The 60948-nt window shown below is 48.1% G+C and overlaps 2 protein-coding genes across 2 annotated transcripts; one reads left to right on the top strand and one right to left on the bottom strand.

The window, feature by feature from the left end:
- Nucleotides 1-403: 403 nt before the first annotated feature.
- Nucleotides 404-18713, top strand: LOC142588401 (uncharacterized). The gene is made up of 4 exons (XM_075700095.1): nt 404-613; nt 8725-8886; nt 13730-13825; nt 18329-18713. Exons 1-4 carry the CDS (start codon nt 491-493, stop codon nt 18395-18397), a joined length of 450 nt encoding a protein of 149 aa, XP_075556210.1. The 5' UTR covers nt 404-490; the 3' UTR covers nt 18398-18713.
- A 3579-nt stretch (nt 18714-22292) lies between these two features.
- Nucleotides 22293-34082, bottom strand: LOC142572492 (serine/threonine-protein kinase H1-like). The gene is made up of 4 exons (XM_075681653.1): nt 33121-34082; nt 31147-31293; nt 24758-24921; nt 22293-22980 (listed from the first exon to the last, which is right to left on the bottom strand). The coding sequence occupies exons 1-3, from the start codon at nt 33949-33951 to the stop codon at nt 24889-24891; spliced, it is 1011 nt and encodes a 336-aa protein (XP_075537768.1). The 5' UTR covers nt 33952-34082; the 3' UTR covers nt 22293-22980; nt 24758-24888.
- Between the last annotated feature and the right edge of the window lie 26866 nt (nt 34083-60948).

The raw sequence follows: 60948 nt of genomic DNA, 5'->3' as shown, positions 1-60948 counted from the left end.
ACTAGACGACTACTATTGTGTCATCCAATGCTTAGATTATCTGTTGAAAACCGTTTTAAAGGTGTCTTCATTAATGCGCGCGCGTTCACTGTAGCACGCGTTCAACGACGTGCGAAAGTGCCGACGCAAAAGCTGTGTGCTTTAATCTGCGCAGAATCCTGTGCTATGTTCCTGAACTATGGTACGCAGCAGCAAGGATCACGCGCGTGACCATGCGATCTCGCACGTACATACGGACAGCGGAGGCGAGCGCTGTGAGGCCGATCCCAGCAGGCGCAGGCCAATCGCACCGTTCCGTCCCTGTGAAAAAAAAAGCGATGCGCGCTGGCTAAGGAGGCCACCAAGGCGGGGCCGGCGCTATCTTTAGGGCAGCGCTTGGGCCCTCTAATTTTGGACAAGGAGCGCAGCGAGCACCCGCGGTTCGCGCAGCCGCCGCCCACCGCTGTTCAACGGCCGTCCACGATCAGAGCGCGCGCGGAGAAAAAACGTCATGGCAAGCACCACGACCACGATCAGGACCACGATGGTCAGGGAGGGACCAACCATCAAGTTCGTCTCTGTGCAACAGGGCTTCATTTCAACGATAAGCGGCCTGCTGACAGCCATCGAAATGGTACGCCCACCCCGCCTGTCGCGCACGGGAGCAGCGGCCTCGCGGCAGTTGCCAGCTCGCGGCCACTGGCGCGCGACGATCCCCTGCGCGTCCCTGGCGTGGTCGTCGTCAGTGAACGCGCGACTGTCCCCACGCTAGGCTTAATCAACCCATAGTGTGCATGGGTCACTAATTATGACCAGAGTGTGCACGCTTATGTTTCAATACAAGTTACGTTCGGTTGTGCAAACGCTATCAAGTAAAATTAAACGCGCCGCGCATCTTTCCATCCGGAGACAGGATAGGGAGCGCGTGCTTTTGCTCCCACGAAGCACACGTAGAATGAATGCCAGTGGAGTATTACCACAGAACAACATACGCGTGGAATAAAAAAGCACTAAGGTAGCGCTGTCCCAAATACTAAAAGTAAGCTACAGTTGGTCCTGTGTATACATGATGCCGTTGTGAAATAACTATATCTGACCGGAAGGAAACAGGAACGGTAATGGGGAAAATAACATAGTATAAAGCGCTCGATTACTACGAAGTATACGATTTGGTTTCGATCCGTAGGCGGCCGAGCCAAGCGTGTTATAGCCCAGAAACTCAACATACGAGAACAAACCGCAATATAGTGTAGCACATACTGGCAACAATGCAAACATAAATATGCCTTCTAGGTAGACTTTGAACTCTATACATAAAGGGGCAGCTTTTGGTGGGCATTGGCGGCACCCCTTTAGATTTAATGTGATTAATAACGGTGATGGTTAATGTGCTTTGTCAAACTAATAAGTACACTTTCAATGAAAACAGACACGCAGTAGATTACTTGCAATAAATACTCTATAGCAAACAGCGCAATAAACGGGACCGAAAAGAGGCGCACGACACAGAGTCTGTGTCGTGAGCCTCTTTTCTGGGTCCTGTTTTTTTTTTTTTTTTTTTTTACGCAGTTTGCCAAAGTATGTGTTAGTACCAATAAGCCCGGCTGGCCACTATGCTTACAACAGTTTCCATAATATTTCGCTATAATAATGGTAGTAAATTACGGCTTTTCAGATAAGAAAGGTGTCAGCACTGAACAAGTTATGCTTTACGACCATTTCTGCTACCCATGCTTTCTGATGTTTTCGCTTTCATGAAACAGAACGTTCTGTTAACCCTATATATATATATATATATATATATATATATATATATATATATATATATATATATATATATATATATATAAACAAAACTGAGAACAGACGTTCGGTAAAATATACTTCATTTTTCCCCGAACTAATATCGCCGAAACAACCCGTTTTAAGGATCTCGTAACTCGTAATCCAAGGGTGACGGGATTCCATATATATATATATATATATATATATTGTAACGCACAGTTGAGTGATGGTGCTTTAATCGCTTTACCTTGGGCGAACTTGTGCCCGACAAACAGCTAAACAAGAGCCTCACAGGAACGTCCACAGTCTTTTCGCAAGAGACCCGCACCTCTTCTTCTTCCCTCGTGTCCCGCGCTGATGACACGCTGCTCCGATTGCGCGCGCCTTGCGAGCCCGTGTTGCCCGCTTCACTGCCGCTATCTTTCGCAGGTAGCAGTAAACAACTGGACGAACGCAGGAGGCGGCTGGCGCGCGTAATTTGAAATCATCTTGTGTCAATATATATATATATATATATATATATATATATATATATATATATATATATATATATATAGTTTGCTTATAGTTATCTTACATTACCAAATATTACTGTACGATTCCTGCACGCTACTTCCTGATGCATGTTCACGGAAGTTTTATTGGCATTATAGGGTATTTATTTTCTGCGCCGCTGATTTCTGTTGCTGCCTCGCGTGCAGCACCATGCCGTACGCCAGAATATGGCTGCTTGACCCTGCCTCGTTTTCTCGGTGTTTCTTATTATTCACTTTGTTATTAGTGCACAATATGTACGCTATAGCACCACACAGGCCGTTTGCTTTTCCGGCCCAGGCCCGGCCTGAGCCCGAAAATGCCAAGTGCCAGCCCGCCGAAGCCCGGCCCGGTATTTTCAAACCTGGTACGCGTACTCGGCCCGGCTCGGCCCGCTAGCCAGTGAGCCTATAACAAAGCGTGGTCCAGTCCTCGACTATTGTGAATATACCAGCCGCACAGGGACTCTTTATTATAAAGACAGGTTTGACCGTGTAAGGTTTTCCGATAGTCTTGCTGAAAAGAGAACAAGTAAAAGAGAAAGAAAAAAATACATCATCTGTTCATGATGCTCGTTCGTTACTGTGTTATGTGAACGCCAGTGCTACATTTGCCACATAGTTTTACAGCAATATACGGGGTGGTTTCATTTTTAGCTGCACCAAATTTTAAAATTTTGCCTGTGGCAATTAGCGTAATTCTAACCCTTGATATAAATAACTTGACGTGGGGGCCATTATTATTGCGATAGCAATTATATGGACACTCCAGGCGCATTTCTGCCGTCGCCGTCACGTTCAAGATAGAGTCGAAGGGCGATAAAATCGTATGCTGTATGCGCGAGTGAAAGCGCGCGAAGGTGAGCCTGCGATCGCGCCCGCCTGGGCCACCATATCTGAGAAGCCATCTGCGACGAGGACAGAGTCCGCCGCGCGCTGTATTTTCGCGCCTCGTTGATGCGCGACGCAGCACGAAAGTCGATTCTCTGGCTGCTGCTACCGCGCTTGCTCACTACAGCGTTTTGACGGCGCGTTTCCGCGGTCATCGAGCGAGATGTGGTCATGTTAGATTGTGCGCGCGTGATACCACGATTGTTAATTTAGTCAGTACGCCTATGTTCACAAGTTTATATGGCCGATAAAACTATTATCCTTACTTCGTTTAGCTAGCTGTCGACTAATCCATAATATAGTTTTTAGGGCCGAAGTAACCGCCATATTTTCTAGTTACTAAGGCGTCATAAATTATTGTATAAATATGTTCTTGCGTTTTAGTAATCGGTACTGACATTCAATAAGCGTTGCGTAATCATGTTGCTCAAGCTCCTGACTTTGCCCCTATCTTTGTGATTATGCCCTCACACAATGCTCCAATGCTTGGAGCTGTGAGGGGACTTGAATAATAAATAATTTGCTATCGCAATTGATGATTCGCCTTTAGGGTCAAACTACGACTTTTTCTACGACAAATCAAAACGCGTGATTTAATAATCAACATAATTACGCTAATTAACTTTCTAGTTCCTTACTTTACGGCGCATATTTCAATCTACGATGTGTAGCCGGTGAGTTCGCAATGCGTCCACTCGGAACGAATTCTCAGGACTCCACCAGTCTCGATGTGTTACTTTTCAAGGTGTCCGACGAAATTCATTGGCCTTCCAGCTACTTTTGTGCTTCAATGCGCAAGGCAGCTTTTTTTATCTTTTTTTTAGAAAGTAAGTGCAACAACATTGTATATTTACCGCAGCTTTGACGGCCCATGTCTCGAAACCAGTGTCATCCCCAGATTTCGTTCCAAGTCGATGTATATTGCAAACTCACTAGCTACAATTCGTATATTGAAATATGTGCCGTAAAGCAATTAATTAAAAGTTAATTAGTGAAATTATGTTATCTCTTCAATTAAGCAATTTGATTATTTCTCGTAGAAGTAATGAGCGCCTCATCGAGTAATTTAGATTAAGGGTTAGAATTGTGCTTTTGCCAATGGCAATTTTTAAAATTTGGTGCAGCTGAAAAATTAAAAAAAAAGACACCCTATATGCAGCGAATGCGTATAGTTGACTACAATTTTGTACACATCGCTATAGCTATTTCATCTCATGCTTGAATCTCGAAGAAGTATTGCAACGTACAATACTGGAATTCGAGCTAATAAAATTGGCGGGAACGTACATTTATACACGCTGGCCTATTGGCTTTCAGAATTCCGTAGCGCTCTGTGGCTATAGCAGCTCTTCTAGCTCTATTGCGCATATAAACAGGTGGCACGCAAGGGTAGCGCTCACGTGCGACCATATATTGTCACACGCAACAAGGAACATTTATTGCTTTATTCAACTTCATCATAACGTCACTTTTTTCATTCAGCAATTTTCATTCAGTATCCGTGTTCGTATAATGTGAGCGAATTTCGGCTCTGTCTACTTCTTGTTTCAACACGTGGGTTGTTATAAGCAGAGTGCGCATGTACAGCGTAGACGACGCAGCGTCTGTTGTTGCGATAGCAATTATGTACAGAGACAACCAAGGCGCGCGTTCACGCCGCCTCGCTGTCACGACTGATGGTGCATGCGCGACCCGCGCGCGGAGGCTTCAAGGTCTCAAGAGACGCGAGAGAACGCGCAGTGCGTTTTGCTGTGAAAACGAGGGCAGCTTCTGTGCTTGCAGCTGCTTCCGCTGCTGGCATGAGCGTCGTGCGCACAATTTAACGCAAGCGCGAGAACGAACGCCAACGGTTTTTCGCAGAACTTCATCACGTGCGCCGTCCATGCGCGCCGCCTCCTACGCCGCTCCTCATCGCGGCAGCGTTGCAAGACGCCCGGTGCATGGCTGTCACTGCTGCGTAGCAGAAGTTACGTCGGGTCTTGCGTCGCGCCAACGTGTCGCCCCGCGTATCATCAGAACACCGGACAACGAGCTCGAGCGCACCTCCGCTATAAACACCGCCGTCGCTGTCAACGCTTCGCCCCCCGTCGGGCGAAACTGCCAAATTTTAAAGGGAAGCTCTTCCCGCACTTTGGGGCTACAGTACCTATCTAATCGCTGTCTAATGCGCAGGCGCCACTCCAACGTCAAAACATCGCGCTCCCACAAAGTCACGGAAATCGTGCCCCAAGATTATACATATACATTATCCCGGGTGCTTCTACGACGATCCTTTATCAATGTTTCAAAATGACCATTTTGAATTAAATAAAAGATTCCTTCGGAGACATGCCGTCAGCGGCACCGAGCATGGGTTGACGGGTGATACTAGGTATTTAGGTTCTGATGAACGCAAATCAAATAATTACGTTTTAAACATTTAATTTCAGCGGGCTTGTCGTAATCGAGCAAATTGAAGCGAGCTCTCCGTACAAGCCATATCAACTTTTAGATCTGGATAAATTCGATTACCAGCGTATTAGCCGCGCCCCTCGAGGCGACGTTCTGCTCACGTCAACCTGCGGCGGGCAGCCAGCGCGTTGCCGTCAAGGAGGTTATATACGTAAGAGAAATCCAGTCCAGTTCTTCCCTTGTGCACGCGTCTGCAGCCTGTCTCACTGGCTTCCTGTTTATTCACAAATACTTACCAACTCGCCCAGCCAAACATTATGTTGTATTATGCATGGTTTGAACACAAGATCGGTTATGCTCAACTCCAAATACAAGATTGCGCAGAGTGCTACTATATAACGTTTCGGATACGCCACAAAAATGTAATCAAGTACATTTTGAACAGCGGTAACACTGCTTGAGAGAGAGAGAGAGAGAGACGAAACTTTAATGTCAACTGGTGTGGGCTGCAAGCCAGGGACAGGCACGACCCCACTGCGTTTTAGAGATCCGCTAGTCCACGTCGCTGCAGCACCTCTGCAGCCCGCGTGGTCCTCTGCCGGTGCGGGTCCGTCGCGCGCAGTGTGACCACCCATTCGTCCCATGTGGAGAGCTCCGAGCCCGGCGAGGCAGGATCAGCCGGGCACTCCATAAGGATGGGTGTTAGGGTAGCGGTGGGGTGGGAGCACAAGCAGCAAGTTGGGGTGAAGGCACCCGGGTGGATGCGGCATAGTAGAAGGGGGTGGGGAGTGTTCGTGTCTGCAGGCGGCGCCACAGGATGTGGTGGTGGTGGGTAAAGGATGGGTGGGGTGGGGTGGGGGGTGGGGGTAGAGCTGGCGCTTCGCCCTACAAGCTCCAAACTGAGCTTGTAGTGAACCAATATACCTTATCGCGATAAAAAAGAGAAAAAAAATACAGTTCAAGTGTCACTGAAAAGTGTTTTCTGCTGTTCCTACGTTTGTGTATGCATTGGTAACTGAAATGTTTACGTTGTCTGAATACTGCCAACTGGGCCAGTGCAATGCGTATATGGTGCATTAATAGATTTTCTCGACGCCATGGATGAGTGGGATCGATTTCTTTAGGTACATATTAATTATATTAACTTCCACAGTGAAGTTCGATGACGCAACCTTTGAATTCATTTATATCAAGTGTTTCAAGATATTAAATGCATTATTTTTGGTTCATTTCTTGAGAGAATCAACTTGGCAGTTTTGTGCCAAAATTAAAGAGCTCTTAATAGAATATTGCGAATAAAATATGCCCTCCAAAGGCGTGAGAGCCTTTTTGGAACTACCGGGAGCAGCTAAAAATACGAAATGGAGTTTCTTCACATGTCCACAGCCATGCGCGTAATAGCACTCTCGGGAGATACAACAAAACGATAAATGAAGACGGTGGAAGACGCACCGTATAGTCAGAAGTTTCTGGTGGGAAGCGTATTAGGTTTTTACAAAAGGTGCCTAAATTTTTTTCGCAATAAAGCGGGTAAACGGTGGTAAATATTACGTAGTCACATTATACGACAGACCGCTCGTAATTTAATACAGCGAAGAAGTGCGATTGGTGAAGCGTCCCGCAGGTTGCTTTTTACGAAGCCTGCGGCGAGAGCTGGTTGCAGACATTTCTTTGCGATAACAACACACAATTGTGAACTGATATACAGCTTTAAAATGCTTCTTCTAAAGTTTTTTTGACGGAACTACAAATGCAACCGAATCCTGCGCGTATTCCACGGCTGCCTAATGGTGCACCATTGACGACCGCGATGTCATGAAGCTTTGATCTATGAACTTTTTGATGCTAGACACTGGCAAGTTCACCGGAATGAAAGGGAACGGTAAGAAGCACGTTAAAAAAAAAAAGGCATGGCGTATGCTCATATTTGTGTTAGCACCAAACAATGAATCATTATGAATGTATTCTGGATTAAAAAAGAAAAAAAAAGCAGCGGGAAATTGCTCGCCGGGAAGACCGATAAATATACAGTGTGATGCGACTTCAGAAATAATGATATTGAAACGTTCAATAACTTAGAAGAAACTAAAAAAAAAGACTGAATCGTTGCGACGGCACATCACAAGTCGCCGTAGGCGTCGAAGCCCCTAGATATAAGGAAATTATTTTTTAACAGTTCTGATAGCGTCCACGCAACAATGGCTGATTGTGTACTGTCAAATGCTCATATTCTACGCACTAAAGCTCACGGAACGGCCCGAAAACGTGCTCGACAGCGAAAGCGAAACATTGGTGCGCGGACATGCATGCGTATACGCGCAGTCGGTCGCTGCATTGAGGTTTCATTATGTTATGTTTTATTTCATTATACATACTGCCCACTATAAGAACATATTTTACGTAGTTCGCTCTCAGCGATTGTCGACCTATCACGCAATAAACTGGTTCAGGGGACGCCATCATGGCGACCGCGCGCAGTGGGCGTTCACTGTACGTATTTGGTAAAGAGATAGCGTCTGTAAACCATTGTATGCTTTCTGTTTGCCCAAGAATATTATTTTGGAAGTAAAGAACTTCCTTCGTTTCGAAAGTACTTACAGAAATGTCCAGGGGCCTCTCGCGTGATATTTTCATTGAGCGCCGACAGCCAAACCTATAAGGAGCGCATCGCGTTATCCCTCATACTACGCAAGCGAGGTGTTTCCGACAGATGGCGACTCCGTAAGTCCTCGCCGCCAATACGGAACCTTACGGCGACGGCGACGCCGACGGCAGAAATGCGCCTGGAGTGTCCATATAATTGCTATCGCAATAAAATTTCTTCCCTGTAGTGTCTCGGAGTAATGCCTACCTGTGTTTTGTTGTTGTTTATTACCTGCCACAGCAGGGGATAGTTGGCTACGGAAGAGCCTTCTATCTCAATACATACATAAAAACACTACACAAGAGAACAGTATAAATAGAAAAAAGTATGTATAGAAATAATAAAAAGCTTTCACAATCACATTCACCATGCACATGCGTTGGATAGCGTAGCACATGGCCGATACGTCGTGATTTAAAAATGAGTGATGAGCTCATTGCGGGTAAACCTAGAAGCCTCTTTGCGCGGAAATGAGAAAGGGCGTCTCTTTTATCGTTCCAGGTTTTGGGAATCATTATATTCTCCTTGGCGATGCTATGGCTCATCAGGGGTGCCGTGCTCTTCCTCGTTCTGATATCATTTGCCTTCTGGGTAATGTCGTTGCTGATACTCATATCATCAGCGTTTTCTGCCACTGGAACCCTGCTGCCAACGACGCTATTCGTAAGTAAACCTGTTGACTTCGTTTAATTTAACTCGACGCGAGCGGGTCGAGTTAAATTGCCGACCCAAACCGACCTGCGGCCGCGTTTACGCGCATTTCGCCGAGCGGGTGGAGCAATCCATCTCTGGCAGTGGGGCGGACCCAATACACCAGCGTTCACATGAATCCGACGACGAGATTTTGGCCCGACGGGCCGACTTGCCTCGACGTTGTCGGGTTCATGTAAGCGAGCTACTGTGCACGTCTCAGTAAATTGTCTTGGTTGAAAATTATCTGGTCCACTAAAGTGCGTTAATTGAAATGGTTAATCCACACTTATGAGGTGATATACAAAAAAAAAAGTGTGAATGCTATTTATGTTACGGCTGTTCCTAAAATATTAGGATACTTGTACATGCTTGCACTCAATTAAGCTATGGAAGAGAGACAGGCGGGTTAGGGCACGTCTTTCAGAGTGACAGCGACGATGATAATCATTGTTCACTCAAAAATTAGTATTCTCTTTCGTAGTAATCATCATTTACACCATCGTCGCTGTAAGTCTTCTGCCGGACAAGGACCTCTCACAAAGTTCTCCAATCACCCTACTGTCCTTCGCCGCATGCGCCCATTCGGCATCTGCGAATTTCCTAATAAACTGTTTCCTGCCTCCGAAAGCAGTTCCCTTTCATGTCGCCAGCTATCTTATATATCGACGTACCATACGTCTCACACAAGGCCCTTTCTTCTTTTCAGAGGAAATGGTATCGAACCGCGTGTGTTCTATAATCCATGCTCCTCTGTCTGTATGTCTGTCCGCGCGTGTGTGTGTGACCTTCTAAACAGGCGCCTAACAACGCAGTAGCCATACCAGTGAACTTGTGCTGCGCAAGAGCAGCAGTTTTTGTTACTGTTGCCAACCGAACGGAAATTGAGGTCGCCCATTCAACGCAAATAAATACCGAGGAATTCTTAAGGTTGTCTATGATGGGACGCCTCAGTAGCCAGACGACGTCCGATACTCTAGATACGATGCCCTTGTCCGTGTAAAAGAGATGCTGAAAAACTTACGGAGTTCTTTCAGAGCCTTTTCAGGTGTTATTTCGGGCAGTGTATATTTACTGACTAAGACTAAAATGCAGTGTAATCACATTATACAGGAATTTTAAGATATTTCTTAAACGTACATTGCTCGTGCGCAAGATGATATGAAATACGTACTACTGTTTTCGTTCCATATTCGTTGACATTCTAGTGGACAAGAAAATTATTTCAGAGAGTTGCCTCAAGGTTGCTTATGCGCATGTTTCGTGCCCATGCGACGCTTCCACTTCGGCGGGTTCCCAATATTTTATATCCTCACACGTACAGCTAGTGGCGCAGTATTTGTAATTTTAATTTAAATCACGGCAATATATTTTTGTCTCTCTCGCTCTCTCTATCATTCCGCGTCATATTTATCAGCATTTTAGGCTTCCCTACACAAGCCTTCAATTTATATCCAAATATTTGTATGTATGCCACATTCTGTAAAAAAAAAAAGAGACAAGTATATTGCAACACAGCGACGTCCTCAAATGGTTGTTTGTCGCAGATTTCACAAGTATATATGTTCTAAAGTGAACCTACTAGCCAGATATTGAGAAAATGCTCGACTGGATGCTTTCGCCACTTTCTACTCAGGGCGTAACCAGGATGCCCGTGCATGGAGGAGTGCGTTCGGACAATGTGGATGGTGAATACATGTAGTCTCAACACAGACGATTTGCAATACTTTCTAAGTCGACTGCCGTACGTAGCTTTCTTTTAACCGAAAATAATCGTTCGCAGACGCAATTCAACATTTCTTTACAAACCCAAAGGGGGATCCTGCCATCTGGCCTCAGCAAACGGATTCCATTTCTCGCCGGTTTGAGCTTGAATGATGGTATACGCTGTTCTCAAAGTCGCAAAGAGGAGAGAAGGTCTTTTGAGAGGAAAACAAATACCACATCGTTCTGAGCAACACGTATGGATGAGAAGGCTCAAATTTCCTAATCGCAACAAGGGGAAAAATATAAAAAAGTAGAAAAGCGCGACTAGCTTTGGAAGCGCCGAGCCGAACCGGCAGTACGCACTGCCCGTTCGGCTCGACACTCCAGGGCTTCGCAGTTGAGGTAAAAACGCAGCCTGGTGACATGGATTAACAGTTTACAAAATTTTGTAAGTCATCTTCCCCACGAGACTACTTTTCAACGCTGTCCTTTAACGAAAAACTCTCTTCCGCAGACTACATTTCATTTAATTCATTGCCTGCGTACATTTCTCCTTCTTTCTCAAGAAAGAAACGCGAGCACGATTCCTCGCCTTTAACACGGCCGAAACCTCGGATTGCATTGGGGTGATTCGGCACTGACGGAGAGAGAGAGAGAGAGAGAGATAAATGTTTTAGAACACTTTTAAAAAGATTGCACCCTTTGCGGGTTATCTTGTCCCACAACAACAATCGTCATTTGTTTTGCTTGCATTTCGTTTCTTGAAAACTCTGCGTTCGCTGCTTTCCTTTGAAGAATGCAATGTCACGTTGTCAATGCGATGCCGTTCATGACCTGAAAGTACCAGGTATAGCAGCGTTAAAGAAAGGAAAGGCGCGCTAGATAGGTGACGATTATAATTGTGGGTAAGAGAAGCCCCGAAGGGTGCAAACTTTTCTTAGAGCGTAGGAAACGGATAATTTGTTGTTGTTGTTGTTGTTGTTGCAGCGCATATCCTATTTCCTTCGTTTCTCTTGTTTTGTCTGTGCTCAGACGCGCTGCCAAGGCGTAGCTATATAAACGTCAATTTTCATTGTAACTAAGCCTTGGAAGACAGCTGACTTCGACAATTTTACAATTCATACATTAAGGCTCCAGCTGGGCCACGAGGCTGTGGTACAACTCACCTACCTAATCAATAAATGTGGTGACAAGTGCGTAAGCCAGGCGTCACTTTCACTACACAACGAAAAATGTTTTTAGAAGCATCTAATCGTTAAAATTATCGCACTTCTTGCTTTACCGCTCGCCTGTCTTGTTTCACGTTTCGTTGAGGGAATGTATGGTGCGCGGGCGTACGCATGTGCGAGTTTCCCTATTTATATGGCTATTGGAATTCAATAAACTTTTAGTCGTGAGTCGGCGCTCGCGTTCTGTCTCTCTTCTTCGTCCGTGTTTTAGTGCCCGCTGTAAGTATAATATAATGCAGATGTACCGACTCGCCTGTAGCTAGCTGCCGTACTACAGTTTGAATATACGGCTTTTTGTTCGCCCTGCGGCGCGTGAAAGGTTCCCGATGAGCGTGTTCAACGTCACGTCGGCGTGTGGGTTCCGAGGGCCATTCAATCTTGTATAAAAGAAATTAAACGTGTCATAAGCAAGATGTGGTTTTAATACGCCGTGCTTCCCACGGGCTACTTATTATCCCTTGTTTCATTTGATGCGACTTATGCAGATCAGGGCTCGCTAGGTTCAGAATCAGATGTAACACTTTACTTATCTCACAAATTGCCCGAAACGCGCGCACGACAATGACAAGCATGAGCCGTGCTTTAGCTGATAAAGGAAGTGCGCCGTTGTTTCGTTTTCCGTCAGAAACTGTGTGACACGTTGGGCATGCACGCACGTACCATTCGGGCATGTTAGCTGATCCGAGGTATGCATGCATCTATAGCAAGCAGGTGGGCGAGAATGTACAGCTGTCTGCTTGCTAACGCTAAGTGACAAATTTGCAGGACTCACCTGCGCCCCGGCAAGACTTCATTCCAACCAAAATCTCTCGTCTATATACAGGCTTCATTTTTTTACCTCGAGGGCTGAGCACTCAAAGGCCACTGGGAAAATTGCGAGTTCAAAGCACAAAGGCTTTTTAAGAATTCATTCACTTACAAGTGAGTGGTGCACAGTATTTTGATTGGAAAATATCTTTCTCGCGCACGCGCAGCGACATTTTTGCAGATGGTAAATTCTGCGGAAAACCGCAAGGTGGAGGAAGTGTCATGAAAAGGCGCGTCTGATTACAGAAGAGAAAAAAGTTCGGCAGAGAGACGTAAGGCTGCTTACGTGTGGGAATGCGAAAGCATTGTAGTCGCTTTGGGGAAATGTTTTCGTTTACGTATTTATTCGTATGTCGTCGTGCACCTTGTAAGCTTGCACGGCATTCCTTTTTGTGTTCCCTTGCTTCCTCTTATGCGGCGTGTTCCCGTTGGCGACCCCGTTTCACAGATGCCGCTGAGGTAGACGCTTCGGAGCGCCTCCCAGTAGACACAGCATCGATAAAATCCGGAGCAAGTGACGCGCGGGAGGCAGCGACGTGACGCGTGCGATGACGCGCGCACTAGGCACACCTCATTCTATACACTCACGATTTGGCGTCGAGAGTGCATCGCCGTAGACAGAGCACCGATTAATTCCGAAGAGCAAGTGACACGTGGGATGCAGTGACGTGACGTGTGCAATGACGCACGCAATAGGCACAACTTTAGTCAACCCCAACCGTGGAGCCACCGTGGCGTCGGGGAAGCGTGCTCGTCACGCACCCCGGAGGCCCGGGTTCCATTCCAACCTAGACCGAAATGTACCAAATGTCCTTTTCTATTCCATTAATTTAATTTGTGTACAGAAACCTGTCTGACGTCAATCCGAGCATTTCTGGCGTGTTGTAACTCTTCGAGTCGTCCGCCATTTTTGGTACCATCTTTCGGCCTATAATGCTTTCGCATTAAAAGATGCCCGTGTGTCTAGCAATCGCTTCTTCTGGTCCAACAAAGCGAGGGCTGCAGCTGGGCAGGTACTCCTATCGCAGACAGCGCACATTGATTCCGTGTCCCGATCTGTCTCCGATATGCAGTACATGGTGTTTCACGGCACAGCTTTCCTGTTTTACCTGAGCGGAGGTGTTTCAACAATCATCAGCAGCCATCACGGCGTGACCATCGCAGCCGGGGTGAGCATTTCAATGGCTTCTGGTCTCTTTATACGTCCCACGTTTACTTTATAAGCAAGTTCAACAATGCCTTCTACGTTAAAAGTCATTAGTGTCATTACACAAGTGACTTTTCGTCTAAGAGGCACTGTTCAACCTGCATAATAACTTTCTCCGCCGCTGTCTAATAGAGCTCAGGAAATTCCAGCGTCCTTTTACAATTTGAGTAGCAAAAACCTGGAATTGAAGCAATGCTAGATAACCAAAGTCACGGGAAAGTCGTCTCTATTTGTGAAACATGAAGTTCCTGAAAAGTGCCGCATTTTCTATTAGCGAATGCTTTTTATTACCCTGGGCTTCTTTCCTTTTTTTCTTTCTTTTAGTCAAGAGTTCAGCGTAATTTCACAGTAGTGTGAATAGCACAAGTAGCACAAGTACAAAGGTGTTGACAAGTGAACGGTGTCACAGCACAGTCTCAGTACAGTACTGCTTTACCTCTTACTCTCGGTGATCACATTTTAACCCACTATGCTTTTACGGTGCTTACGTGAACCGATGGCCCCAGTGCTACTTGTCGTCCCGTTACTGTCCACAGCACTAAGTTCGATCGCTTCGAAGTTTTAAATCGCGTTGTAAAGAACCGCACGCACAAAATAAAGCCTGTTACAAAATCAATTATGCAGTTTTTCCTCCTTCAACTCTCTTTTATTTCACGTTGCAGTTCACGTCTATTGATTAATGCATTCTATTCCGAAGGAACATTCTCTATTTTTCTGTCTCTAATTCGTTAGGCACTCGTGCTACTCAGTCTACAAAACAACGTGCTACGTAATGCCATGTGTGTGCACTGCAAACTACGAAGTTAAAAAAATACTCATATAATCTCTGAGGAGACCGCTGAGAAGTCCCTTCGACATGTTGGACATGTTCAGAAGCGTGTGGTCGCCACGTGGGTGCCTTTACATAGTCACTGACAAGCGTGCATGCTCGGAAGCTCCTCCCGAAAAAGAAAAAAAAGAAAGCATGATGAATTTGTTTGTTTGTTTGTGTTTGTACCTCGTGCTTAGCAGCCTAACACAGAAATTGATTTAGAGCGTTGCTTAAGAGTAATTGATCACGCTTGGACTGAATGACATGATAAATGACGCAATCATCCGCGAAAAATCGACATTGTACAGCAGTGTCAAACGAGATATCATTAGGATATACAAAAAAAAAGTAGGGGTCAAAGGACGGACCCTTGGGGAACACCTGAAAGGACTGGAGCCATTGATGATTTAGGGTCACCTATTTGAACGTACTATTAACGCTGCATTAGGCATAGAGTTAAGCCACCGCAAAATACGCTAATTTCTAAAGAGTTGCATTAGTTTTAATGTAATTTTGGAATGCGACACGCGGTCGAAGGCTTTTTTCAAAGTCTAGAAAAATCACGTCGACCTGGCCACCATTATCAAGACCTGCAAACAAATCATTAGTAATGTGACATAACTGGGTCACTGTTGAAAGGCCACTCCTAAATCTATGCTTACTGTTTAAGAAAAAATTTTTACCTCCCAAGAAGCTGCTTAAATATTTGAAAAGAAAATCTTCCAATAGTTTGCTAGCTGTGCGCAACAACAAGGACACCGGGCGATAATTAGTTACTATGAGCTTATCGCTAGTTTTGTGCAACGGCATAATTTTACCCATTTTCCAGTCAGCAAAAACTTCCCCTTTCTGCAAGCTTTCGCCAAAAATGATATCAAGATATCTGGCTCGCCACTCCACGTATCTAATCAAAAATGTATTTGGAATGCCGTTGCTATACAGGTTGGGTCAGTGACGTCCTTATTATGCATTCTCAAGTTATTAACTGGTTCTTTCTTTTGTGTCAATAGAATCCAAGGCTTTCTCGGATCGGTAAAAAGAAAGTTGTGTATTTTGATGTTAAAAAGAGTATATCTGGACGATTTTATTTTTGAACGCAAATCTGATGGCAGCATAGCCAAGCTGCTGCTATCTCTCTGGGCTTTGAACGATAGTCGTTTTACGCACCGCTTTAATGAAGTATTTCGCGCATCATCCAGGAGCTTCGAAGTTTGTTTTCGTGTTTTTTTTTTCGGGATGTATTTATTCATGCAATCACACACCACCCATTTCAAGTGCAGCCTCAAAGTATCAACACCTGTGAAGTTCCTGTGACACTGTAAGACGCAAAATTGCCGCGCGACTGGCCGCTCGAGGCACTTTGCGAGTATTCGCGGGCTTCTTTCACGCTCGAAAAAACACTTTTATGTAGCACATATTGAGCAGCAGAAAGCTGTATCGGCGAGTTTTTCGTGTTGTTCTACAATTTTCTCATTGGCATTTTTCTCATAATTACAATAATTAAGAAGTTGATTAAATAATTAATTACGACTAATTACATAATTAGGCAAAATGCAAAAAGATAATCTGAGTATCTCCAAGCGACGGCAAACAACGTTACCTTGGTCCGGTCCAGCTATACGTGGCATTTGCATACCTTTAAAATTTCGCTCACGTGAAACACCGTCTACTTCTTCTATTACCGCGTTTAGAGCAAGTATTCATGTAGTAGAAATGAAGCCATTATTTCTCGAATGCCATTCCATTTTCTAGCGCTACTGGGGTCAAGGTATCCGCAGCTTGCTGACTGAGTGAAGTGCGCCATGCCACTCGTCGATTTTATTCACGCCCGCAAGGTGCCTCGGCTCCCTCTACTGATAAGCAGCCGCCATCTCTGGCGCCCGGCGGTATCCAAAGTCACGCCTAGGCCCCCGACTTTTTAAATGCGTAAGCGTTTCTGTGCCTACCCAACGAGGAAACCCGTCCGTCTGTCCGTCCGTCCGTCACGTTAGACGATCGCTTTCAAGATAGGGCTCGCAGCAGCGAGCGAATGCACCTTCGTGCTGCCTCTCGCTCCAACGCGAACTAAGCGGCAAGAACACAGCGCACACGAAGCTATCAGCACTCGGCGTGCTCTATTCCCATCGAAGATGGCTTTCAAGATAGAGCCCGCACGGCCGCGCCATACGCTGCCGCCACCGGAGCACGGTTCATGATGGTTCGACGCGGATGGATAAGGCACTCAAGAGCGATAACGGCTTATAATGATCGGAACGTCATCAGCCCACCTGGCGCCGCTACCTGCAGCAGTTTTGTTGCGTGATCAATTCACCTTGTGCCACCGTCCGCAGCAGTTCGCGTCGCCGCAGCGCTGTCGTTTATACTGGTCGGATCAAGTTTCATAACATTCATAATGACACCGGGCTGCGTGGAGATGAGCAAGTGGCACAATGCTCATGCATGCTCAGATAACTGCCAGAGGGGTTTCTGCGTGAGTTCTTCAAGAGAAGCTCATAGTCTGGAAATCATTAGCGAATGATATTCACACGAGGGCAATCATACTAAAATAGACTTACAAAATGGACGGTACCTGGCTTCAAATGTGCTGCGTACATGCGCGGTGTTTTTGCTTAGCATGCATCGAAATTTTGATGTTCATGTGATAAAAATTGCACGATACCAGACTGGACCATAAAAATGTCCAGACTTGTATGGTTCAGATGATGATTAACTCACGCTGTTATGTATTTAATTAATGGTTTATTAATACAAACTTATTTCTCCACCTTATGTGGATAACACATACAGCATTTGGAAGCCAGCCCTCAACATCATCTAGACGGACGATTAAATTAAAAAAAAGGAGTTCTTGTGGGAGCTACACGAACAATTATTTCACCTTCGCAGGCTTGCTGAAACTGAGACTGTCTAGGCCAAAGAATGCCTGTGCCGTCGATAAGCACTTGCAAGGTTGACGTGATTAAGACTACACTAATATTAAACACTTGGTGCAGCTAAAATTGAAAAACGTAAACGAAGCACCCTGATTGTTTTCTCTAAATGAAGAAATGGAAACGTTTAGTGACAGTGTTAATTATCTATTTTACCATTGTAATTGACCGTACAAGATATGCTTGCTGTTCGTGTAATCAAACCAAGGAAGCGGCATAGAACAGGCAAGATTTTTAAATTTTGTGAAGGTTAAACGGCCCCGCACATGCCTACCTTTGCTCCACAGTCGCGGGTCGAGTCAGCTGTCAGGTCTGGCAAGTTCATCCTGACTATAGCCCCCTTTCGCCTTACTTGATTTTACCCGTTCGCGAGCCGCGTGAGCGCGGCAGTTCCCTTCGCGCTTTGAATTCCCTGAGCGGGTCTTACGTGCCCAGTGACTTGCTGCAGGAAACTTAATTCGACGATTGTTCGCTCGATTCGACCGACGAAGCAACTCGACCCTATCCTGTGGGGTTCCAGGTAAAGGCCGCTCTATGATGCACGTTTTCATCCTCAGAGCGCAAGAACGGCCTTTATTCGATCGTATTATGCCTTCTTATCAATGCGTGGAAACTAATTTTACTGTTGCATGTGTTATGACTTGGAACACGCAGCATACGTTTCGTTCTTTTTCGCAATGAATATATGCTATATACTGTTTCGCTCATTTGCTTTACTGAACAGGTCCTCGGCCTGGTTGCCTCTATCTTCCACCTGATTCACGCTGGATTCGCTTACAAGAAGAAGATTTGATCGAGACAGGCCAATGCAGTGCGTCCACCGTTCACTGCTGATGTCTCACTGCTGAGAAAGACCAGGCAGAGTCGACAAACGCTTTGCAGTGAAGAGGCGAGCTCAGGCCGGCGGTGCCAGTCGGTCGACCTGACGCGCAGCGCAGCAGCTGTGGGCGGCATGAATACGCTGTGTAGGCGTCATCTGCGCACAATACGTTGTTTTCATCGGGAGACTATGAGTCATGCATGTAATGCATGCCCAGGTGCTGGCCATCGTCGAAGCACTAGAGCGTACATCGCGGCAAATGTTTATATATCGTGCTTCTTGTGCAGTGTGAACCGTGTGTTCCTTCTTCACGTCCCAAAATCTAACCAAGAAATGTCTCTTTTGTGCACTGAAAAAAAAAAAAAAAAAACTGCAGTCTGACGACAACCATTGGATAAGCCGAAATTTCACTTTGCAAATGGAGACACATCCATGGTCGATATTTTACTGGAGGCGAAATAACAACGTGCCCTGAGCATTCTGCGATCAACGCAGCCGTTGACTGCTTCTACATTTGTGGTGCATAAAGTATACATTACTATACGGACATCATTCTTGTTTCTGCCTTTCTTGCGCAGAAAAGCCCTCTATACATGGGCTACACTTCCAGTATGGTGACTATATCGTCAATCAATCCAAAAAGAAAAAGAAACACGAAAATGGTTCGAAACGTATGAACCTACAAGCTAAATTTTTGAAAAGAGTAGCACTGTCTGGGCTACTCAGTGGAAGAGTTATACCCCAATCACACGAGCATGCCAAAGGTCCTTTGAAGTTAAGGAGCATTGAGCTTTCAAAGGCACATTAGTTCAAAGGATATGTGTCGGTGCTACACGGTCTCCAGATGGTCTCCGTTGAAGCTTTTAACAGAAACCGCAATGCATCTTTAGCGCTGCCATCGCCTCGAAAGTAATAAAAAAATATGGCTCAAATGCGTCTTATAATAAAGTTGTCATATTTTTTTCCGCAATATTTATTTTTCCTAATACATAGAAACATCAAAACAAAATGCACGCGTAGTAAAGGCATTACTTTACGAAATACAGATGTATTTATTGCAATGATGACCACAATGTGTACCGCTTCATACCTTTCGTACACCGCATGTTGGCGTCGATTATTCGTTGTTGCCCTTGCTTCAGCTGCGTTGTTTCATTTGTTGTGGCTAGGCAGCGGTAGGTAGAACTACAAAACAAAAGTGACGTGGGAAGAAGATGCGCAGAAAAACATGCCGAGGAGACTGGGATGTCTAACAGCCGCTAACCAAAGAACCAAATCGCACATGGCACCCATGTTGTGTCGATGTTGTTGCTGACGGCAGGCTGTGCCGGCGCTGCTGTACCGGCGCTTTCATGATGGAGATTGCGGGTGTCCCGAAAGTGTTTAGTACTTTAGTAATAGTATTCAGTACTTATAAGCTTGTTCTGAAGAGGTAAAAATTGAACTTACACATTTTTAGATATTTTTTTTTCTGCTGTCGGACGCCCTATGGGCTCGAGAGTATTCCCTTGAGGTTTCAAAGGACGAAGGCGCACTCCCTTTGACACAGAGCTCCCCTCCAGTAGGGCTCCTTTGCCGTGCCTGTGTAAAAGTGCGCATTCTCCCTTGAAGTAAAGGATCTTTGGTTCAAAGGACTTTGAAAGTGCCCGTGTGACTGGGGTATTACTCTTAATAGTCGACAACTTCTGATATATTAATCTCAGCATAACTAACCGAGAACTACAATCGACTGCAAATGACGATGAATATTGCCCTCATTTTTTCGTATTTTTTCTGCCTTTCAATCTACAGATGGCCTCCAAGCGGTAAATTGGGCAGATCAGCTCGAGCGTCTAGTTGGTTTATTTTTTACGATTGCTTACTAATTGCGCCAGGCGGGAAACGGACGGCATACAATAAGGAACACGCCTGAATTTTGTTCTTGTTACTCCTTGTTTTGTCCGTTCCCGCCTTGAGCAATTAGTAAGCGGGCAGTTGCACACTGAGTACTGCTTGTACCAAATTTAAAAGCTTTGAGTGGATGTAACTACAAACAAACAAACAAAGACTTCTTACAGTAGCGTGCGTACATTTTTATACTCTCACGACTTAATGCTTACATGTTGTTCTTCCATCACGCACTTTTAACCTTTTAACACGAGTGCAGAATATTACTATTTGATTTGTATTGACTGCGGGTTGCATGCTTGCGCCATGACACAAGCATGTAACCCACGCTTGATACGGAAATCAAAACTGTGCCGGATTTCTTTTTTCTTTCCTTACCTTTTTCTCTTTAGTCTACGGATTGTTTCGTGTTCTGTCCGTTTGTTATTTCTCTCTCTCTCTTTTTTTTTTCCTGATTCAGTGGCGTAAGCGGGACAGCGGGGTTTTGGGACGTTCAAGGCATTAATACATGGATGAGATAAAAAAACATTAAGGTGAAATCACCACAGCCACACTTAAAGAAAAGAAATATAAGCGCGCAAAGGGGTAACAAGGACCAGAAATATTATCAAGTAGAACATACAGCTTTCTGCCAGTGCTAACATATGGGCAGTAACTTGGAGGTGAACAAAGAAGTTCCGGTTTATTCCCCTATTCCTTTACCTGCCTCCTGGAACACTGCGCTGACCAGCTTAGAACCGCAAGAGCAGCGACGGCTGATCCGGCGCGGGCACGCGAAGTGGCGCGAGCCAGTGGTTCCCTGAACGAAGAAGTCACACCCAACGAGGAAGTCACCCTACCTCATTAGAAATAAATGGTGTCTCTCTCTGTCTCGCGAACAAGTTTCCTAATACTTCGCTATCGTTACGAATGCTTCGCCTTTTCGGCGAAACTGCAACTTTTTCTGATCCCATTCGCCTCCAATAGGCCACGTGACGTTCTTCAATAAAGTTTTAGTCCTTGGTTCATCCTTCTCCACCGGCTATAAGTAACCGATGACACGAGCGGCGGCTACGCGGGTGAGCCTGCCTCGTGAGTTCATGCTCTCAAAGAACTGCACGAACACTGCGCCAAGTCTACGAATAATTACCGAACGAGCAGAAGTTATATTCAGAAAGGTGAGCTAATGCTGTAAACGTTGAGCCCAAGTTATTTGCTAATAACTGAATACATATTGTAGGTCGAGACCAGCAATCTGCGCCTTCTGCGGGCTGTGTACATATGGCAGCGCCTGAAGTTTTGCCCCGGGAAAAGGGAATGAATGAAAACTTTATTGGTTTTAGAAATGTGCCACCAGGTTAGGGAGCCCTCAGCCCTGAACTCCGCACGTGCATTTTTCCTGGCACTTCTCGATGCAGTCTACTGAGTACTACTGGTCGTGCGAGTCTTGGCGAGGATGAGCCGGTCCGGTGTAGGGGGGAACTGAGGCTAGGGACAAAAGGGAAGATAGGGTGCTGGCATGCGGTACTATATAGCATGGACATGTCCACAATCAGAGCCTCGCTCACTGAAAGGCCCCGAGTGTCCTCAAATGTGGTACTGGCGGATGGGACCTGGCAGTGTAGTACATCAGTCTATGACCCTCGCAAGAGCGCGGCATTCTCTCTGCCGAGCGGGGACGCGTATTGGTCGCAATCGGAGCTGCATTTTCGCAGGGTGGGGCGCGGTGGTGTTGTCGGGATCATCTGGTAACCGGCAATGCTGGGCGCCCTGGGTAACTTTTCAGGCAAGCTGTGTGGGTAGCTGCTTCCTTGCCCAGCATCCCTGCGAGTTCTCAGAGCCATATGACGTTCGTACTGACCTTCAGGTGTGCCTCATTACGAGTCGCGATACTGATACTGAGAGAGAGAGAGAGAGAGAGAAATAAAGAGAAAGAAACGTCGCAATTGGCCGATTTCTTCAGGGTGCTATATAAATAATTCATGCGGGGTCCGAATAAAGGTCATTCCGCATAAATAGCTTTTATTTGGCGAAGCACATACATGTATAGCACAGCGTGCTGTTTGCCAGGTGCTTGGTATAGATTTGTAGTGCGGGCAACGTGGTGAAACATGACTTAGAGAATTAAGATAGCGCAGAAGGCGCAGAGCAGCATCGCAACTCTAGCCAGCTTCCACGTCAATCTTTCGCAGTTCTTGCAGAGATGCAAAGGCGACACAGCTGGCTAATAAATTAAATATCATACGTTAACAAAAAAATCTACGAGATATTAATTCAGCCGACATTTGTCGTTGTCTCATTTCTAAATCGAACTAATGTTTTTGTTATATCAACTATAAACAAGCAACATAGCTGCGAGTCCAATTAGGTAAAAGTCTTGCCGTAGAAAATATATCCGTGCTTTTCTTTTGTAGCTGTGCTGGCGATGCACAGATGGTGTAAATAGAGTACAAAAATATTTATATTAAGTTATAAGCCGTATCCAACAAGCACTTCAGATGGAGTACGCGCGACTGCAAGCTTTCACATACGTATACATATACATCTGGCGCAAACTCCCGACACCGTCGTCAAATAGTTCCGTATAAATATAACAAATGTATAAATAAAAACAATCGTGTATCCTCCTGCAGTAATGTCCGTGCGAGAGTTCGTCAAATGTGCGGTGCTGCTCGTTGTCCAAAGACCACCTGAAACGAGAGGAACAGAGGGGGGCAACCGATGAGCGGGGGAAGACAATTTACGGATGGAGCTTATAATGCCTCAAACCGATACAGAGCCAATGAGAGTGGCCGCAGTGGTGGGCTTCAGATTTATGTTCACCGCTTACCCCAAATGACCATGATAACCTAAAAGGCAAAGGTTGCAAGCTGCGCCTAGCAACTTCCGGTTAAGATGTATTTAGCGCGAACAGACACAACAGAATATATATATATATATATATATATATATATATATATATGCCGGAGGCCCCCTTTACGCCGTGCCTCATTATCAGATTGTGATTTCGGCACGTAAAACCCTATAATTTAATTTTTTTTCGTCCACTGTTGCAGAGAACACCGATTTATAGTGTACTCGAATCGATAAACTTTAGTATTTTGTCTGCATTACGGAGGAAAATATCGTGGCGAATGTGACGCCTTTGGCGGACATTTAACAACGACAACCACAACGACAAGTACGCAGGGACATCACGTCAAAAGTAGCCTGATTTTAGTGCTGGGTGCTAATGAGGTGTTATTTCCATAGTGGACCAACCCTGAAGTAATGACTTAAAGAGACAACGAATGGATAATGTAACCGACTGTATGTCGCTATCACTTGGGGTTCTTGACGTCAGTATCACGGGCTAATTAATTAAACGCAACGGAGTCTCGGTTCTCCTAATCAATTACAAAGGGATCAGTCAGAAAGCGCCGCGTAACATCGGGAATGAATCGGCTTGGTCCGATATGCTCACTTTTGTATGACTATATTTAGGCTAACAAAGTGAGCAACATTCTGTAGTAGCGTGACCTTCAGTGACCGGCCCTACTGTGTGTGATCTGTACTGTGTTCTACTTTATTCTTTAGATTTGCCCTGTTGCTCTTCCTTTCCTCTTTCCTCCCCTCCTTCCTATTTTCCATTTCTGTGTTGCTGTCACCTCCCTTCTGAAGAGTAAGCAGGCGTTGTGCCCCTTCCGGTGGCAGTTGCCAGCCTGCTCCTCGCTTTCCCCTTCCTGTTAATTGTGTATATGTGTTCAAAACAAATAATAATAATAATAATAATAATAATAATAATAATAATAATAATAATAATAATAATAATAATAATAATAATAATAATAATAATAATAATAATAATAATAATAATAATAATAATAATAAGTGAGCCGGTTGGCACGCGCTGTGTGCCAAAACGGTGAATTAATAATGTAGCTTCTTATTGGGCGAACTTGTGCCCACAAAGACAAGCAGCACTCCAATCGCAATGGTAGCGGCGAGCACAGTCGTTAAATTTCAACTCACGGGTCAAAGGTCAAGTCCGTCCGCTAGTTATAGGTATCACCGTGCATTCCAGAATAATCGATGATGCTCGCGTACATCCAAACTCATCGAGCGGCCACGATTCGATAATGGGCAACGCTAATCGCGGCGCGGCGCGCAATAAAATAAATTTCGGATACAGTAGGCGCGTCGTCACTCATGCCTTTCCTGACAGGAAAATATACCGGAAAGACAAAGGCATTAAAGGAAACTCAGATTGATGACGATTGCTGTGCGTCAATACATAAACCTCCAAGGGTGTAAACATGTTGATCGCGTAAATAGAACATAGTCGCGCATTGGAATACAAAAATTCTGCTCCTTTCGATTAATACATCGTCACAAGACATTGCCACCGGCGCTGCTGTTTCGGTCTAATTATAACGTTACGCTATAACCCTAAAGGACCGCGGTCCCCTTCGACATTCGTCTACTTACTCGTACAAAGAAAGATGTGCATCGAGGCGCTGCTTCCGCGCGTACAGCTGGCAACTTGTCAAAAAAGGGAAGAAAAATGGAGGCCGACAAACGCAGGAAGTGCGGCCCCTGGTTTGTACTTGTACGTCACCTCACTCTTCACCTCCTCTACGCTGAAACCGGAGCTGAAAGGAAAAGAAAGAAGAAAGAACGGCTTTCGGTGAGCGTAACAGTAAAACTGCAATGTTGGAAAGAGTTGGTAGAATTGGTGGTCCTATATATATAAGCAAATACAGGAAGACTAGCAAGAATAGCTCAGTAGAGCTTCAAGGCTAAATTTTAAACGATATAAGCGTGAAGCGTTCGGTCATAAGGTTCTGCGTTGCATTTACATGAATGCGACAGTAGCGTATCACATATCTTTGTGCATCACGTTAAAGTAATGCCATGCGCGTTTACACGTGGTGCTACATGTGGTTTACATGTCGCCCGAAACAATGCGGAAACCCGTTTCCAGCGAGCGCGTTTCGCCAGTGAGTGGAGACAGACTACTTCTGCTGAGCCGTGGAGGAGAGCACACGCTGGCAGCAGTCTCAATTGTCCTCTCCCTCGATGCGATACGCGTTTACACGCACAACGCGTGTCGACTACCCTCTCCGTCTACCCTCTCCTGGGTGATGCGATTCGCCTTCCTCGCACATTACCGTTGTTTACATGGATTTAGCAACTCGGTTTAACCTCAGCGCTCTGTAACCTCACGGAGAAACTTAAGAAGGCACGCGGCTGCGGCACATCAAGCACGGTGGTCATGCCTGCCCGGCGCACCATGATGCACTTCCTGCCCACGACAACCAGCTGGGCCAGAAACACATTCTCTGAGGCTGCCACGTAGCATTCTTTGTTAGCCAAGCTTGATTTCACTTTAAGTGGCTTTTGTGATGGCAAAGAAGTAGGAAGTTTTATTCTTCGTCGTAGATGACACGCATAGAGGTGGATCAGATGTTTGACGATTCACATATGGTAGTGCGGATTCTTGTAGGTAGTACAGGTACTCTTTGGCCTGTTGGTGTTCTCTAACTGCGCTTCCTACGACGGCGTAATGCATGCGTCTCTGCCGTCACAAGAACTTAATGCAGAAGCGCAGCCGCTAACAAATCAAGGTGATGCTGAAGAGGTTGATTAGTGCCTTGTGTGATACGTGTGATAAGTGTGATACGTAAAGCGCTCGTGTACTTGATCGCGGTGCCTAGTATTTGTATAATGCGCTCATGTACCTTATCAGTGCAATTCATATGTATATAGAGCACCTTCGCATGCGAGCATACCAATGCCTTATAACGCGGTAGCAGTCTCCAATAAGCTGACGACGTAATGCGCTTATTGTGCGTCAGCAAAAACTGCACACGGTGTCTACACAGCACGTTGGACTGATTACTAGCGCTCACTGTACAGTACTACATCATCACCCCCTTTTCCCCTATTCCCTCCTCTATCTCCCTAACCTAAAGTTATGGAGTAGCAGGCTGCAGAAACAAGCTCCTCCGGCCCACCTCGATCTCCAGCTTTCCCATCATTAAACTTCTCTCTCTCTCGCTCTCTCTCTCTCACCGAGGCTGCACGGCCCTCCCCGATGCAAGGCGATTGCCATTCTCGACGCTGATGCCGCAGAACTCCCTATCACTTCTCATGAAAGATGGCGACTTGAGCGCCGAGAGTGACAGCCTGTAAACATGTCTTTCTCCGGCACTTCTCTCTTTTAAAGTAAAAGAATTTTACAGCAGTAGCAACTAGATAAATGAAATAAAAATGCTGGAATTCGCTAGACATACGAGTGGTGAGCACAGAGCCCATGAATATAGTCTACGCGAAAGCCTCGTACCTTTTATAGCCGCACATCTGTCGGTGCGTTCCCCATTTCAGCGCTGAGCAACTGACTGACTAGCCTTACCATTCACCAATTGATGAATTAATCTCGATTACTTTTTCTCATCGGGTAAATGGCAGTTGAACCACACGAGGAACGCGTGCCCTCTGAAAACTCTGCATCCGTGAATGCACGTCTGGGGATAGACTGCGTTCGCACGCATTCTATCGCCGCGGAACGTCGTCTGCAGTTACTTCTTTCGCCGGCAGCATTACCGGAGAGTGCAATAAGAAAAGAAGTTCTAGCAACTATGTACGCAGGAATCCTGAAGGTAAATGTTTTGTTAACGTTATGCACCGTCTTGGCAGTGTCGGAAAGCCTGACGGAAAGTACGTACAACTCCTACGCAAACCATTTAGTTTGGTCGCACTATAAGTTAACGTTGTGCATGTAAATCAGTGCAATCCATTAAGCGACCAGAAACCTGACGATTAACGGAGTTGGCATTTTTAACCAACATCCGTTCATAATTTCCATTCATACTTCGGTCAAGGGCGAAACGCGACCGAAACTGCTATGTCAGTGCCGTCCACCGAAAGCTCTGGTCACGTGTATACAGTGGACTTCATAGTAAATATGCGCCGCATTGCGACCGGCTGCAGCTCACGCCGGCCTCATTTGCGCATAGGGGACCCGCGGCTCTCAAGATGCTCGCCCTGCACACTGTTAAAACTTATGCGCATCGGTCCTATTAACACAAACGCGCGCATGTGCTAAAAGAAGTGCTTACTTTTGACCTCGTTGCACTGAACCACCTGAAACTCAGTCGATCGAGGACGGCATAAAACTAGGCGGGGTGATGAAATTAGAAAATTTGCAGGCGCAATTTGGAATCAGCTAGCACAAGACGGGTTCCGCCTTTCTCGTGGCGCAACGGCGCATGCGCCCTGCCCTAGCGGATTAGTCGCGAAACGTTTTGGAAGGGACGCGCGCGCGGCCTGATACTGGGGGAAAGTCACCCCCCCCCCCCCAAAAAAAAGAATGCGTACAGAAACGCACTGCAGCAAGCACGCGTGCCATGTACTGCGTTAGAAATCCGCTGATATATAGCTCTACATTGGTGCGGTGCCGAAAACGGGCTGACTGCAACTTTAAACACGTTAAAACAGAAAGCGGCCAGGGCTTCGTCTGAACTGCACCGTGAACCACGTAATTGTCGCCGTGCATTGATGGCTAGAGATTTATCGATAAACCCCTGCGCTATGCTTGGCGACACTTTAAAAAAACATCACGTTGCTGACGTTCTTCTTGCAGAGTCGGCCCTCTCTTGCCGATGGTGGCAGTGGCAGCGCGTGTCTGGCTTTGGGTACACGTTTAAGGCGCGATAACACTAGGTCGATGCGAGACCGACAAGACGCTGACGCCAACTATTCAGCACAGTGTGTCGCTGAGACCATTTTATCCTAATACGCCGACATAGCCGCAACCGATGGGCGCGAGCTGTCGTAGCGCGACGGGCGTCCTTGTCGACGACACCGAAAGAATCAGCGTGCCGACCGTGATCGCTCGACCGAACCCAACGCGATTGGCCGTATAACCGACAACGCGACAGCCGCTGCGCCTTGAGTCGAAACATGCCTTCGAAGTTGAAATGCCCAAGCTTCAGTCCCCTCAAGCCATGCATATTAAGTTTGAGCCAATGTTGATCCTGTTTAGCGAAGGTTGGGTTACGACTGTACCCATCGAATTCGTGCATCCGCTACCAATGGACCGCAACATAAAAAAAAGCTGTTACGACGAAGGAAACTGCTCTTTTAATTCAGGTGTGGCCTTATAGGGATTTGAATTCAACTACCCTTCCCTTCGCACAGCGCGTCCACAATAAGCGGCAAGCGGCGACACAGCGCTGTGCCAACATCTACCGGGTGTTTCAGCGAACACTTTCAAATTAAAAATAAAATTGCCTGTGGCAGATAGCACAATTCTAGTCCTCGAGCTGGTCTATTCGAAGAGACGGACATTGTAAAAAATTGCAATGCATAATTGAATTATTAACAGGAATGCATTAATGCAGTTTGTAACTAAATACGAAGGTTGTGGGATCGTTCCCCACCTGCGGCAAGTCATTTTTTCATCCACTTTCATTTCGATTAATTTATCGTTTCTTTATTTCATTTATTAAGCACAAGTAATTTCCCCTATGTCATCCTTGGTGTCAGTGTTTGTTGGCTTCTTATGATATAACTAATTACCTTGTGGCACATATTGCAATTACACATTTTAGTCGGAAAGTTCGCGAGACGGATCCACTTGGAACGAATTCTCAGGATGGCACCAGTTGCGAGATAGTTATTCCCGAACTTTGCCGAGAAATTCATCCGTGCTTCAGTTAGTTTTGAGCTCCAATGCATAAAATGACGTTTTGTCAAGAAAGTTAGTGATACGACAGTGCATTTTTACTGCAAGTTCGACGGCGCATATCTCGCAAATGGTGTCATCCACACAATTATTTTCAAGTGGATGTGCCTTGCAGTCTCAGCAGCAAGAATTCGCAAATTGCAATATGTGCCATAAGGTAATTAGTTAGAAACTAATTAGTGGAGTTGATAATTAGTCTATTATGCATTTAAATTGTTTCATGCAAGGAATGTCCGCCTCTTAAAGTAGACCAGCTCATGGACTAGAATTGTGTTATCTGCCACAGGCAAGTTTAAAATTTTTTTGAAAGTGTTTGCTGAAGCACCCTGTATATGTACATACGTCACGGCTGTTCCCGAAGGCTGCTGGTCGCATTAGCTATGTAGGCGGGCGGGTCTGTACGTGTTGCTATGCTGACACATTTCCTAATTCCAGAGAACTGCTTACCTCTGCGTCAAACGGGAAACAAGAGACAGTGCATTCGTTACAGCAGCACAAGCTCGCTCGGTTGCCAACGGTGTCAGCGATGGCATCCGCGTTTTCGCGAGAGAACTACACGGCCTATAACTGAGCGCTTATGTCGAGCACAGCTTTCTCTAATAATGCTTTATGGCACGCGCAAACTCTAAGTATGATGAAGTTAAAGAAAAGCGAGAATGAGTAATAAAAGCCCGTAATATATGTGTCTGGATCACAGTAGCCGTTGTTCAAGTGCCTCGGCTGCTCACATTGACTCGTTTCAGGGTGGAACAAAGCGGCTTATATGAGCCGATATGTTTTGCTACGTTCTGACATTATTCCATGTCAGTGAGGCGCTGTTAATTTCCACAATATCCGAAGCTTACGGCGATCTGTGGCTGTATATGTCGATGTAAACAAATGTACCGCTTTGGCAAATACGACGCTGAAGGCTGCGTTCGTGGACTTCTTGAATTTGCAAAATGTCTAGTGATCGTATAAAAGGAATACAAAAAGTGAGGTGCAAGAGCAGACATCAGCGACAACAAACTCCAAGGCAGCCGCGTTGGCGGACAGAACTCGGCGTAACTTTATCGGCCGCGCTGTTAGCACAACAGAGCACTCAGGCCTGATCACCCAGTAGTCAATGAGTGCTACATGATTTTCAGGAACGACATGCTGCCCCGAGGAAGCCATTAATAATTAATCGCGATCCACAAAACGCACAACCGACGCACACTCAACATGGACGCAGGTACACAACCGGCGAAAGCCTCGGCGCCCTTCCAAAACGTTTCCAGCGGCGTGCGGCAGAGGGCAGCACAGGAACATGAGAAAAAGAAATCGCCGGGAGAGGCCTTCGTTCTGGCAGTGGACATAAATATAGGCTGATGATGATGAACTGCTTTACAGCCCGTGCACAAATATGCCACGGCATCATAATCATGTGCAGAATTACGCACGTGCTGCTTCACACGCTCGTGACACGAACTCGTCCGTGCACGCATTAGTACACGTCAGTGGATACAGCAGTGTCAGCAGTCGATAGGCTGCAGACGAGTACACTAACAGAGCGCGACAATTAAAAATGACATCAGCTACTTTGAGGGACACTAGACGGAACGACCGGTAATTGCAGCAGCTGTGAGGCAGCGTTTGAAGCGGTATGCATCTGCACGTTTTGCTTAAATAAGCAGTAATGAATAACTTTTGCCAAACCCATTTTCCAGAGTTGCATCCGTGGTGAACGAGGATTGCAATGTGGGCTTGTTGGTAATGCATCTTCGAGGGATGTACGGTAGCGCGATTAAAAGACGGGACAAAGAAGACACACAGGGATATGGTTGAAACACGTCGGCGGGCTAGTTGGTTAGAATCCATGATAGAGTGTATAAGCGCGACTGAACGAGGACATAGAAAGAAACAGATACGCAGAGACAGCGCTTCTCTGTGTATATCTGTTTCTTTCTACGTCCTCGTTCAGTCGCGCTTATACACTCTAACACAGGGACACACACACAGTGGTGAAGTATAGCACAGAACTTAATTCAGCATCGCTTAAGAAGCAACAGTTCATAGGAAAAAACTAAAACTCATAACTGCCCAGTAAACGATCAGTAAAACAGTTATTAGCGGGCAGACACGGAAGGATCCATTCTCGGGAGCGCACCTGTGCCGGCCTGTGCGCTGCACTCGTCATCGTCGCTGCCACCCAGGGATGACGCAGCAGCTCGGCTGCAGTCAGTCTTTGCGCTGGATTACGCTGCAGCAGTCGGCGAGCTACGCATCTGGCCTCTTCGGACACGAGTTCCCAGCCCTGTGCGGGAGAAAAGCGGTTTCAGCGCGAGCGAAGAAATCCAAGCCTGAGCTCGCACTCGACACAGCTCGGAGGGAGCTCCAAGGAAGAGAGATGCAGAGGAATGAGCGTTCAGCAGCTTCGTATCACAGACAGCGATCAGTTATATGCCGCCGGCACAGTGACGACAAATTGCATCGAACCAGCGACCTCGAGCTCAGCAGCGCAACGCCAGAGCCACTGCGATATCCGCGGTGGCTGAAGCGCATTGTTTCAGTGATCGCATATAGTTGGGATAAATAGCAAAAATCCTGGCGATCACGTACATTCACTCTTGTTTTCCTTCACAGCAAGTGATAACGGTTATCGGCTTAATTGGGCTCGTTGCTTTTAGAGCAATTTATCCGCCAGCGCGGCCGGCCGGCATGTCCCTTTCTCTGATCACTTTCGTGTTCAAGGCGGAGCCCGCCGCTGGCTTGTTACAAGCTTGACGTAGCAAGTTGTCCCGCCTTCAAATTACGATCGTAAAACGCCAGGAATGGAGAGCAATTTCGAGTGAATAAACCGCGTTATTCATAAATTTTTATTGCTCGAAAAACTTCACAGCAGAAAAGAATTAAGTGCGAATCGAACAGCAGACACACCTCGCAAACTACTTGATATATCTCACAATCGTTTAGTATTGGGACACATTTGTGTTGATAAGCTTTCGAGATGGGATACTGCGCATCTTCACAAGTGAAATACGATTGGGCAACACAAGGCGGAAGACAAAAAAAAATGTAGAAGAATAGCCGCAGTGGGACCATCACAGGCGCTGCTTAGATCCGCATGCACTTTCCTGATTACAGTTGACACCAAAAATAACTGGCGGCATTTACTTCTTAATGCGATGGAGAGCACCAGATAGGCTTTCTTTTTTTTTGAACCTGCTGGGACTCATAAACGCATGTACTTCTAAAGCTATATATAGTAAAAAGCACACGAGCGGTTTGGGGTTCCTTCCCTCTCAAACGAAAGCTCCAGCCGCGACAGAGAATCAAATCTGCGACTTACACCACCTCCACATAAATATAAATTAATATAAATATATAAAAACGCGTTCACTATGCGTCATAAAGCGCTGTAAGCGAGTGCATGCGATAAGTCTCCGAGTAATCTTATCTGCAACAATCGGAATAAATACGGTCACTTCAATCTTCATTCTCGGAATTTCACGCGCCAAAACTGCGATATGATATGAGACACGCCGTGGTGCGAGATTCCGGAATAATTCTGAACACCTCGGGTCTTTAACGTGACCCCACTGAACGGCACACGTGTTTTTGCATTTCGTCCCCCATCGAGATGCGGCCGCCGCAACCGGGATTCGATCCCGCACCATCAGGCGTAGCACCGCAACACCACTTCAATCTTACACACACTGTTTCAAGGCTTTTCTTTTTTTTTTTTAGGCTTGTTGACTAAAAGATTATAATTATCTATATAAATTCATTATCTCTTCTATCTTCCTTTTTGCTCGTTCTGAGCTGCGCTACAAGCGTAAAAAAGTCAGAACATACCAATTCACCCAAACTGCTACGCCTCTGCTTCAAGGATTCTCTAGCGCTGCAAAGGTTGAACTTCAGGAGTACGAATAGAAAAAGGAAATGGATCGACCTACAGGTGACGCTTGAGAACAAGTCCTCAAATTCCACCTTTGCAGCGCTAGAATATCTTATAAGTTCCAACTAGCCCGCATTCAGACTCTGTTGACACTTTGCTCATTATTCTTCGCAGACTGGGCTTACAGCGCACAGTCCGAAAGAAGCGCATTTCAGCTTACGCGTGTGCGTACGGCATGCTCACCCGCTCCGCCGCAGGAAGTTGTGCCCTCAGGATGAGCCGCACCAGGTCGGCGTCGTTGTCCGCATCGAAGGGTAGCACGCCAGTAAGCAGGACGCAAGCGATCACCCCCAACGCCCACAGGTCCACGGCGCGGGTGTAAGGCCGACGTGCGGCCAGCTCAGGAGCCGTGTAGTGAAGCGCCCCTCCGCACACGGTGTGCATGTGCGCCTCCCGTACGGAGCGAGGCGCACAGGCCTCTCCGAAGTCGGCTATCATCACTTTGGCCCCTGCTCCTGGATGTGCGTACAGCACGTTTTCGGGCTGCAGATTCCGGTGCGCGATGCCCAAGTCATGAAGGTGCGCCAGGCCGCAGGCGATCATACCAACAACGCGAGCCGCATCGGCTTCGACGAACGGGGCACACATTTCCACTTTATCCAGCAGGTTGCCGCCGGTTGCCAGCTCCATAACCATGTATACACGACACCCAACGCAGAACACTTCGTCGAGCCGCACCACATTTGGGTGCCGAACGCGTCTCAATACAGCCAGTTCGGTCTCAACGTGCGAGCCGTCTCTTGTTTCGATTACTTTAATTGCATACGGCTGCTTTGATAGCCTGTTCTCGACTCGCAGCACTCGGCTGAACCGTCCTTTGGCTATTACTGCCTTAACGGCATACTTCGCCGAAACACGAGTGTCCACACGTCTACTCCCACTACAAGAGGATGACTGTTTCGCCCGCCTGATCTGATGTTTTCGTCGCTGGTAACGTGGTCGCAGCACCGTCTGCACAGAACCGGCTGAAATACTCACGGTTTCGTCCATGATCTTGGATTGGCGACAGCCCATTTCGCACAATACTTTCACACTTTCATCTAACCACTTGAGAAATACAACGTCTGAAAGTCGCGCACGCGCATAAGAATTTGCCGGCCGAAAGGAGTGGGCGTGATTGTCGGCAGACGACGTAATATTTGGCGGGAACGGTAGATATCCTGCCTTACAATGATGATAGTGCTTGCTTCACACGTACACACGCGCGTGCGTCAGAGCACACATTTAGAGTTATCTTTTTCTTTTTGCGTTAAAATAGCTGTTGAACCTCACAATTATCTAAAGAATGCTGGCAAGCCTATATAAGCATGCCCTAAATAAGGATATAAATAGTTAAATAGCGTTTCTGCGATCAAGTTTCGGTTTCGTTTTCTAGAAGGTGTTCGCAGGCGCAGTGGCATTTGTTGCTTTCCGCCTTTCTACGGAGCGTGTTTAGCGTTCGCGGATCAACTCATGCCAGTACAGCTGTCAGTTCTGAGCACACCCTTCCTATCTCCGTCATCTTTCCGTCCCTTCTCCTCCTTCCCTACACTGCTGACTGCTGTTCAGGTGCCAGCCGCGCGCTAGGTGGTTACGGTGCGGTCAGCAGGCTTTCGGCTTCTCTGTCAACCAATGTCTCTCATGACACCGAATAATTCACGTGGAGGCAGAACAGCGCGACGTTTTGGCGAAAGTGTACTAGTTTTGGCACTCCCTGCTGCTCGCTCAGTCCAATGCCTCCTAGAACCGTGGCTCGGTCGTCTGTTATGCTCGTTGCGCGGGTCCTTACTAGGCGTTGTTGTGCCGCACTGCGTGCGTATCATCGAGGCAATAGGCGCTCCACCCCCCCCCCCCACCCCGCCTCGTTCTTCTGAAGTGGTCGCCCTTGTGCCGAGCTTCAAACATCCACTGACAACCTTGACATCGTTATATCAGGCCAACTCGTCCAACGGTGTGTATAAGAACCTTCAGAGTTCCATCAAACTGCCGACCCCTTCCCGTGGGTCGAACTGAGGAATCCGGTATCGCGCCGCACCAAGACTGCTGACGCGACGAAAACGGAATGCGACGCGGATGACGTCAGCACCCACCCCCGCCTCGTTCCTTCCAACGATGGATCGCCCAAAAGATTTAAGGCGGAACCGGCCCATTGCTTTAGGAGAGAGTCACCTCCACCAGCCGCCTCGTAGGTCTGGTGCGCTCTCATTCACACCGAAAGTGGAGCGTCTAAGCGGATTTTCAAAGCGGCGAGGCGGCGAGCGCCCGCGCCTGTTCAGACCAGCCGGGTTGTCTGGCTGTCCGCGCCGCCGGGAAGGCGGGGCATCTCGCAATATCTTTAGCATGGATGGATGAATGGATGGATGATTGTGGCTCAACCCTTTGAATCGGGCGGCGGCGGCGCGCGCCACCTAGCCTTTAATGGTTCTATATGCATGCATACCTATGTATTTACTCCTTTACTTTTGCGTTGATATTGTCCACCAATCAGATAGCCTCCTTTTAGTTATTTCTACCTGTTCAAAGTCTATTCTACTTTCACTGTCTTTAAAACCCAAGGCTTTGAATAGTTCCCCGTTAGATTCAACTGCAGGGTGAAGTTGTTTACAAGCAAGTATCACGTGTTCCGCCGTTTTCTCCTCCTCTCTACACGCCTCGCACACCAAATCTATCTCCTGGTATCTGGCTCGGTACGTTTTAGTCCTCAGTACCCCTGTCCTGGCTTCGAACAACAATGAGCTTCCCTTAGAGTTATCGTAAATTTTTCTTTGGCTATTTCTTGCTTAAACGTCCTGTATGTCTCCAATGCCGATTTGGTTTGCATCTCTGTACTCCACATACCCCTCTCTGCCTCCTTAACCTTTTTCTTGACAGATGATTCCTTACTTGTTCCCCCGCTACTGCCCAAGTATTTGCTTGTCAATTTTCTAGTTCGCTTCCTCCACCTCGTGTCAACATTCCTCGTGTATAAGTAACTGAAAACCTTCCTAGCCCACCGAATTTCCCCCATTCTTCTCAATCGCTCCTCAAATGCTATCTTGCTACTAGCCTCTCTGCCCTCGAAAGAAGACCATCCCAGATCCCCCTGCACTCCAAGATTTGGTGTCTTGCCATGTGCTCCCAGAGCGAGCCTACCCACACCACGTTGCCTAATTTCCAACTGTTGCCGGGTCTCTGTTCTAATACATAGAACTGCATTGGCAAAAGTCAGGCCTGGTACCATTACCCCTTTCCATATCCCTCGTACTACCTCGTACCTATTGTAGTTCCACAGTGCCCTACTCTTCATAATCGCTGCACTTCTGTTACCTTTAGTCGTTAGATATTTTTCATACTCTGTCAGATACTCAATGCCATTATTTATCCACACCCCAAGGTACTTGTATTTATCGACTATCTCCAGCGTGGCCTCCTGTACCTTATGCTCGCCGCAACTGTTATCATTAAAAATCATGACTGCTGATTTTTCTTTGCTAAACTTCAAGCCTAACCTGTCTCCTTCTGTACCACATATGTCCATTAATTCCTGCAGATCTTCTGCATTGTCAGCCATTAATACAATATCATCCGCATACATCAGTCCTGGTAATGACTGTTCAATCAATTTTCCTTGCTTGAGAAATGATAGGTTGAAGCCGAGTCCGCTTTGCTGTATTTTGGCCTCTAGACCTTGTAGGTACAGCATAAACATCAGAGGTGACAATGGGCACCCCTGCCTAAGCCCCCGCCGAATCATCACAGGCTCCGAAACCTGTTTTTCCCATTGTATAATCACCCGGTTACCTTTATAGATATCTTTTAAGAAATTGGTTACTCCATCTTGCACTCCTAAAGTTTCCAGAATGCCCCACAAGCCCTCTTGAAGTACACTGTCATAGGCTCCCTTGATGTCCAAAAAAGCCAGCCATAGGGGTCTGTGTTCCTTTTCAGCTATTTCAATGCACTGTGTTAGCGAGAACAGATTGTCTTCTAGCCTCCTATGCTTCCGGAACCCATTTTGTAGCTCTCCAAGTACCCCCTCGTTCTCTACCCATGCCTGCAGTCTGTCCTTTATAATCTGCATAACCACCCTGTAAACCACTGACGTCACTGTTATAGGCCGGTAGTTATTTATGTCAGCTTTGTCCCCCTTTCCCTTATATATCATTCTCATCCTACTTAGCCTCCATTCGTCAGGTACTTTACCATCCACTAGCATTTTGCTCACCACCTCCCTCAATGCTTTCTTAGATTTCGGGCCCAATTTCTTTATTAACATAATTGGAATACCATCGGGGCCTGCCGATGTGCTACTTGGTACCCTCTTCTCCGCCCTTTCCCACTCTTTTTGTCCAAGCGAAAGCAGTGGGTTGACCGGGCTATCCCTCTCCGACGTACTGCATGTACCATTTGTCTGTTCTGTAAATTTTTCCCTCATCATGGTTCCTATATGCTCCATTGCCGCCTCTCCTTCTAACCGAGTACCTTGAGCTGTTACTATATACCTCTGCTCTAGGCTTGTCCTATTACCCAAGGAGTTCAGATGTTGCCAGAATTTTCTAGCTGCCTGTTTATCTTTTTTATTGCTTATTTTTGACAGCCATTGGGACCCTTTTGTCTTGATTTTCTCGTTGATCAAATAAGATGCTTCCCTTTTGCATTTTATGTAGTTTACCCATTTCCTCTCTACTTCTGCTTCAGGTTCTCCCTTACTTTTGGAATACCTGTGTTCCCTGGAGGCTTCCTGACGTTTCTTTATGGCCTTCTTAACCTCTTCATCCCACCAGCTCTTGAGTTTTCGTATCCCTTGCCTTGTTTTCCTGACTCGCGCCTTACCTAGCTCACGCTCAAATAGTCTCATTAACTTTGGGTAAGTCCAATCAGTTTCAGTACTCTCTGATATTTCCTCTTCAATTTGTTTGGCCGCTATTTCCACTTCGTCTTCTGAGTAAAAAATCACATCTGGCGTTTCCTCGCGCGTCGTTCGTGCTTTAGTTTCCCTCTTAAAACTCAACTTGATACGTTTGTGGTCGCTACCTATACTTCTGGAGCCCTGTTCATCTATAATCATGGCTCCTAATCTATCGTACATCCTATGTGACATCAACGCATAATCTATTGTCGAGTGTCGACCCCCTACCTCCCATGTTATGATCCCGTCACACTTTTCAGTAGAGTTACAGACAACTAAGTTAAGCCTCTCACACATATCCAGCAGCATGTTACCTGTGGAGTCTGTGTACCCATCCATATCTTCAACATGCGCATTCATGTCTCCTAATACAATTACTTCACATCCTTTTCCTAGCTCATTGATGTCCGCTGCTATACAGTCCAACATTTTTTTGTTTTCCTCTTTAGCATTTGATCCTGTCCAAAGGTATACAAAGCCCAGAAGTGTTTTCGCCCCTGCTACTTTTCCTTCTAGCCATAAATGCTCCTTGCATTCCTGTTTGACCCTTTGCCAATTTGTATTTTTATGAATGAATGCTCCAATTCCCCCACCCTTTCTGCTACCCTGCACTCTGTTGCAGTATTCCCATGCATAATCAGGGTTACAGGGCGGTTGTTCCATGTCCCTAAGATGTGTCTCTACAAACCCATAAACCATTAAGTTCTCCTGCCTTAGTTGTTCTTCGATTTCCTCCCATTTTAGCCTATTTCTGCCACCTTGCATGTTAATGAACCCTATGTCTGACTTAATTTGGCTCTTGCGCTTATTCCTGTCACCTCTCCTACAGTACCGATGTTCGCGTGTTTGTGGCTCCTGCCTCGAATCGTCCACGCCTACACTGCTTCTTTCAGGGCTCTGGGTCCCCCTAAAAAAGCTGTTGCCTGGCGACCCATCCTGCCCCCTATCCTTTTGCCAGTGGCACCACTGTAGTGAATACCATCCTGCACAAAAGGTCGGAAGCCGGTTCCGTACACGTCCCTGTTGACCTCCATCACGCTGTACCCGAGTCGTCCGCTCAGACTCCTAATGACCCGATTGGCCTCAACCACCCTCCTTTCTACCTGGTAAGCCTGGCCCTGGACCTCTGGGATAGTGCATATGGTCACATGCACCCTCCCGGAGGCCTCTCTAAGCTTACTCAGCCCAGTCTCAATGTGCCTCTCAAGGTCCTGGCTTCTCCCCTTAAGCACGTCATTGAGCCCAGAATGCATAATGACCAAGCTGTCGCTCTCCGTGCTGACCCCAACTACTTCCCGCGCCTTGGTCATTGCTTCCGCCATGCCCTTGCCCGCTTGCGCCTCCACCTGTACTCGCCCGTCCGCCTTCACTCTCGCCATCACGCCCTGTTCGGCCCTCCCCACATTGGAGTCCCCTATCACCAGGACCCTTCTACGTGCAAACCGTTCGACTGCAGCCTGTGTCCCCTGCCCCTCCCTTTGCGCCCGCTGGCGCCCCTGTGGCTGCAGCGTCGCCTCACTCGGGGCGCGTTGTGCAGCTTCACTATAACTACGCCGTTTCACCGGCGGCGAGCTGACGACGGCTTGCTTTGGCTCCCTGCCTCCCACTTCGCCTGTAGGGTCTACCCTACTTTCCGAGTTTTTGCCAACACTTTGTTGTTTTGACCTGACCTTCTCCGCTGCCCGCGTCTCCAGCGCGTCGAGCCGCCTTTCCAGTTCGGCGCTCCTTTCTTTTTCTGCCTCAAGCTCGGCCACGGTCCTTACTAACTGCGCGGCCTGGGCCGCCTCCACCTTGACAAAATTGTCAACTTTCGCCTGCAGTGCTACCCGCTTCTCCTGTTCCTCCCTGAGTTCTGCCTTAAGCTCGTCGAACTTAGCCGCCCAATTCCCTTCCAGTTTTTGGACGGCTTCCCTGACGCCCTCGCACGACCTGCACGTGAAGCTAGACCCCTCCGCGTCTGCTAAACTCTGGAAGTTAGTTTCGTCGAGGAAGCACCATCGCAGGCACTCGTCGCACTGCACTTGCTCCCCGTCCCCCGCGGCCTTCGCGTTCTTCGATTTCATCGCTAGGCCGACGTCCCGAGGCCCAACGAGGAACTTCGCCAAATCACTCAAGCAAAGCCGACCTCGACCGCTATCCCGAAATAAAATAAAGAATTGTCACTCCCTACGTACCCCATGCAAGAATCTGAGGAGCTAGCTGAAATAATTAACGAAGCCTATCAATAGGTCCCTCCTACCAACTAGGCCTAACGGGGAGCCGCCAGACCTAGACAAAGCCGGTGCGTTTGCTACTCTTACCAAGTATTCAAAATTTGCGCCCCTACTCCATGCAACAGAAAATACTTCAAAACACTAGCTAATAAAGATAAAAAGGTACTTAGCTACGAACGAAGTCGCTGAAGCCTCGACCACAGGAGCGTCCGTACCGCCGTCCGCACCGTCCGCCGCACCCAATGTTCCCAATGTACCCAATGTACGCAATTTCAGGGACGTGCCGCCATCTCGCGGCACTTTGGGTTTGTACGCGCACTTTCGATATTTTTTTTTTTCGTCGTGGGTTGGCGCGCTCTCGTCCGCCGTCTACTTCTGCAAAATGATGAGCTCAGACGAAGAAGACGAAATCGTTGGCGTTTTACTCGCCACTTGTACAGTCGTTTTCAAGATTTGTTACAGCGCAATACAAGACAAGGACAAAAGAAGGTATAAAGCGACGACACGGCGCCCTGTCGTCGTTTTATACCGTCTTTTGTCCTTGTGTTGCGCTGTAACAAACCTTACTATGAATCGCAACCAACTGGCCCAACTTGCCGTTTTGACGCTTTTCAAGAACAGGAGCGGAAAGCCCAGAGAAAGACATTCGTTCACCAGCGCTTCCGCCGTGTCGGGTTCTGATTGGCTGCGGCCAAAGCGGCCAACTTGTCCGCGCGGAAAAAATCGGTCCGTGCGCGATCCGGCCAAGCGGCCGCGTATTTTCCGCAAAACGGAAAATCCGCGGCCGCTTGGCCGGATCTGCTGGTCCGCTCCGCCTTCGGTGTGAACGTGCTGCTGCTTGTATCCTATTACCTGCTCGATATGTACATATTGTATTAAGTTTTTCGTCTCCTTTTCGTCTGCCCCAAGAGTCCGTCTCTCGCCCTCCATCCTGAGTCGCAATAGCGCGCAAACGAAGATGCATTCGCATTTTTGCCCTTGAAAACCAGATAACAGTGCTAAGTGTTAAAATGAAATATCCGAGCCGCTAAATACGATCTTGTTGCGAAACTTGAGCAAGAACAAAGCAGCGGAAAGGGTGAATTTTTTACAGCGAAGCTGTTTACCTCTAGCCCCTGTTGCATGCCCTACATGCGCGAGACGCAAACTGCGTTTGGGTTTTGCGTCGGGCACGCTATTTCACTGATTTAGCCTCAGCCCCGTAACCCGTAAGCTGCCCCAAAAGCTTTGCGCCAACAAACACGGCCGTGCCCATCGAAGCGACGCGGCTCAAAGCTAGCACCAAACTGGGCTCGCAATTCGCGATAACGTGTGAAGTTCGCAAGCTAGGAGAAGTGGCTGCGCTTATCGCTTTCTCTCAACTACCGTGTGTTATGAAGGTTGATTCATTAGAAGCCGCTGACTCCGAATTCGATTGTCGATTGCACGGCTCGTATGCCTAACACGGCTTAACTTGGCTGGTGAAGGCACGTAATGTTGGTTACTCAAAAACTAAGCGCAACTAACTGCTTGTTGCTAATAGAATAACCTCTAAACTGTAATTAAACGCGGAAACACGAATGTTACTCTTCGTACCATAAAATGGTATATTTCATCTAATTATTTATAATAGCTTTTCTTTGATGCCGTAGTGGCACTGCAAGCGCAAGACACTATCCGCAAACGCAAAGCCCTATTATAAAACTCTTCACTCATGCGTGCCCCATCGCTAACACCCATTGCTCTTGGGGCCCCAAACTTTTGGAGCCCCTATTCTAAAACTGTAATAACTTTAATATCTTGGGTCCAAATAGAACCACATAAATTCGGCGTTGTATGAAAAACACTATATATATATCAAATAGGCCTTCATGCACTTTGTTTGAAATGCTGTTTGACGAATAATGAGAGAGTGAAAGAGGGTGGCGATGTACTTATGGGGCTTCAGCCTCCAATTTTTTCGTGCTGTCATGTGTCCCCGACTAAAACAATCCCCGGGGCCGGAAATCATGCTGCATTTTGTCTAGAATGTCCTTTTAAATGCTCGAAAGGACATTTCAGCTCGAACATTGCAAAATCGAGCTCGATTTCGTGGCAACGCCCATGCACCGGGAATCGCATATCGTAAAGCAAGGAGCCCTATCCGAGCACAGTTTCAAGGGCGTTTTGATGGCGAGCGGGCTGATTGCGGCGTCTCGCGGAGGCCGTGGAATCTACGGAGCGCATGGATTTCCATTCTGAGACTTTATGGGTATAAAGTTCTCATAAACTGACTGATGTGCACTGACTTTTCTAAAGTCGTACCTCGGACCATACAACGAGACAAGCCAAATAAACACACAAGTTGAGTTGAGACAAGTTGACAAAGCACGCAGCGAGGTCCGATGAGCCGAAGCGTTGTGGTGGTTCATTTGTGCCGTCATGTCACAGAAAAGAATATCAACATTCTTTTTCACCTGCGTCAAAGCATTCATGTCGACTCACTAAAACCAGCAAAGGTAACTACGTTCTTGTTTATTTTTATACTTTGACTTTTATATGCAGGACACATTGAGCCTCTTCGTTTTTTTTTCTCGCTACCCGCGTGCTACCGGGACCAGCCAGAGCGCATGCGTTATTCTCATGTCGGCCCGACCACCGCGCGGCCCACTTCGATGCGCGTTCGTTTTTCTCTGGCCGAGTGGATTTTCGCCTGGCAGAGGTTTGGACACTTTCTGGCTAGCAGACGAGAAAACGAAACAATGCATTGTCGCTCGCCGCCATTACTGCGGGGACACGACGGATTGCAACGGGTCCGCTTGAGAGAGAGAGAGAGAGTAAAACATCTTTATTAATAATATTTGAATGGCGAGAGCAGTGTGGAAGGAACCCTCAGTCCAGGGTCCCTAAGATGATTCCGGCGACGTTTCGAGCCCGTTGTATCACTGCTCGGAGGACCTCGGGAGGTCCGTCGCGGAGGCATCGTCCCACAGCTCTTTGTTGCGTAGGGGGTAAAGGAGAGTTGGCAAGGGATGAAAGAGATTTGCAGTGCACTCAATCGTGACGTGGAAGATTGTGGGCGAGCTGCCACAGCCAGGGCAACGATCTGCATAACAGTGTGGGTAGAATTTATTGAGAGAGACAAGATTTGGAAAAGTTGCGGTTTGTAACTGGCGTAATGCCACTGCTTCCTCCCGCGAGAAGGACGGCGGTGGTGCGGCGTGGGTGCGACGAATGCGTGTATAATGACGGAGTATGTCTTTATAACGCAGCAAGGGATCCCCCCACTCTGAACTAGTCGCCTCACCACGCCGAGTCGCCCGGAGGGAAATTTCTCGGGCAACCGCATGTGCGCGTTCGTTACCCGGCAGCTAGGTATGACCAGGGGTCCAGAGTAAGTGGATGCGGGGAGGTGTGGTAGGTGTATTTTGCGGGATCTGTTTGAGAATTTGGTGCGCCGCTCTCGGGATGCCATGTCCTGATAGGAACGCCCGGCATGCCTGTTGCGAGTCCGTCAATATATACACTTCCTCAGGAACACGGATGGCGTATCGAATTGCACGAGCAACACCGAGAATTTCTCCGTAAGCGGCATTTGTTCCGCCAATTGCAGTAGAGTCTCTCAGGGATTCGGTGCCATCCAAAACTACCGAGGTATAGCCCTCTTGAGTGCGTGATGTGTCCGTGTATAAAGTGTGTGTTTCCGGGATGTTTGCAAGCATGCGGCCAATGTATCGTAAACGGGCTTTGCGCCGCCCTTTGTCATGCTCGGGGTGCATATTACGTGGCAATGGATGAATACTTAGTGCTTGGCGTATCACTGACGACAAGCTCGTTGGACGGGTTTCAGACTCAAGGGGTGGGACAGAGTATCCTAGCCGTGTGAGAAGATGGCGGCCAGTAGGAGTGAGTAGGAGGCGCTGGCGATGGCTGACCCAATGTGCCTCTAGCAGCTCGCCTAGTGTGTTATGTGTCCCTAAGTTAAGGAGACGGTGTGTGGAAGTGTAGTTCGAGAGGCCATGGGCCAGCTTCGTCGCTTTGCGAATCACTGCGTCTATGAGAAGTTGTTGCGCTTGGGTCAAACGCTGAAATGGGAGATGGTATGTAAGGCGGCTGATCAGGCATGCCTCCACCAAGCGCAGCAGGTCCTCTTCTCGAAGGCCCGTGCGCCTGTTGGAGACCCTCCGGATCATGGCCAGAATTTGCTCAATCTGTCTGGATAGAAGGGAAACAGTGTAGTTTGACCTGCCATCCGCTTGGATGTGTAGGCCGAGGATACGAGCACGATTAACCTGTGGTATCGGTGTGCCATCCACGTGCACAGTGATAGGGGGAGTAGAGGAACGGCTCCGGGGGCGACTGATTATGAGCTCCCGGAGATTATGCTTGGGGAAGCATGCCCTTGCGCCAGCAATCATTGAAGATATGGGTGAGGTGGTTAATATCCGCGTCACTGAGGTTACGAAGGGTGGCGAATCGGATGTGGTCAGTTCCCGGTGCCGTGTTGCGGCGTAGGTCTTGTAGGACCACCCGCACCTCGTCAGATGTGATGTCCGCATCGAGCAATTCGTTCGACTCGCCTACATAAGAATAGTCAGGGTACTGCGGCGGCGGGCCTGTGGGTATGAAATGCTTCTCTAGCTCTCTGAGGAGTGTCGGGACATCGTCCCTGTATTCACGTATTAGGATGTGCAGCTGTTGAAATGTTTTTCCCTTTGTTGTGGTGGGATCTGTGAGTGAGCGAAGAATCGACCACGTTTTTGCTGTGCTCAATGTGCCTGAGAGGCGATCGCAAAATCCTCGCCAGTTATTCCTCGTAAGGATCTCTGCATACTCCTGAGATTCCCGTGCAATTCGATCTATACGTTTCCTAAGTTTGCGGTTGAGCCGTTGCCGTTTCCATCGTCGTGTCAACCCTCTGCGGGCGTTCCAAAGATGAAGTAAATGCGGGTCTATGTCTAGGGTCTCGGTTGTGGGGCGCAGTGTGCTCGTGGTGGCCTCGAGATCTTGTGCGAGAGAGTCAAGCCAGCGTTCGTACCCTTGGCGCTCATGTGGGTCCTGGCGACGTTCCCTGAATTTCGCCCAATCCGTTATACGCACATTTCGCTCGGGCCTGCGCGCACCCCGTAATGACAATGTGGTCGCCACAATGTAGTGGTCACTACCAAGGTGCTCCTCTAAAGGCCCGTGCGCAACGACTGGGCCAGTATTGCGCACGAAGGTAAGGTCAGGGCAGGTGTCACGAGATAGGCTGTTGCCCATCCGAGTGGGGTGCTCTGGGTCGGTAAGCAGTGTGTATCTCATGTTACAGATGGCATTCCATAAGCGGGTCCCTTTAGCCTGCGATTTAACGTAACCCCATGCAGTATGCGGACCGTTAAAGTCGCCGGCCACCACACAAGCCCGTCCAAACCTACCAAATTCTGTTAGTAGGTGCTGAAAACAATGCGTTCGCGAACGGGGGGGGGGGACAGTATGCATTGAGTATGAACAGACTCTCGCTGCGTTTACCTTGCGTAATTATTTCCAATAGTTGGTGAGGAATGTCTAGTTTAGTGGTATGCATGCGACATGTAACATGTTTCGAAACTAAGGCTCCCACAAGAGGAGAGACACCCGAGAGCGTGCTGTAGCCGGATAAAGAAGGGGTGCAATTGACTTCCTGTAAGAGGATGACATCGGGAGGGTTCGTGGATGTGGCGATATACTGCTGTAGGGAACCTCGTTTTCGGCGGAATCCCCTACAATTCCACTGCCACACCACCAGTTGCTCCGCGTTACGCGGCGCCATCATCATCGCGAGAGGAAGCAGGCGGTCGTGCATAGGGATGCGGGCGCCGGGTGCCCACATTTGAAGGTTGCGACCGAGAGCCTTGGTCGGAACGCGCGCTTTCGTTGTTACCGCTAAGCTCAGGAACTTGCAGGCGTGCGAAAGTGCACTCTATACATGATTTCACTTGCTCCGTAATCCCTATTTGAAGGGCCTCCATTTGGCGTTCTATCCTGTCCAGAGCCGCCTGCATACTAGTGCTCATGTCTGCCACCAGCGCGTCCATTTGTTTTTGTAGGCGCTCACAGCGCGTCTCCATGTCACGACGTAGGCGGGCTATTTCTATTAGAGGATCGGGATTTGGTAACGAATTGGTAATAGGGGAAGGGGTAGGGAGAGATTTACTGGGCGGAGCGAGCTGTGGGGTACCCTTCGCCCGACCTACCACCCGAGGCGCCTCCATTGCTGTTTTCTTCTCCGGGGTCCGCTGCACCCCTGAAGGGACCAGGGTCACCTTGGCTGGGGCGTTGGTCTGCAGGGCCTTCTTGTAGTGTTGTCGGGAAGATGGGGAAGGCGGGCGCTTCTCTGGGAGGCGCACCGATGCCTCGCGGGATCGGGACCGAAACTTGGAGCGGGTCCGGAACTTGCGACGGGATCTCGAACGGGTCTCCGACCGGACTTTTCTGGTCTCCTTCGTTGGGGCGTGCGACGTTCGGGTCTCCGCCGTATCTGCGGTAGTGGTCGGATCGCTGGAGGGTTGGAGTTCACGCTGCTCTTTCTCGAGAGCTTTCCGCACCCAAGCTTTGTTCAGTGTCTGCCTATCACGCCGCGGGCAGTTTGGATCCGCTGTAGGGTGGGTGCCGTCACAGGATCTGCAGTGTGGGGTGCACGGATGTGACGGGGTGGGGTTGCCAGTCCCACACGTCGCGCAAATGACCACGTGCGGCGTAGGACAGTAATAAGCCCAATGGCCGAGCTTGTGACATATCTTGCAAACCAGTTGGCGGGGTCGATGGGGGTAGCAGCGGAGTTCGGCACCATAGAAACGCACGTAGCGAGGCACTTTAAGTCCTTCAAATGTTACCAACGCAACGTTGGTTTGACCCATCGTTCGTGCTTGAAGTACTTGAGTTCCAGGAGCCACAAGCTCATCCACTAGCTTGGATGACGATGTACCGGGCAAAAGGCCAGGAATAATTCCCTTGCATGAGTTGTCTGGGGCTGCAAAATATGTCGTGATGGGATAGACCCGCTGACCAAGGTTCAGCTCCCTCACCTTGTACAATGCGTCGGCTACGTGTGACTGGGGTGTGCTGATGATTGCCAAGTTCTGCTGAGGTCGCAGTCGGAATATGATGTTCTGACGATCCTCGGTGGTCAAGCCGGCAGCACTCCATAGAGCACTGGCGAGTTCTGGGCGCGTCCACTTATCGAGACAAAGTCCTCCGTGAGGCCACAGAATTCTCTTTTCATCGTGCAAAGGAAGTTGAGGCAGGTTCTGATTCCGACTGCGCTTGCGTACGGTAGGCTGGGAGGCGTCCGGAACGCCAAAGATGTTCTCGGAGGGTTGCGTCTTAGCGTGCGTTTGATGGATGCGTCGCTTATGTATGACTGTCTTCCAACAGCCACCTGTGTCATCGTCAGTTTTGTCGTCGTAAATGTTCGGGGCAGCATCTTCCTCCATCCTTTCCCCGGTCGGAGTGTCCACCTCTCGCTGTTGGGAGGGAAAATCGGCGACGATGGGATCGGCGGCCACTCCCGCGGTATCCACCTCGGGCGTCTTCGTTGTTGTCGAGGAACGCGCGTCGGCGTTCTCCGTCGCCGATTGCATCTTCTGCTCGTTGGAAAATGACGTTGCGGTAGATAAATGCTCCATCGAAACAGAGCGGTGAATTGGTCGAAGGCCCTTTGCACGCCCGTTTAGAACATGGGCCTCGGAAGATCTGGTCGAGAAACTCGCTTTTTAGACAGCCGAACGCATTCGGTTCTGCGGCCCCAGCTCGGAATAGCTGGTCGCTTGGCGCTCTTGGTTCATGGTGTAGAAAACACGCCAAGGCAGCTATGGCCCCGGCAGGGGCAGCCTCGTTGGAACTCTCCGCTTGAGTGCAACCTCTCCGGGAAGTCTTGTCTCGCCGGTGTAAGATATATAACGAGCAGTATGCGTATGGTTCTCTGTGCACCAAGCGTCTCACGTTTTCTTCGACATTCCTTCGGTAGCCACATTAGGTGCCCAAAGTAGGCATTCCGTTGTGGCCGACGTGCTTTCCTTGCGTTTTTTTTTTTTTTCATTTCCGTGCCTCCGCTCTACAATAGAAAAAAAAAGACATTGTTGCGGTGCAGCAAATTCTCGCGTAGTGAAAATTCGATTTTGTTACTCATTTTGCGGAAAGTAATGCACCTCGGGAGGCTTCAGCTGCTGGGTACGCTTAAAGGGATGCAGAATAAAAATCGAAGAATATAGAGAAAGCCCCACAACTGCATTCCTAAGACACGATTACTATAGTATATAGTAATTATTCGGGTTACTTTTGAGCGGATGGCTTTATTTTTGACGCTCTGTGAGCGGCCACCGCGTCACTCGCAACGCGCTCTCCCGACAACAAGCCGGCGGGTCTGACGTCACACCTACCCTCAGCAGCCGCGGAGCGAACTGACTGGCTGCGCAGTTTTGCTTTCCTCGCGCTGCGCAGTGCAAAATGCAAAGTTCTAGTGAGCGTGATAGCATGAGCAGAGATTATGACTCCGACTTGGATGAGCGGCCTACTGAACGACCGCGAACGATAAAGGCGTGTTGTCTACGATCCGTCCGCGTCGTCAAGCGAAATTGACGACGACCCGCCGCAGCAGTCCCCCTCCGCGGTGCCGAGGGAGTCTGGACCAGCAAAGTGGTGTTTACACTGTGCATTCCATGTACACGCGTTCGCCTCGAGAGATCAGGGGCGGCATCATCAGTGGAAACCAGATATAAACGCGGTTCCTGCGGCTCGGATCGCAAGCTCGCACCTGTCACGAATGAGTTAGCGAGACGAGAGGCGAACGCCTCATTGACAGTGTTGCATCCGTGGCGGTGCGCCCAGCGTGATTCACTCACGCAAACGCTTTGCCATGTTTGGTTTCAACTGAGCGAGGACGCTTATACCTCAGCCTATGCAATGCCAGGCGACGTAAGGAAATTGCTCTGCGTTCTGCGCAAAGCGGCTTGCTCCGCCCGCTTGGTTGTATATGTCATGGGTAGCTGCTAGCGCGTAAAACATGAAAGCTACCAATGCACAATACAGGTGCCGTGAGTACACACTGTACAAAAAAAAAAAACGTAGAAATCATTGAAGATATTGACGCGTGTAGATCTCCCTATACCTACGCCATCGGCGCAGGTGAGGCTCGCGGCGTGAGCATAAGGGCGAAGAGATGCCGGGATAATGAAGCATAGGGCATTGGGGGGGGGGGGGGGGGTACAACAGGTGTGAGGTACTGAGAGGTATTTGGAAGGGAGTAATGGTGCCGGGGCTTACTTTCGGGAATGCGGTCCTGTGTTTAAGAGCAGAGGTTCAATCGAGACTAGAAGTAAATCAGAGAGCTGTGGGAAGATTAGCACTAGGTGCCCACGGGAAAACCACAAACGAAGCAGTACTGGGGGATATGGGCTGGGCATCGTTCGAAGCACGGGAAGCTCAGAGTAAAATCCTATGCAAAAAACGTCTGAGGAAATTGGACGATAACAGGTGGGCAGCTAAGGTATTTAAATACCTATACAGAAAGAGCGTTGACTCACAATGGCGGAAAAGAACTCGGAAGCTAACCAGTAAGTATGCCAGACACGAGGAAGAAGAAAGATAGAGCATTAAACGACAGGTCAAAAACGCGGAACGTAAAAATTGGATAAATTCAATGGAAAAGAAGCATAGTGTTGAACGATATCGAGACTGGAAACAGCAGATCAGGAAGGAAGCGTTTTATGATAACTCAAGAGGCAGTGCCCTTCTCTTTGAAGCTAGGTCAGGATGTCTTAGAACGCGGAGCTATAAAAAGAAGTTTAACGATGAAGAAGACACATGTGCTGTGTGTGGTAAATCTGTAGAAACAATAGAACACCTCATACTAAAATGTGATGGTATCAATCCCGATGTCGATGCGGCCACAGTCACGCTTCCTGAGGCCCTAGGGTTCAGAGATAATAATAGTCATGTAAGTAAATATGCGGTGGAAATTAGCAAAAGGCGATTGGAGGATTGGTGGCTCAAAAGCAGAGAGGTGACATAAGGTTAAAAGGAAGACGTATTTAAAGAAAATCGAGAATTTTAATAACACACAGCACAGGTAAATAAAAATAAAAGGCAAAATAAAAAGCTGAGCATGGTGGTAACTGCCATCACCCTGTTTCAAAGGGGACACTCCCACCTTCCATCCATCCATCGGCGAATTTTTTTTCGTCAGCCGTCGCTTCAGACGATGCGGATTTCGATTCATTCTGGCAGAATTGGCCAAACATCTGGCTCAGAACGTCGTACAAACGACAAATTACGGACAAACGGCACTGTGCGCAAAACTACAGCGTGAACAAGCCAGCGGTTCACGGGAGAAGCATTCATGAGAGATATGCGAGAAAAAGACTACCTCTGCCTGCCGTTTTCACATGCGCACAGCAGACCCTCGGCATTCTGCGGCGTTGACACGGCTGCTCCACACATCAAACCACAAATCCACGAGGTTTTCGAACAGCTCACACGAGGAAGCGGTGCGAATAGAACGGTCGAACAAAGAAAGCGCGTTGCTGCAAACGTCAACCCGCCCCTTCGCGCGCTCAGTGTGGACGATCGCTCGCAATGGGCCTCGAGGTGGGTAAGCGTGACGTGATATCCGGTTTTGCCGGAGCTTTCGGAGGAGGCCGGTAGGTGCTGTGATTTGAGAAATATTCACTAAAATAATTACTTTTCGCTCACTTCTCCTTAGAAAGAGTGTTGTTTTGGTCGCTCTCGGTGCGACAGCTATCACTGGAGACGGAAATCTCGGCGACAAATTTTTTATTCACTATCCCTTTAATATATTATTGCGATAGCTGTTATACGACACTCCAGGTACATTCTTGCCGTCACCCTCATGTTCTGTACAAAATCCAAGGGCAATAGTGACCGCGAGACGCATGCTATATGTGCGAGTGAATGCGTAAGGGGTGGGGGGTGGCATGGGTGAGCCGGTGATGGTGGCTCAGTCTTGTGCGCGCAAGGGAGAAAAGCGAGGAGAAAGCGCCACGCTTCCTGTCGCCCGCGATACATCAGGGGGAGTGAAGGGAGAGAGGGCCGTGATCTGTGAATTTATAGTTGCCCAACATGTTTATGTGCCTTGTTAACGCGACAGCGTTCAGGAGCTCTTGTCGCAGAAAAGCCTGTGTCGGCGTCGTCGGCGTTGGCCGTGAGCGAAAAATCCCGGACAGCAATTTATAAATAAAAACAACTTGCAAGATGGGCTGCGTGGGAATCGAACCAGGGTCTCCGGAGTGTGAGGCGGAGACGCTACCACTCAGTCATGAGTTCGATCGTTCAAAGTGGGACAAAAACGCCTCTAGTGAATGCGGCGTTGCCTTACAAACTTGCCGTAGAAAGCTATACTGCTGTGTACATCGGTAATTATGAGCATGTAAATTACAGAAGCCGCAGTTAAACGCGTAGCGAAGTACGTTTCCGCTACATTTCTTCTGCGCTTTCCGCACACGCCAAGCCATCTTGCGGCAAACACAGAAGACCCCCTCCTCAATGTACGGCGCTGCCCCTACAGTTGGCGCGCCACGCGCGCATTGGAGCTGTGCGGGGACCGTTGCGAGGCGCGTCGCGGCCCGGACTCCCTCTCCCCTGACGACGCTTCGCCGTGCTCCCTCACGGGTTGCAGAATCAAGCGTCCTTCCTTTCTTTAGATCACAATCTATCTATCTCTCTGTCCGTGCCGATCACGACGTTTGGCTGGCGCAGATCGTTTCCCCCTCCGAGACACCGAGTTCTTTGGTTCGTTCCGCTTGCTCAGGCGCACGTTTCGTTGCCGCGCCGAACGCTGCGTTGCTCGACGCTCACCGCGTGATTGGTGGGTGCAAAGTCCGATGCGGGGCGCCTCGTAAGTGATCGCTGTGGCCTAGCGCATCGTCTTACTCCCCTTGGCGGGTCGACGGGAACGCTGTCGCGTTTCACTCTTGAAGGCGAAGCTTAAGCGTCCTCCAATTTTTTGACGCATTATATACAGTGACTTCTTAAATTAGTAGATTTATTAAAGAGTTATACGAATATTTCGATATCTTGTTGCGAAGTTTTGTGTATACGTGCGGTGAACTTTGTTTCCCGTGACACTCTCTTGCCCTTTATGAAGCTGTATCTTCGCATTTGTATATTCCACTCTATCTTCGCATTTCTAATGTGCGAGGGCGAGTCAAATGAAAGTGAGCCAACCCACCCCGCGCAATAATGGTTCGGTTCATTATGTGCGCAGCATGAGCGTAGCACAGAGGCACATCTCATTTACAAAAGTGACACGCAGGTGTGAGGATAAAGGTTCTTTAATGCTCTCATACAGTGGGCTGAACATGGTTGTGTGACATAATAGACACTCCAAAAATTGAATAGCGTGATGTCGTGAGGTTTTTGACAGCTGAAGATGTTTCCCAAAAAGAAATTAATCGCCGTATGGATGTCGTGTGCGTCTTAGCAAGAGATGCCCCGCCTAGATTACCGAAGCGCGGCAGCCGATTGCCTCCGCGACTAAAGAAATAGTCCGCCTAAAAAAACGTGTTTCTAAAACGCGTATTTCTCGTTATAAATAAGAGTTACATGTCACTGACTGGTTTCGCTGAGCTCTCGTGATAGAAATGCTACAGCACGTGCCGGATCGCAAGGATAAAAAATTCACTTACGATTACGATACTCCCTAATGCCAAATTTGAGCACAATTCTATACGTGTTTTCATTGCGCGATATATTGGCTGGCGTGCACAATCTCCCGTGGAGCACGTTGCAAACGGAGCGAAGTGTGGCGCGACAGCCTTGCTCATGCGGAGATCGCGAAAAGCAGCGCGTGGGTGTCACGTGGGCGCGATACATATCAGCCGCCGCCGACAGACTTCCCAGACTACGCGCGCTACTCTGGCGCCATCTCTTAACCATCGCCGCCCCACTACGCTTTTCTTCTCACGCTTTCGACATACCCTCCTCCTCCGCTTTCCATCTCATGGTTCCACTGCACGCTCCTCCTCGCGTCTTTCATGCCCCGCTGCGCTCCGCGTTCGCTCTTTCATCCTTCGCTGTGCTCGTTCGCCCGATTACGCCGACGCTCGCCGCAGGAACGGGCACCTAAAACTGCGCTCTAATATATCCCCGTGCCTTCAACAACGCTGCGCGGCGCCCACCACGGTGCAGTATTGACGGCTGTGGGAGTGTGTTTATAAAATGCACTCACTGGTTTAATCCACTGGTGCTCTTTCAGGCGTACCGCTCTGCAAATAGGAAATTGATATTTTTGCTTTTAATGTTTTAATGTAGAATATAGCTTCGTTGCGGGTTGATCGCGGATACGAATTCCGGCTGTGCCGGCCACATTTTGATGGAGGCGAAATGCAAAAAATGCCCGTGTGCTTGCGTTGTAGTGCACGTTAAAGATCCCCACGTGGTCAAAATTCATCCGGAGCTGGTGAAGTTGATGTTGGTGTTCAAGCGCTCTAGCTACTACGAGTGACATTTTGAAGCGCCACATGCCAAGTAAATCAGTTCCTGTAGGAGAGGGGTATGAACTCGTGTGCTAAATAGTTCATCTGCTAAAACTAAAACATCTTACGGATGTTACAACGCACTAGCTCAGGTCGACCTCTCTGTCTTTCCTATCAATAATATCTCTATCTGTCTTAAGGATTTTAACGTCTGTCTTCATGGTCATTTGTTGGAGATAAAAATTCATCGCCTTGGTATTATTCTTGATCGTCGCTAAGTATATGGACCGAACACTTGAAAGCTCTGGGAAAAAAAAGTGAACAGTGTAATCTGAATTCTGAGATATCTAGCTGGAGCACGATGGGGATCAAAGCTACACGGATAATCTGTTAAAGCCTCATGTCGCTTTAATACGATCATATTTAGGATATTCATTTACTCCACGGTGTGTCACGCCCAGGAGACAACATGTTTACGTCCTTTGATGGCAAGAAGTCTTCGAGTTTGTCTTGGAGTTCCGAAAGCGACGTCCAGCACACTGGTCGTCGCAAAAGCGCGAGTGGCTCCACTGATTGAGTTGAGGGAATGGGAGACAGTATGTCTCTTCTTTTTTTCGAATAATTATTTAGCAACAGCGCCACAAGCTTTCGGAAGTGTTGCGACTAAGAAATTGATGCAATTTACATTCACAACTGGTCAGGTACGAATCAATCATTACCATTTTCCAACGCAGTGATGAACCAATGCCGTCATGGATATATATCCAGAACTACAAGTTTTATTGCGATAACAATTATATAGATAACGCAGGCGAATTTCCGCCATCGTAGTCGGCATCGTGGTCGCCATGAGTTTCTGTATAAAGTCTAAATGCGATAACATCGCGGCCGCGCGTCGTCTGTTGTGGGCGCGAGCACAAGCTTGCGAGGGTTAGCAGAGAAGTGCGAGAGAGTAATTGTGATGATAACGAGGCGCTATTTTCTTCAACCCTTTAGGGAGCACGGCTTAGCGCCTTAGAGAAAGGGAGAGGGGCGAACATAAAGAATAAAGAAACGGCGGAACCCATCTCACGATCAGTGTCGACGGTTACGCGTTAGCATTAAATCAATATATTGACACAACATATTGCCACTGCCGAAACGATTTATGCATGAGGCGTGCACTGCCGCGGGACTCTTTCGGCGCTTCCCTAAGGACAACCGACGCCATCAGGCGCCGCTGCCGCGAAACCTGCACGTGGCCTTCAAATGCATGGCGCGCCGACGCGTGCGAACGCTGAGGAACACGTCATGCGACAACCATGCTCCTCTCTCGCGCTTCTTTCTGGACACACTGCGCCATCTAGAGGCACTGCCGAGGAGTCCGCACGTGGCCTCTGAGACTAGAAACATGGCGCGCTGGTGTCTGCAAAAGTTGAGAATTGTTCCCTCGCTTGCCGCTAACTCAGTCGCACATACTCAATAAACCAAGTTTGCGAGAGGTTCATTGAAGAGCGGCACATACCCAATTCATTGATGGCGCAGCTCGCTAAACCACTGGCATGAAAAGCGTTTATTGAAAGCGGCACATACCCGGGGCGCAGCCTGCTAAAGCATCGGGTTGCTGTTCTTTAAGAACCCTCGTGACGTGGGTTCGATTCCGCTCAGTATCGGGGGAATTTAAGGGATCTTTTTCCTCATTGTAGAGCGGAACGCTCACAGTGGCACCACATACCTGGCGTCAAAGTTAGCGCCAAAGACGTTCATTGAAGAGCGGCACACGCCTACTGACACACACCCAGTGACACAAGTTCGCATCAGAGAGGTTCATTGAAGACCTGCGCATACCTAAAGCCCCTTAATCTCCCAAAGTAGCGCCATTCACTTCCCTCCTCCTCCGCTCGGCGCGGCCTCGACGGTGGCGCCGCCGGTGGTGGGCCTGCCGTAGCAGACGACGGCTAACACTCTACGGGAAGAAATCCGCGGAAAATCTTGTTCGAGCCCTGCGGAGCAGCTTTTTCAATACAGATGTTGCTTCATCAGTCGGTAACTGGCCTTAAAAATGTGGTGTTGGAATTGTGGAAGAAATAGAGAAAAGGACTATTATTCAAGGCGTATTTAAGGCGTAAAGTGCGCGCACGTTGAGAGTTCGTGTTGCTGAAACACTACGCAAGCACGCGGTGTGCTCAAACACGCGCGTAATTACTAAAGTTTCAGGTTTTGACCACATGAAAGTATGTGTACGTGGTTTCGTAGGTTCATTTACGTACCTGCAGGATGCTTTTGTTCGGCCGGCGCGTGAGAGATTCCGACTGTCTGCGGTCAGCGATGCCTGGCAACAGGGCCGCTTTTTTCATTGCGGGGTGCTTTGGTAATCGGACGATAGATTTTTTTTTTTACAAGTACTGCTGCAGGAGGGCACATGTAACGGCTAACGGAGGCCTCTGAAGAGCACGTGACATTACAATAAAGCAGGCGGCGCAGGGAGTGTTCGCATACAAAAATCGGCTGTCCGCATAGCCAATCTTATACTCCCTTGGCATGCACAGGCTTCGGCGAGGCCCATCCAGCCCTGGTTCTAGCTTTGGTGCTCCCGTTGCAGCTTTGGTGCCCTGGAGGCGCCGTCAATAGTACAAAATAATGACACGTTGTTACAACTAGTAAATAAAATATATTGGAAGAAATACAATCGCGCTGAGGCGCCAACTTCTAAAACAGCGTTAGCGCGCCCGCGCGAGAATTATGAAACGCCAACGAGGAATTTACCGGCCCACGTACGACTCTACGATCAAAGTGCACGTTAAACATCCCCTGGCGATCTAGATAAAGTTATCCGGAGCCATGCACTACGACCTCCATCAGAGCTTTAGTCGCTTCAGGACGTTAAAATCATTAATCACTATAAAACAAATCAATACATGTGGGCGTACATTCGAAGCTAAAAGACTGCATCCATAAGTCATAGTGAGCCTTGCAAAAGCATCGAGAATGTGCTAACTGCTGGTGGAGCTCAAAACATACCCATTAAATGTCGCTTCTATGTCACAGGCCAGCTGCAGATGCGTGCACTATCACCGCAAGACGAAACTACATGAAATAAAGAGAGCACATTAAAAAAAAAGGTCAACTTCAACGCGCTAAAAACCACGTAGACCATGCACACATACACTTTTCGAAGCGGAAGGTGTCAACTAGGCTCAAAAGAAGAGGTTGCGAGGAACCGTGGCACTTACTTCAAGAAGCCGTGCGCTCTTTGCCACTTCCTCGAAGTCAACCCGCCCGATCCTGTGAATCCACACTTTTCTTTTTGCGTTGAGCCCGCCGGATGGCAAAGCAAAAAGCTTTTTGCCCTCGGTGTGTCTGTTGCGGCAACCGAAGGCGCAGCAGCACGGCATCGCAATTAAGTTCTCGGCCCTAACACATTCTATTACGCTAACGCATTCCGTCAGACCGCCTGCCGTACTTTCGTCGCGCAGGCCCAACAATGGAGGTCGGAGCGCGCTGGAAAGAAAAAATATAGAAAAGCGCGGCGCCTGCTCCGCTCTGGAAAGAAAAAAAATATACAAAAGCGTGGCGCCTGCTTCCACGTGACACAGATCGGCCAATGGGGGAGCGGAGGAGGCGCGGGGACAGGAGTCGTGGAGGAGGAAGCGCCAGGGTGAGCGGGGTGGCGGAAAGATCTCAGAATGGCGCTACTTTTGAAAAATTGAGGGGCTTTACGCATACCGATTGGCACATACCCGGTGCCCCATGTCAAGGTCAGAGTTTCTTCGAACAGCGGTACCGACCCAATCCCGCATGTGCAGTGATGTTGGCATGAAAGAGGTTCGTTGATGTGCGGTACGTATGTACACATTGCCATATACTCCGTGACCTAGATAGATAGATAGATAGATAGATAGATAGATAGATAGATAGATAGATAGATAGATAGATAGATAGATAGATAGATAGATAGATAGATAGATACCGGAAATCGGGTGAAGTACCCAATGAATGCTAACGAATTAAATGATGAGAGAGACGGCCGCGGGGCGGTCACAGAGCCCTTGGCTATCAGCGGTAGCCAGGCGGCGCATTTACAAGTTACACAACCTCCCCGTGCCCTCCAAGAACATGAGGAGGTGCCTGAAGGCGGAGCTGTGGTGCCGGCCTGGGAACAGCAGTTGCGATGCCGAGACAGCAGGGAGTTCCAGGTAGCGAAATGATGCGTAGAGAGAAGCCCTCTCTTTGTAAAAAGTGGGACAGAAACGAAAATTATCGATTTTTTTCGGCCTCGCCGCATGCTGAGCCGGCCGGGGACAGAGAGCCAGGCCCCTGCTGTACCTCCGGGATGCCTTCCAGGAGCAGCCGACCCGGATGCGCAGCAGGAGAGACCGCTCCTGCCTTGAGAGGAGGCGATCAGAAAGAGATACAAGTAACATAGCGCAATTGCCTTTACCGAACAGCTCAGCTTACTCGAAGCTATAAAAAGAAATATAGCGCGTTCTTTCTTGTCTGGCGCTATCTGTAAGTCATGCGTTCATTCCATGACAGAAAGCCATCGAAGGTAAGTGGCTCGCTTGGAGGCGGTGGAGTACCCGAGGCACGTTATAGTAGTCTCAGTTGTTGAAGGCCTGCATCGCAGAAGAAAGGCTGAATCGCGCATGAGTGACGAACAGAGAGCGGAAGACTTTAGAAAGCAAAAAGAAAAATAAATGATACAGAGATAAGGTAGCAGTGATTCCCTACCTGCATAATGTTTCGCGCAATCCAAAAAAGGTAGGGTAACGTACAGGCGTCAAACTTTTGTTCACGGCGCCAAATAAGCTTTTGAGCTTGTGCAAGTTGAGCTGCCCTACGAGACCGCGCAAACCAGACTGTTCCATCGAGCACAAAGATGCGTACGTCACTAGCAAAAAGGGAAAAAACGGGGAATGCGGGAGATGGAAATTCAAGACGATGAGCAAAACGTGAACAAGGTGAATGCAGGAGCCAACGTTTCGACAAGTGGACTTGTCTTCTTCAAGGCGACATATGCTTTCCTCGCCACAGTATATATAGGTGGGGTTCTTCTAAAGGGGAGAGGGTGTGAGGCGGGAGGACGCGGAAACGAGGGAAAAAGTGTTAGCGTGTCGAACTGAGAGTAAAGAAACGCTGTGTACAAGGTCAAAGCCGCCCCGGTCTGTCAACACACGCGCGTTAGCCGGCGTGTCAAGGGCGCCGGTTGTCAAGGGCGCCGGTCAAGGGCATGCAAAAGTCAGCCAGCAGCATTCCCCCGTAATAAAAGCATGTTGTCGCCCTAGGTGCAAAACCTGCAGGCACCTTCAAAATGACATTAAAATTAAAAGCACCGCAAATAGTTATACACATGAAGTCAAATCTAGCTTCACTTGCACAAGTTCGGATGTGATTTATATGCTTGAATGTGCCTTCTGAAAGAAACAATATATCGGTGAAACAGGACAATCAATGAACGTCAGATTAAACGGACATCGCGCGGACAGAGCTAAAAAGCTTCCCAAAGCCGTCGCCGACCACTTCAACCAACCAGGTCATAACTTTGATGAACTTAAACTCTACATCTTACAGTCAAATTTCCGTTCTGAACGAGAAAGAAAATACAGAGAATCATACCTTATCCATAAGTTCAAGACATTGCAACCAATAGGCATAAACGTTTCAAAGGGAGCTTTAGAATCTATTCGCTATGCTAAACTTCAAGCTATAGGCAATAACACTTAGTTTAATTTCTTGGTGTATCCCCTTCCCCTTTTATTTTTTTTATTTTTTTCTCCCCTTTCCTTTCCTCCTTTTTTTTTTTTTTTTCTTTTTTTTTTAGTCAACCGGCGCCCTTGACACGCCGGCTAACGCGCGTGTGTTGACAGACCGGGGTGGGGGGGGGGGGCGGCTTTCACCTTGTACACAGCGTTTCTTTACTCTCAGTTCGACACGCTAACACTTTTTCCCTCGTTTCCGCGTCCTCCCGCCTCACACCCTCTCCCCTTTAGAAGAACCCCACCTATATATACTGTGGCGAGGAAAGCATATGTCGCCTTGAAGAAGACAAGTCCACTTGTCGAAACGTTGGCTCCTGCATTCACCTTGTTCACGTTTTGCTCATAGCAAAAAGGGAGTTGTTTACAGAATTCCACTCTCTTGTGGTAGACACTACATTGGTCAGACCGGCAGGTGCTTGAATGTGCGCCTGCAAGAGCACAGCAAAGAGTCAGCAATATTGCTGCGGACGGCCAACTGGCAGCTCATTGTAAAAAATGGGACGCGCAGCCACCTTGCCGTCCTGTGTTTCGTCAGACTTGTCGTGTATCGCCGTGGCAATAGCTCAACTAGGGAAACCATAGAAGCTACCGAAATCGCACAGGCAGGAGGTGAATACGTCAGTTGACCGTCAGTGGCTTTATAAAAAAAAAAGAGCTTGAATTTGTGACATAGTCGGCACGTGGCAGTGTACCTTCCTCCTCTCTGCGGGTGGGTGTATATATATTCTCAGGATCTGCAATAAAATCCGCGTTGACAGGTAACGCTTGTCCTGTCTCGACTTGTCCTACGACTAGGTCAGCTAATATACCCCCCCCCCCCCCGGATAAACAGGAATTGCGTCACGAGCGCGAATTTCTCCCCTGGTGCTTGGTAGGCCAAACTCCGAGAGGAAAAACAAAGAAAAATTAAGCCTGCTTATATGGCAACGGTTTGCTTGATGAGCGAGGGTGAAAGGCATCGCGCTTGTCGCCTTATGCGCTCAACGAGCACACGACTTTCTCTGCAGGCGCCAGCGGAAATCAACAGGGCTTGCATTAATTTTCTCAGATCATTTTCCTCTTCAGATTTCGTTTTCAACACCCTTCGGCTTCTAATTTTCGTTTCTTACTCACAACGTATGTGCAATGCATCTATGTGAAAACTTATATTTTTCTGTTCAAAATGCGCGAGCTAGCATGCCATGTCACGCGGCTATTCTGTTTCGGCAAAACACAAGTAGGCAGAAAAATGTGGTTTATTCACTGTTTTTATTATCAACCTATCGCATAGCAAGGCATGCAATACACAATACAGAAAATTATGCGTGGCCCTACTATCGCAAACACTAGAGAACAGCAGAGCTGGGGGAAGACCAGTACGTAAAGTAGTGCCAAACCGCATACTTAGTATAAGTTTTGCTGGGCTTCCTCCAGCTCCGCTGGTCTCTGGTGTTTGCGATAGCAGAGCCACGCATAATTTTTCCCCGCGTTCCTTGTCCGCGCATGCTCTCGCCTGCGTTCTGACTGCGCCTCGGTAAGGCGAAATCAAAACACGCCAAGCGTCCCAACGCGCTCGCAAGAAATCCCTAACTCGAACGATCACTCTGCGGCGTTCAATTAAACAGTAATGTTATTTTTTCCACTGCGAGGAAGAGGGCTGCCGAAGCGAGTGCGCGGATTTTTTATCGGAGAGCAATGACGTCACACCACCTGTGTCCCCGCCGCTCAGTTTTTGTGGACTCGGCGGCATACGCGGGAAACAAAGCTTTCACAGTAGCGGTTGTGGACGGCCACGGATCCACAAG

The sequence above is a fragment of the Dermacentor variabilis genome, chromosome 1 (genome assembly GCF_050947875.1).
Source record: "Dermacentor variabilis isolate Ectoservices chromosome 1, ASM5094787v1, whole genome shotgun sequence".
Taxonomy (NCBI): domain Eukaryota; kingdom Metazoa; phylum Arthropoda; class Arachnida; order Ixodida; family Ixodidae; genus Dermacentor; species Dermacentor variabilis.
The sequence above is the reverse complement of the archived record's forward strand: the minus strand, read 5'-3'. Positions and strand labels throughout refer to the sequence as shown.

Bases quoted from the DNA above. Each gene is read 5' to 3' on its own strand.
- LOC142572492 (XM_075681653.1), bottom strand. From the start codon at position 33,951: ATGGGCTGTCGCCAATCCAAGATCATGGACGAAACCGTGAGTATTTCA. The intron at 31,294-33,120 runs GTGAGCATGCCG...TCTCCCGCACAG, and splicing joins AACTTCCTGCGGCGGAGCGG to GGCTGGGAACTCGTGTCCGA. The intron at 24,922-31,146 runs GTGCGCTCCCGA...TTTTCCTTTCAG, and splicing joins CAGCGCACAGGCCGGCACAG to CTCCGGTTTCAGCGTAGAGG.
- LOC142588401 (XM_075700095.1), top strand. From the start codon at position 491: ATGGCAAGCACCACGACCACGATCAGGACCACGATGGTCAGGGAGGGA. The intron at 8,887-13,729 runs GTAAGTAAACCT...TCCGATATGCAG, and splicing joins TGCTGCCAACGACGCTATTC to TACATGGTGTTTCACGGCAC. The intron at 13,826-18,328 runs GTGAGCATTTCA...TTTACTGAACAG, and splicing joins GCGTGACCATCGCAGCCGGG to GTCCTCGGCCTGGTTGCCTC.